This window comes from Thermobia domestica, chromosome 17 (assembly GCF_964235325.1).
Source record: "Thermobia domestica chromosome 17, izTheDome1.hap1.1, whole genome shotgun sequence".
Classification (NCBI taxonomy): domain Eukaryota; kingdom Metazoa; phylum Arthropoda; class Insecta; order Zygentoma; family Lepismatidae; genus Thermobia; species Thermobia domestica.
In genome coordinates, this window is record NC_137470.1 from 42,113,597 (window position 1) to 42,185,685 (window position 72,089).

Below are 72,089 nucleotides of genomic sequence, written 5' to 3' on the forward strand. Positions count from 1 at the left end.
CATGATGTTGTGCAGTGCAAACTTACTTGGGGGGGAATTAAATCAGGGATCTAATGAAATAGAGATAAACTCTCTACTACTGAGCCGCTTTGATCCCCATGCATAATATTGAATATCTAACGTGTTTTAAATAGTATCGTTTACATGTTTTAAGTTCTTCTAAACATTCATTTTGTTTAGTTCTCCCATTCTTTTACCCTCTATAAGAATGTAACCATAAGTTCACAGAATCATTTCTCCTAGCCCGGTGAAGTTGTTTTTATATTACAAGATTATTTACTTAGAACCACATAGAACCACTTAAATTGCATTTTGTTTCTTTTTTCAAATACCTTCTGGAAACTGATGAAGATTGTTGTATTATCCCTTCATAACGTAGTTGCTTCAGACTGAAAAGATGCTGGAAAATAATAATCGTTGTCATTTTCTAAAATCACAGAGGTTTCCGTGAGATTTTTAATAGTAGTCACATTGCGAGGCATAAAGAGAAAATAAAATCTGATTAACCAAAATATCAACGCAAAGCTTAAATGCAAGAGAAAGGTGTATAAAAAATAATAAAGCAGTGGCGTCGGCCAGGATCATTTTGTTGTGTTGAGGCCAGTATTAGCGGCATTGCAACATAATTTTATTTTATTTTTTTCACTCTGTTAGACATTCGTTTACGAACTTGATCGGGTAGACTGATATCAATAATTTTGCTGGCCAGTCGATACATTTCTTGTTTTCAATATGCAGAACTTACAGTAGAAGGAAATTATTAACTTTTTAAAGCTTTCTGTCCAAAGATGGTGCTATGCGTCGATGCAAAATTAAGAGCAACGCGTTATGTTGACACTTAGTCACGTCTGGGAGTGGTAAGCGTTTCCTGTTGATGGCTGCGACGCATTTCTCATTTCTTGGCGTAAGGAGAAACTCTTCGTCCTAAGGAGTGAAGAGCAGCTCACATTATTGCTAGTTGTTAAGTAGTGATTCCCTGTGATTTGAGCTCTGAGTCGTAAGTTTTAGCATTCAATGTACAGTAGATATATTGGCAGTATTTATACATTTTAGTTTTGTATAATTAATTTTGATTTAGCCATAAGTTGACCTTAATCTAAAAGTAATGATGAAACTTTTAAATACAACTGGTAACGATATATCGTCCGTTTCAATTGTATGTCTCATGGACTTAATTCACAAACGATTGATGAAGTAACAAAGCACTACGTGTTAAAATTCGTTTATTTAAACAACTAAGACTTAATTATAAATGTAATTAAAACTATGTGTGCAAAAAGTCATTTCAAAAAGTGCAAATTTCATGGCAGTGTTCCCTTGATATGTCAGAAAATATGCAACCAATTATATAATGACTATTTTAGAATTACAGTTCGAAATCAAAATTATTCGTTTTCTATTTATTCCTTGTAACATAAAATGGTGGTCACATTTATGTCGTGTAAGTCCCCGTAAGCCACTACGGAAAGGGAAATATCTCCGACTTGGATTATGTATAAGGAGGTAAGATATTACGGTGCAAAAGTAAATTTAATTTTTAACACTACAATTAAGGCAAGAAGCTTTAAACAAATTGAGATGTCTGTACAGAAAAAATAGCAATTAGATAAATTCTCTTTCTTTAGATCGTAATAACAAAATCTACCTTTTATATGCATTTCTTCTCTCAAGAACTGTCCCTGAGATAGGGTAAAGAAAATGCATTCAGTAAGACATGCGATTCAAAGGTGATATAAGCAATAACGCCGAATGGAATGCGTCAATGAATGTGGCGTTATATCGTTAAATAATGCCTGGAAGTATGTGCTTCTATAGCTCCAACAGATGGTGTTGAGGCTTATGGCACTACATCATTTAATCATGCCAGAAAGTACATGATTGCGAAATATTTGCGTACAATATTGTATCTTTCTGTTTATAAGAGTGAGATCCACCATCGTTCTTGACCATGAAACGTAAGTATTGATTATTTGATCACGTTTCTAGGTTTGTAACCTTCTGTTGAATAATTTTACGCTGGGTAGTGACTCAGTGGTAGAGCGTTCACCTCTGGTGCTTGGGGTCCCTGGTTCGATCCCAGCTCGCGCCGTGTGGACCTTGTGGTGGACAAACACCGTGCTCAGTGGGTTTTCTCGGTGTTCTCCCGTTTCCTCCCACTTTCTTCATTCCACTATTTCATTCATTTCTCATAATCACCGTTTCCTTTAGCCTAACCGGCATAACCGTGGGACGTAAAACTAAAGATTTCATTTCATTTCTTTTTCAATTTTACGCTGTATTTCGTAACTATTTTAAAATAATTTCCTCCTGTATTTGCAATACCACTGCATTACGGATTTTAGACATTTAGTTATCTTCTTCTTTCATTTAATTATCCTACATTATTTATGTAATTATCTCCTCCATAGGCGGAGCTATAAGCGGGCATGGGAACATTGCCTCCAAATTTTGACCAAAAAAAAAAAAGAAAATAAATAAAAATGTCAACTAAAAGATGGCCATCTGCCAAGACCTGTGAAAATTTGCGAGACTGTACGCTTGTTTTGACAGAAATTTCGGTTCTGTGAAACATAACAAACCAAAACTGAATTGTCGTCTAGGAAGTATTCCACAGGTCCCAAACGAACCAAAAGGAGACAATTCCTAACTTCGAACATGATCTCCTCTTCATTGAATCTATCGCTTTGCTGAATTTTTCGTGCGTTTGAACACTGTTTTCTTTTTGTAACCTTAAAATGAAACGGTTTATAGTAGTCTCTAGTATACTTTGTTTAAAATCTGAAATTTAAAAATCTGAATTTCGAGTTCCATAATTTTCTCCATTATACAGAGTGTCACAAAAAGATCGGGACGGTGGAATATCTCGAGAAATACACGTCGTATCTTGAAATGCAAAAACACGTGGCAAATATATTTTTAAATCCTATTTCAGGGTGCAACAATGAATTCACCCGGGTGCCCCCTAAGGGAGAAGAGGAGGCGACTTGAAAAGTTTAAATGGGACCCCCCGTTTTTAGTGTAGATTCAGATGTTACACACAAAAAATACGTAACTTTTACTGGAAATATTTTTTGTGTATTCTTGACAGATAGCACGGCAATCGCGAAAAATCTATTTTAGTGAGTAACGCAGCAGAACTATCGGGACAGGAAAATATCACGGGAAATGCACGTCCGAGCACGAAAAAGAAAAACCGTGTCAAATATTTGTTCAATTTCTATTTAACTGTATGCAAATCAATGCTCCTTAGCGCCCCCTAAGGGGGCAACTTGAAAAGTTTAAATGGGACCCCCCAGTTGTTAGTGCAGATTTAGATGTTACATACAAAATTATGTAACTTTTATCTGCAACATATTTGTTTGTTTGCTCGATAGATGGCACTGTAATAGCAAAATCTCTGTTTTATCGAGCAACGCAACAGAAATGTCGGGACAGTGCAATATCTCGACAAATACGATTCTGGGCATGAAATTAAACACAAATGTATGGGTCTAATATGCTTGATGCCTAAAGTGTCTGTGTGTGCAAATGAATGAACTTGGTCAACCCCTAGAGGGGTGGGTGGAGGGAGCACTTGAAAATGTGACATGGGAACCTCCAATTGTTACTGTACACAATGCTGTAAACAAAATCGACGTAGCTTTTATCGGAAAAGTTGTTTTGTGTTCTTAACAGATGAGAATGTAATATCAAAAAGCTGTTTTATCGAGTAACGCAGAAAATGTACTTTCGAGCAAGAGATATAAATAATGTGTACCTGCCGAACGTTTATTTGAATTGTTTTATTGCAATTACCGTTACTGCAAGCTGTAATCATATAATCATGAGCCTTGACAAATAGGGGATTATGGGGCATTTGCTCCCTCTGGAGTTTTAATTGCCCCTGATTTTGTTAAATTATCCCTACATGTGAGGACTCATTGTGCATAATTACATTTTTAATGGAAGCCTCGCCCCCCTGACCCAGTCTTCTGAAACATCGTGCTTCCCTCTCCTCGGAAAAAACTTGCGGGCGCCCATGACTGTAATCGCAACAACTAAATATTTCTTTCAAAGTGCACAGAATTGTTGGAGTTTAAAACGCACACAATATTTCAAATTGAACGTTGTGCCCAAAAGAATGATCACAACATTAGGCTAAAATAGTTCTCCACGAAACAGAGGCAATAAAATCAAATCAAAGAAGTATAAAACTACTTTAATTGCCAAAAGAGTTGTTTTTATATCGAAGCAACTTTGTTCATCGACGTGTATGTCAAATAAGTCATCGAAATAGAGCTGGTAATTGTGTTTGTAGTTGCCGTTTAGTTCCTTGCAAAATAGCCTCGGCATGCCTGCTTCGAGTTAGTTTTGCAAAGAAGACACTGCACAACAATTTTCTTCAGTGCAAAATTAGTGATTTACTCTGTAGTGGCCTGTTACGGCTTAGAGACAGTAGTGAGTAGTGTGGAATGAGTGAGAATCGAAATCCTGCCAGAGACTTTCTTATCACGAAGTCTTATTGTGGATCTAATTCGAGGTGTTCATTGTGAGTGAATGTCTTGTAAATTAAGTGCACTTCAGTGGCGAAGGTAAAGTCAAATTGTGGTGATCTCGAAGTGTTGCACAGATACTAACTACTTGATGACATGGCCACTCTTTCTGAGCACGACAGAATAATTATTTTGATGATGCGCGGATGGGGTGATCGCCAAAGATCGTATGCTGTAGTTAGGGCGCTATTTAACCAAATACTTCTCGGTCCAAACGATCCCATTTGAAAGTGGACTCTCGAGCGCACCGTGTGGTGCTTCGAGGAAAAGGGAAAGTGTAAAGAATCGTCGAATTCCTGGGCGACCAGAGTCATCGACTATGGCTGAAAAACAGCTTGACGTTGCATTATCCTTCGTTGAAAATCCTCACCTGAGCACCCGCAAAGGTGCTCAACATGATATCAGTCGCATGGCTGTCCACAGAAATTTCAAGGCAATCAAGTTCCACCCGTGCAAAATGCATCTGATACTTAAGTTAAATGAAGATGACTTCGACCGTCGTACGGAATTTTGTGAACAGAAGATGAGGCGCATTGATGACGATCCTAACTTTCTCACTAGATTTTTTTTTTTTTTTTTAGACGAAGCCACTTTCGAATTAACCAATCGCGTTAACAGATATAACTGTAGATTTTGGGCTGACAACGATCCTCATTGGTCGGTTGAAACACACACCCAATACCCTCAATAATTGAAAATCTGTGCGGGAGTGATGAGCACCTCCATAGTTGGACCATTTTTCATTGACGGGAATTTTAATGCTGGGAAGTATGGATATATGCTGCGGAACGACGTACGTCCAGCAATTAGAGACATTGTAGGGGATAACTTAGCCGAAACGTGGTTCCAGCAAGATGGTGCGGGCCCGCACTATGGTGTAAATGTTAGGCAATGAGCAATTACCCCAAAGGTAGATTGGCAGAAGAGGTGAAATTGAGTGGCCAGCTCGTTCTCCTGACTTACCGCCACTGGAGTATTTTCTCTGGTGACATTTGAAGGATCGTGTGTATTAAAGGAAGCCTACCAACTTAGATGAGCTTCGGCAAAGCATTATTGACGGAATTGCACTTATTGAATCCAATGTCATTAGGGCTGCTGTGGATGGATTCTATCATCCAATAGGGAATTGTCAAACGATCAAGGTACGCAATTTGAGCACTTACTATAACACACTGCTTACTTGCGAATATCGTAGGCACCAACAAGCACCCCGAACGTGAGGGGCGAGATGATGCATCGACAGAATAGACCAAAGGGGGGAATATACATCTACTCAGGTACGTTCACGTAGCTGTTCCTGTGTAGCACTACACGTAGTTAATTCATGGCCTGTTGCTATATCTGATGTACACATTAGGCCTTTCCACTTCAATATGAATGTTTAATTTTAAACTTTAGTTGCTTCTCTGATTATTTCCTGCTATGGTGACTAGAATAAAATATTTTCGATAACAATTCGGCATGTCTTTTTGTATCTTTTGATCGGAAGCGCATTTCGTGCATTACAGCGATAAAACATAGTTTTGCCACTACAGTGTCATTTCTCAACAACACAAAAGAACTTTTCAGATAAAAGTTGTATATTTGTGTGTTTTCCATCTGAATTTGCAATCAGAACTGCGGGGCTCTATTTAAAACTTGCAAATTGCCCTCTCTGTCTCACTAAGGCGTATCCAGGTGTTTTCATTTGCACACACACACACTTTAGAGATCAAATATATTGGACCCATATATTTTTGTTTAATTTCATGCCCAGATGCGTATTTCTCCAAATATTCCACTGTCCTGACATTTCTGCTGCGTTGCTCGATCAAACATAGATTTTGCGTTTACAGTGCCATCAATCGAGCAAACAAACAAATATTTTGCAACATAAAAGTTTGGTATTTTTGTATGTAGCGTCTGAATTTGTACTACCAACTGGGGGGCCCATTTAAACTTTTCAAGTTGCTCCCCTCTGCCCCTAAGGGGGCGCTAAGGAGTATTGATTTGCACAAAGTTAAATAGAAATCGAACAAATATTTGACACGTATTTTGTTTTTCATGCTCGGACAAGTATTTCTCGAGATATTCCACCGTTCCGATCTTTTGTGACACTATATATATATATATATATATATATATATATATATATATATATATATATATATATATATACAGGGGTGTTGGACAAAAAAATCTAAAACCTTTGCAAAAGTGTGAAAATCATACCTAGTATGGTGGGGCCTCGTTTTGCGTCCAAAACAGCTTGGATCCGACGTGGAATGGCCGGATACAGCTCCTGAATTGTGGTGTGTGGAATTTTGTACCATTGTTCCTCTAAAACGTGCTCCAGTTCCTTAAGGGATGCTGGTGGAGGGTAATGAGGCCGAACACGCCTTTCTAACTCAGACCACAATGGCTCAATGATGTTCATATCTGGTGATTGTGGGACCCTGGGGAGATATAGCTCCAGGTCATGCTTTTCAAACCATGATTTCACTGTTCTTGCAGCGTGACAGAGTGCCAAATCATCTTGGTAGATGCCATCACCATCAGGGAACAATATTTGGGCCATAGGTAGGACCTTGTCCCCCAAAATGGCCTCAGACGCCTTAGCATTCATCATTCCATGCAGGGCTATGATGGGATCTGCAGAAAACCACGATATCACTGCCCATACTGTAACAGAACCACCCCATGCTTTACAGTTGGGAGCAAACGGTCTATATCATAGGCCTCCGACGGTGTTCTCCATACGTAAACACGACCGGTTGTTGGAAGCAAGGTGAAGGTCAATTCATCGGCCCACATCACGTCTTTCCACTGATCATGAGTCCACTCCTTGTTGTCCTTGCACCACTGGATACACCTCTTCACATTTACTGCTGTGACCAGGGTTTTGGCGACAGCGGCAATGCCATGAATTTCCCTTTTATGAAGTTCTCGTCGCACTGTTTTTATGAAACCGGGTTCTGTAGGCCGGAATTGAATTCAGACATAATTTTCATTGCAGTGGTCTTCTTTGTAGCTGCTACAATCCGTTTGAATGTCCTCCGGTCCCTATCTGACACGATTTCTTCGACCACTGTTGTGCTTTGCAGACGTCGTTTGCCCATGAATTGTGTTTTCCCTCGTGACATTGGACGTGCCCTTTCGATACCCTCACAATGTTCAGCACTGTTGCAACTGAAGCTCCAACCAGACGGGCACCAACGATCATGCCTCTTTGGAAGTCTGTCAGGTCGCCCATTTTACCGCACCACTTTCACACCAAGACAGTCACAGGTAAACTGGTTACTACACTGACGGAAGAGGAAGATCCACATGACACATTGAAACCAAAAAGCAATCGGAAACCGCAAAACGTGTTGTAAAGTGGAGGGCCAAACTTAAGTGCCTGTATGAAATGTTTAGATTTTTTTGTCTCACCCTCTGTGTATACAGACTGTTCCATGATTTGTGTAATTTTCCAGAGGACTAGAAGAAGATGAAGTTTTCCCACTATTAATATGAAATTTGGCATTCTTATTGAAAAATGTCTGAATTTCTCAAATTTCGAAAGTAAACAACAGAAAATCACTGTTTAGCCCCTCTTTTGTGGGCGTAAACACAAAGTTCATTTTCCTTATGAAAGATTCAATGTTGAATTCTTCCATAAATATTGCTAAGGATTTTGGTACAAATGAGTGTTATTTGATACAAAATGCAATGACACTCATTCGCAATGCTAATGGAGTCGTCTCAAACATTATTTTGGATAAGACTCTCCCATTGGAGGGCAAGGGGCATAAAAAGTGGCGGATGGAATGTTAGTAAAATCCCTATTTTTAATTTAGGAACGCCAGTAAGCGTAAGATTAATCACAAATGCCAGAGAACAATATTATGATGCTCCTTGCATGTGCCAGTAACTTATATGAGGCTATAGCCCCCATTCCAAATTCACATTAAAAATTGAGCATTATTATTTTTTTTGCACGGACATATGTGAAAAAAAATAATTTGTTTTTTTCAATTAATGTGAAATTTGTTGTAATTGTAGTAGAAAGGTGAGGTTTTAAAATCTGGATTGTTATTTTGGTAACGCATCACCTGAGGGGAGGGACAGGGATCGTAGCATAAGATAGTGGATCTTTATAAAAAATCAAAATACCACAGAATTTCTATTCCGATGCTCTCGGAATGTGCCAGTAACTTATATGGGGCTGTAGCCCCTCTTCAAAAACCACATAAAATGACCATAAATGCCCTTAGCAGGGACATACGGAAATACATTTTTTGATCAAGTAATGTGAAATTTGATGTAATTTAAGTAAAAAGGCATGTGTTCTGAAATATGGAATGTTAGTTTTGTAACACACTGCCTTAGGGAGCATAGGGGGCATAGCATAAGATGGTGGATCTTTACGAATATCCAAATTTCGTTCTGGAAATGCCAGTGAGGTCAGATTAATCACAAAAGTCAGAATTAATGCTCCGATGCTCCTTACATGTGCCAGTGACTGATATGGGGCTGCCCCCTCCTAAAAATCACATTAAAAATATCAAGGTAAGTATCCTTCGCAGTGACATACCGAAAGATTTTTTTTTTTAATCAAGCAATGTGAAATTTGGCACTATCGTTGTAAAAAGGTATAAGTTTTTCAAACCTGGAATCATAATTTATTAATGCACGGCCTTAGGGAGCACTTGGAGCAAAAGATGGTGGATCTTTATTATGAATATCCCAATTTTATTCTGAAAATGACAATGCGTGTCAGATTAATCACAAATGTCAAATAATTAGTGTTCCGATGCTCGTTACATGCTCCAGTGATTGATATGAGGAAACAACATTTGTCAGCGGTGAACTAGTAACAGATAACAGCTCAAGTGTTTTTGTTTCTTCTGTAGATAAGCTTGGAAATCTTGCACTTTTCTAGATGCAAGGTGGACAGTGTGAAAACAATTGCTGCTGAACTGTTTGTATAAACGGTCAATTTGCACGTCGCGCACTTTTAGTCCGAGTTCTTTAACTATACGGGATCTTGTTGCTTTTGCATATTTTTCTGATAAAATATACTATTCAATTATATTAGCATGCTGATCCTGAGTTAAAGGTTCCATGATCGAAAAACATAACAGTATGAATATGCTCTTAAAATGTAGTGGAAACGTCAAGCAATTTACAAACGATTAAGCCAGTCTACCCCCAGATTCACGTCTATGTAATCTGCATTTCCGAAGAAATCGATTTAACCCAGGTGTTGATTACAGACATGAACTCCTATTGAACTGTCAACAGGTAAGTCGTAAATCGTTGGCGTATTGCGATAAGAAAAGATCTGAAACTGTTGCCAGTGGAGATGAACAAGAAGCTAAGCTAAGAATTAGAGGGTGTTTTACAAAATAAAGGGTTGTTGATATGGTTTGAAATCAATTTAGAGTAGGACGCCAACGTATGATAAGGATATAGAAGTTGAGTGTTTCAGTGCTTCTTAACACACGTCTCTAAGCCTGCATTCTGAATGGGCCAAAGAAGAGCATGGAAGCAAACAAAAGAGCCTTCATCTGAATGGGCCAAAAGATGCATGGAAGATGAAGGTTGTGTGGTTTTTAAAAGTGACTTTGGGACTGGGGAGAGGGAATATAAGCCCCAAAATAGCCACTGGCACATGGAAGTAGCTTCTGGGCAATAATTTTATGATATTTCCGATTATTTTGACGCCCATAGAGAATAAAGAAAAGTTTGAACTTTTTCCCCGGCTTTGTTACCCAATGAGAAGGAGAAACTATAATAAAATTAGAGATACATGTACGATAGGTGTTAGGGGAGGAATGTTGTGTTTTCCAACCAAAACAATAATTAGAGAAAATTGCTTCCCACATTTCACATTAAAACTCCAACTAAATCAATTAAATTTTGAGTTCACCTCATTAAAAGAGATCCACACATGAGTAATCTCCTATTGTCGCTTCAGCTTTTTTTCTAAACAAACATTTTTCGACAATAATGCAAAATTTCACATTAATTATGAAAATATTTAGCTTCTGTCAGCAGGTCCCTGCGTAAGGACATTCATCATAAATTTCTATCGCTTTTTCAAACGGGGTTGTAGCCCCATATCACTCACTACTACAATGGAAATAGCATTGCATGATTAATTGTGTGTGTCATGAGATTAATTTTACGCTCATCGGCACACCCAAAATAAAACTTGGAATTTCAATGCCCCACCCCCTGTACTCTGCAGAAACACAAAACTACCCTCCGCGCCCTTGACCGCTGTTACCAAACTAACGTTACTGAATTGAAAAACGTGTACCTTTTTACTATAATAAAGCCAAATTTCACATTAAGTGAGAAATAAAAAAAAAATGTTTTTCATGTATGTCCCTGCTAAAGAAATAATGGTATTTTTTTGTGATTTTTGGAAGAGGTTGTAGCCCCATATCAATCACTAACGCATGCAAGAAGCATCGGAAATTAATTCTGAGACATTTGTGATAAATCTAACGTTCACTGGCGTTTCCAGAATAAAATTTGAAATTTTTATAAACTTCCAAATGCTTGTGCTACGCCCCTGTGTCCCACCTAAGGCAGTGTGTTGCCAAACTTACATTCCAGATTTCAGAAGGCATATCTTTTTACTACAATTATACCAAATTGCACAATAATTTACAAAAAAAAAAAAATGTATTCCCGTATCACTGCTGAGGATATGGTGATTTTTTTATGTGATATTGGAAGGGGGCTGTAGCCCAATATCAATCACTAGCACATGCAAGGAGCCTCGGAAATTAATTCTGCGGCATTTGTGATTAATCTGACGCTCACTGGCATTTCCACAACAAAATTTGGATTTTTTATAAAGATCCATCATCTTATGTTACGACCCCTGTGCCCCCCCCCCTCAGGTAGTGTGTCACCAAAATAGCATTCCAGATTTCAAAACCTTACCTTTCTACTACAGTAAAAACAAATTTCACATTAATTGGGAAAAACAAATTATTTTTTTCCCATCAGAATATTAGTTCTCTGGCATTTGTGATTAATCTTACGCTTACTGGCGTTCCTAAAATAAAAATTGGGATTTTAGTAACACTCTACCACCACTTTTTATGCCCCTTGCCCCCTGAAGGGGGAGCCTTATCCAATATAATGTTTGAGACGACTCCACTAGCATTGCGGATGAGTGTCATTGTATTTTGTATCAAATAACAATCATTTGTACCAAAATCCTTACCAATAGTTATTGGAGAATACTGCCTCCAAAATTTAACATTCGATCTCCCATAAGAAAAATGAGCTTTTGTGTACGAACCCAAAAAGAGGGGCTAAACAGTAATTTTCTCTAATTTACTTTTGAAATTTGAAAAATTCAGATATTTTCCAATAAGAATGCCAAATGTCACATTAATAGCAGGAAAATTTCATCTTCTGCCATGCTCTAGAAAATTACACGAATTATGGAGCAGTCTATATATCAATACATATACTAGTCTTTTTTCCATCTGGGGTCTTTTCCACCCAGACCTCCGCATTTGCTCAGCCTATGACCTTGCATATCATATGTATCATCCTTTGCTTCTTAATACTCTGCTTAATCACCCGGAATTTACTTTTATTCCAGTCTTTCCTTTATCATTCACAATATGACTTATTGTATGATGACGATGATGGATACTCATTTTCAGAAGTTTCTATTTATCTGTTATTTGAAGTTTTCCAAGATTAAAATCTCAGCTTTTTATTCGACCAGACTATTTTATAGCCAGGACATTGCTCAATTTTGATACACACACACACACACACACACACACACACACATATATATATATATATATATATATATATATATATATATATATATATATATATATATATATATATATATAATGGGAGAGATCGGCAATGTTGATCACCTAAGAAAAAAGGGTTGTTATGCAGTTTAGTTTGCAAAACATATTGAGACAAATTTGTAAATACATACTCCAATCCCACAATAAGTGTGTAAAAAAAAGTAAACAGTAATTCTTAAAGTGCGAGAACACGATGGAAAAAAAAAAACTCAAATTGTTACTTTGGTCGCCATTCCCAACATATTGGTAAAGGCCATCACAATATAAGCTTAATAAACACAAATAGTTCCATAGGCAGTTCATGTTTTTTCTTGGCTAGTGTGCCCTCGAAATTCTCAGAAACTTCAACTGAATATCTTATTGACGTTTTCTTGAAACACATGTCATACATATATCCACGTGGTGAGTTCACAGCAGTACAGTCAGCATGCTCCCACGATCCAAAAAGGGTACACCGATACCAAAGTTCGTCGTCATGCCCAAATTCCTCACATATAATACATACACAATTCATTTGGCTGATCAACTGTTAGATCATCATCAGTGTTGCCGTCGTGGATGTTAGCATCCCCTAAGCTATTTTCCTCTGATGATTCCGATTCCTCCATTCTCCATCGTCTCATTTGTGTAGTTTTTCGCTTAAGTCTACGTTGTTGTTTTCCTGCTTTTAAAGCCTGCTTCCGTTTCCTTTCTTCCAAGAGCGCCCTTCTAGGAGTAGATGTTAAGGTGAATCATTACCAGGAAGTCAGTACATATTTTAGCCTACTCCCTTAACTACTGCGCAATAAATGGTTACATATTATAAATATTGTACTATAAGATAAAGTTATGTTTCAGCTACAACACAAGAAATTGATTCATTTGTTTGTGTCTTTTGATACCGAAAAAGGTAACAAACAAAAGAAAATATTTGATTCATTTTACATGAGCACACAAGATGGCACTTACTGTTAGATCTTAATAGTAGTGCTCAATTTTGTGAGGTGCTTATTTGAATGTGTAACGTAATTTAAAGTAATGATTTTATCACGAAATAGATATATTGTTTGACCGTTCTTCGTGTTATGTCTCAGATTTTATTTAAATACTAACATGTATTACCTGCTTAGCTGGGTTGAAATAAACTATTTACATACATATTTTCGTATCTCATCTATTTTATTGTCATTATTATTTTTATTGTTTATTGCAGCAAGCATGTTTACACAGTTTTCGATAATGTTTGGGAACGTTATGATTAGTTACAATCTCTTCTCTTAATTGAAAATTAAGTGTGATTCGTGTTCCAATACTACAGACAAATTATTTTGCCGTAATTCAATCAGTGTCACTGTTCATCTCGCAGACCGCAGGAACTATAGATTAAACAGTAATATCGGACATTTTTGACTATATACATATATATCCTCCTCCCCACGTTGCGGGTCGCGGCATCGAAAGTGTCACCGTTCATCTCAGCAACCCCAAAAATGTGGATTCAGCACTAATATCGGTCATTTTTTTTATCACTTTTAAATATCTCTTCCTCCTCCTTCCCCGAGCTGCGGGTTTGAATTTGAATTTAAACGGGATCGAAAACACCACTGCTCATCTAAGCGACCCAGAAAACTACAAATTCGACACTGATAGTGGCCATTTTCAATCATTTTTATATATATATTTTTTCGCTCTCCCTCAAGTGGCGGCGCTGATTTTGGATTAAAACTGGATAAAAAAGTTCACTGTTCATCTGAATGATACAGAAAACTGTGTATTAGACAAAAATATTAGTCATTTTCGAAAATTATTATATATAGCTTCCCTTCCCTCCTGCGTGCTGCGGCACACGGCATCAGAATTGTCACTGTTAATCTCAGCTACTCCTTAAACTATGGATCAGACACTAATATTAGTCATTTTGGATCATTTTTAAATGTTTGTCCCCCTCCCCTACGTTGTACCCTTCCCTCCCCGACTATCAGAGCTGGATTTGGATTGAAATAGCATCAGAAGGGTCACTGTTTCTCTCACTTACCCCGAAAACTATAAATCCAACACTAATACCAGCCATTTTTGATCATTTTTAAATTTTTCTCCCTCTCCCTTCTCCAATGTGCTATCGTAAAAACAAATAACTGGCAGAAATTTGGCAGCATACATACAATGTTTTCCTTTTCATGTGTGCATGGGTGAATGAGAAAATTGGAGGGAAGTTTTTAGAAAAAGGGCGTTAATTGGGGAAGGGGTGAGATTTTAAAGCAGGTAGCGGGCTTTGTTGTGTTGTTTGTGTGTGTGTGTGTGCCGGTCTTTGTTGTTCATTGGAATATTGTTGCTGTAATTGCATAATTACATGTCTGTGCCTGCTATACGTGAACTAGCAATGCAGTAGCAATTAATTCTGTAACGTCTCTATTGAATTATCCGTTTTCGAAAAGAACGTCAGAAGCAAACCTACTTATGAAAGACAACCGAAGACCAATTCTGACTCTCAATATAACGCAAGTAATTAGAAGTCAGAAACGAACATTTACAAGGAAGTTTAATCTCAACTTGTACGAACAACATAAATGGTTATGTTTATGTGAAATTAAAAATGCTTTGTTTTGTTTTCCTTGTTTGTTGTTCGGGGCGGAGGAAGATGCATGGAGTAAAAAAAAGGTGCGGATATCCAGCATCTGCACGACAAAAAAAAAAAAAAATCGTCAGGTCAGACAAGACACGTTCTGATCTCACTATGTTGGGAAACGTGAATATTGCTGCTCAACTAAATGCTGGTTATAGGCGGTCCATTGAGAATCACAATCAAAAAGTGACGCAAAACAGGTACGTGCTCAATATAATCATCAATTGCATTTGGTTTCGTGGCACATTCGAATTAGCTTTAAGAGGACATGATGAAAAACAGACTCGTCTTCAAATCGAAGCGTTTTTCGTAGATAATTAATTTCAGTGCAGAACTTGACAGCGCTCTCAAGAGTCATTTAGAAAGTGCAATAATTTTCAAGAGTACGTCAAAAATCATAAAAAAAGAGCTTCTGCATTGCATGCTTGAAGCATGCCATGAAGAAATCGATATTATTATTTATAATAACTATCAGTGGCGTATTTAGGGAAACTTCCGGGCTTAATCCCCCCCGAAATCTTACTATAGTAAAGTATATGAAATATCTTGCAGAATTTTCACATTTTCAGGCAAAGCCCCCCGAGAGTTAGCAAAGCCCCCCGAAACAAAATCGTGAATATGCCACTGCTATTATTATTATTATTATTATTATTATTATTATTATTATTATTATTATTATTATTATTATTATTATTATTATTAAACTATTATTATTTATAATAATAATAATAATGAAAAGGAGAGGTCATCTATTGTGCACCACCTAACATTCAAAGCACCAGCCGCCACTGTTTGACACTAATATCGGTCATTTTTGATTATTTTTACTTGTCTCGGTTTCCCCTTCCGGTGACCCCCGGCCCGCAGCTGAATAGGGTGAATTTGGACGTTAATGCGAGTTTTACAATTGAGCTCACGGACTACGAAAACTATGAATTCGACACTAATATCGGTCATGTTCTACTACTTTTACATGTCCTGGTAAACGCCCCCTTGAGATTCCCTTGGTTTTCTCAAATTTACACGCTATATAATGATTAATCAATTACCCCACAAAGATCATTCCAGTTTGTTATAACAGCGAAACGAACTTCCTCCCACAAATTCTTCTTTAAATTTATATCTGAATATTCTTGCAAACGTTTTTATATAACGCTTGACGTTTCTCCATTTCCTCAATTTCTCATTATCTTCATCGCTAATTAAAAATATAACAGCTTCATTGCAAACACTTCTTTTAACGCGCTACACACGAAATGAACTGCTATGCGAGAGAACGTGCAGAAAACATTTTTTTAATCTCCCTGCTTGGAGGCACCTCGGCAACTTTTCTGTCGCCGTCGCTGCAGTGAGCAGATTTCCAAAAGACTGAATGCATTTACCCAGGGCAACAAGATAGTTGCGAGACAGAAAGTTGCCAGTGAGTATTAGGGCCTAGAAGTAGAATCTTGTTTTTTTTTTTAAAAAAAAATATATATTGCACCATATTCTATAAGTAGTACAATATTTGGAAAAATACTGTTCCAGATGGGGCTTGATTTTCTTTCCGTTTGCATGATATTCGAGACTAGTATATGTAATAACTTGAAATATTTGCATATATGTTTCTCATAAGCTCTATGAAATGCCATAGTTTTGCGAAAAGTAATTCCGATGAGAAATAGGGATTTTTTTTTTTTCATTTGAGTGTATATGATTGAAAGATCCTAAGAATGTTTTCATCACATTTTAGACTAAGCATAAAGCATGTATTTCTGAAATTAGAGATCTAAAAGGACTGCAGATGACCAACTTACAGAATATAAGTGATTGGTGTATTTTTAGAATAGGATTTATAGTTTTACTTGATTGTAAAATTTTAATAAGCAATGGCACTACAGCTACTTTTAAATAATGTGGTGCACCTCAAGCAAAATCAGCACATGGATTTAGTTGCCCCATCTTCAATTTTGCTCGTGTCTCGATATGTTATGATGTATCAAGAGAGGTGTTGAAATACAAAGTTGTAGATGCTGATGCTTCATCGTTTCCAAGATAAAGGGCACTGAACACATGAAAAATGCTCCAAACTGCATAAACTAAAATATTTGTAGCTACAGTTTGGTGAAAGTGAGGAACACGAAACTTTGTCACCGTACACACAGTAATACAGGGATACACACAAAAAGTAAGAAACCAATACCACCAATGTTGCCATCATAACGGCGGGCCAAAAATAAAGTTCATTAACGCAAAAGTGACCCAAGTTTGATCATATTTTTGGAGTAGAAAGAAAAAGAACCATTAACCTTTATTTTGTGACGGATAACCTTGGACTTTCCTCTGAACATCGGTGTATATTTCAGCTGGTGGTATATTGCTGGTTTTATTGTATCGTAATAGATTGAATATGTTGAGTGGTGTGTAAGTCAAACATTATTGTAACGGCAGCAGCTGATGAAGATAAGAGTGTCTGCAGACATGGGAACTGTGTGTGAGCACCACAAGAAGACGTAACTTGCAAAGTACCACCATTTCATAGACGGACGTGCTGTGATTCCACATGTGTTCATAAGGAGGTATTAGGAAAGAACCTGAAGGAAATCACTGTTGAATTTGCGAAGAAACGTAGTACCGAAGAAATAAAACTAATTCCTGGTAAATCAAAATGCCCACATGTCATAAAAGGTTATCCGTAGATGGCATGCCAAGAGACTTGGTAACAAGACATATCAAACATGCTCAACATTTATCGGACAATGCGACATGTAGCAATGATGACATATGTGGGTGCAGATGAGCTGTGTGACCTGTTGTCCCAATCGTATTCAGTTACAAGTCCAACAGAACACTGCATGATACTGGTAAAACTACCACATTTCAGCAATAGAACACAAAACAACAGTTGCAATGATGTTGACTTATACACCACTCAATATGTTCAATCTGGCACGATACAATAACAGAAACAACATATTCAATGTTCTGGAATGAATTCTGCTACCAGGCAGGATTCCCAAACTGACACTGATTTTTGCCACCACTGCATATTGATCACTAACATGCTTTCATTTTATACGAGATTGTGCGAATTAATTTTACATGTCAACCACCTATTGGTATGACATGTTATTTAAAGATGAACATATGAGTTGGAATCATATACGTCTAAATTACATGTATTATTCGAATATGTTCTTCACTATCTGAACATAGCCATATTGCACGTTTGATAACTCGGAAAATACTGTGAAACACCAAATCATATTTCTTGTGCAAAGAGACATAAAACGGTAGGTTATTTGTTCAAATGCTGAACAATTTCCCTGCACTCAATTTTGCAATATGGTCGCCCAAATATGGCCGATATTGACAACATTGAGTTACAATAACATTCATACATAGGAAGGTACACTATACCACTACCTGAAATATACACCGATGTATTGAGGAAGGCCCAAGGTTGTCAGTCACAAAATAAAGGTTAGTGGTTCTCTCCCCTTCTTCTCCAAAAAGATGACCAAACTTTGGTCACTTTTGCGTTAATGACCTTTATCTTTGACCCACCATTGTGATGGCAACATTGATGATATTTGTTCCTTACTTTTCTGTGTGTTCTCCTGTATTACTATGTGCACTGTGACAAAGTTTCGTGTTCCTCACTTTCACTAAACTGTATCCACAAATATGTTAGTAACTTATATACATGTTTGGAGCATTTCTCACGCGTTCAGTGCCCTCTATCCTAGAAACGGTGAACCATAAGCATCTGCCACTTTGTATTTCAACACCTCTCTTGATACCTCATAACATACCAAAACACGAGCAAATTTGAAGATGGTGAAACTACAACATTTTTCAAAATTGACTGATTTCATTTGGAATGCATCATATACAGTAATCATTACAGTATACAGCACTGGAAAAAATACTACATTATAGTAAATATATGCACAGCCAGAAACAATATTATGTGTAGGTTGGAGTTATAATTTCCTTTATCTCTAACCTATACTTGATATTGTTTATGTATGTACATACGTTTCTCTTCCCGAAAGCTAGTCTGGTACACTGAATTATTCAGATTGAAAATACAATAACACAAACAATGATAAAATTAAAGCATATGAACCCAGTTTATTGGAATTGATATTGTAGCACACTGAGTTATCCAAATTGAAAACAAGAAAAGCAAAATTATAAATAGAACAATTTATATGTAGTTTATATGACATTTCTCAGTTGATACTGTTCTTTTCTATTCCAAAATAAGGTCCTTTTGGCACATATACACATTACACTTTTTGTTAGCTACCTCTTGTTAATGAGCTACAAGTGTTTTCCTCAGAACAAAAATGTTTTGAGAAAATGTTAAGAGAATTCATATCTCAAAACCTCCGCTAGCTTTCGACAAGCCGTCCTCATTGATGAAAGGAGCCGATATAGCTAATGGTTTTACCAAAACAGACAGGGAAAACAAATACGTACAACCGTTTCCTGAATTATTGTACTACTTTTTTAAAGCACGTTTTCCTTCACCACCTCTTTATCAGGGTAGTGTTCTGGCCATTGATCTCCCAGAACAAATCGTGTTAATTCTTACTTCTTTGTCTCAGTCACAAGTGCAGAACGTCTGCCTCTCATACGGTAATACGAAAGAGTTAAAAAAATAATAACAAAACGATATTTTGCATGGCCAAGATGGGCAGGTAAACTTATCATCATGGGGCAAACATTGCTTCGAAGGGGCCAAGTTCCAAGACAGATAGGTGGCCAACTTACAGAGTAATAAGTAACAAATGTCTTATGGGAAAATGCAGGTGCAAGACGAACCAGACCAAGATGAGCAGGTGGCCAAGTTTGACAGGTTTTACTGTTCTTGGACCTAGCTAGGATTTAATCATTTTGATTCCATTGGAACACATATCATAGGGGCAAAATTGGGTTATATACAGTGTATTGATGAACTACACCGACAAACTTTTGAGGTACATCCTTACTGCAAAATAAGAAAACTAGTTTGCATGGACTACGCTATGAGGTATATACTTGTAGTTTCAGAGCTAGGACTGTCCAAGACTGTGGGAAAAATATTCCAATACGGATTATTTCGAACATGAAAAACCGTGAACTTCACGGTCTATAAGCGTGTACAGGAAATCACACCTAGGATGTTAGAAATGCATATTTAAATAATCTACAATAGGCACATGAGGGACTCCTCCCAGACAATAAGGCATCCTGCTTGCTTCATATAAATGGTATTCAAAATAGGAGGATTGCATGCTCATGTCAGTTGAGTATGTTATTACCTTCATCTTTACCGTCTTCCAATCTTCATCCTCCTGTATTCTTTGATATTCTGATCTTGATCGTCCTACATGCACATTTTTATCTCCTGCTAAGAAAAGCTTCTCATGTAACGAACAGTGCTCCAGCCCGATCCAACATTCTTGTTTTGTCTCCTCAACAAACCCAACTTGTAGGGAGGAGGCGCGGTGGCTCAGTGGTAGAGAGTTCACCTCCAGTGCTTCGGGTCCCTGGTTCGATCCCAGCTCGCGCCGTGTGGACTTTGTGGTTTACAAACACCGTGTTCGTGGGTTTTCTCGGGGTTCTCCCGTTTCCTCCCTCTTTCTTCATTCCACCATTTTACTCATCTCTCATCATCACCGTCTCCTTTAGCCTAACCGGCACGGCCGTGGGACGTAAAACTTAAAGATTTCATTTCATTTTCCAACTTGTAGGGCATAGGTGAAGACTATATTAAAGATTTCTCTTTCTTTTCCTACCACAAGCTTGATTATCATAATTCTGTTGCGCTCTCTTTATGTGCACCAATTTGCTCTTTATATTCTTTTCCGAAACAATATTAACTCCATTCTTTCTCGTGCTTTTTTTTCAACTCATAGAAGCCTGTATTCATTTCTTATTTCCTTTGATTTTGAACTATTTAATTTAGTCTCCTGGACGAATGCTATGCTTTCTCTTGTTCTTGCTGGTGTTTTCAATAACTGCTAGATTCGATATGTCAAGTTCATAACGTTTCACGATCCTATTCTGATCTTCTTCCGTTTCTGAAATCGCTTCTTTAGCCCCTTCCAACCATTGTTAATGGATAGGTCTTGTTCACTTCTCACCGGATTTACGCGATCGGTTCGCTCGTTGCTTGTGTAGTACCTCCTTATGTTTATCTCATTCACATTTCTTTCTCGACCAATGTTTGATTTCGCAATTGTTTTACAACCAGCTGCCTACCTGTCATTAACCCTGAGCCTAGAGGACTAAGAGTTTCTATCGGAGTTTCTCACTAATTTGAAACTACTACTACTACTACTAAAATTTTCCAAATTTCTGTTAAAATTAAAAATCTATTACTGTTCTGCTGTTAAATGTACTGATACCCTTCGAAAAGTTAGAAAATCAATACTAAAGTTTGACTCAAGTCAAGTTTGACTACACCATACTAGCTCAAATTCATACAACTTTCAATTAAATATCTTGCAATTATTATTTTTAGTAAATCGTGCGAGGAGGCATATAAATTCACATTTTCATTATTGGTGCATTATAGGGATGTCCAAAATTTTCCGGAATCCAGAAGATTCATTTTGCGGAATCGGAAATTTCACTTTCCGGAATTCGAAAAAAAAACAGAAATTCAGAAAAAAGCCGGAATTCAGAAAAAAAACATAATTTAGAAAATTCTAGAAATTTTCCGAAATCGTATTTTTTTTAACACGTTAGCTGCCAATGGTGAATTTTTTGGTTCACCGGTAGAGTGCCAAGCGTACTTACTTACATTATTCTTGTTTTGTTCATATTTTTTAAACACAATTGAGCTGAGCAAAGCGAAGCTCTTATACTCGGGTTAGCCGTTTGGTTGTCCACGAACTCCTCCTAGACCGTTTGGGCGATCTCAACCAAACTTAGCACGCTGATAGAGTATGTCGTGCTGAGTGACAACATAGGTCGAAATTAAAAATCCGATGTACCATCGAGGAATAATCACCGAAAAACGCTTCCTCCTAGACCGTTTAGCCGATCTCAACCAAACTTAGCACGCAGATAGAGCATGTCGTGCTGAGTGACAACATAGGTCGAAATCATAAATCCGATGTACCATCGAGGAATAATCACCGAAAAACGCTTCCTCCTAGACCGTTTGGCCGATCTCAACCAAACTTAGCACGCTGATAGAGTATGTCGTGCTGAGTGAGAACATAGGTCGAAATCAAAAATCCGATGTACCATCGAGGAATAATCACCGAAAAACGCTTGCATAGACTTAACATGAGGAAAAAGTCATGATTACGTAGTTTAAGCTCGCTCAGCTCATTTCATTGCAATCGGGTATATACATTGCATTCCTAGTATTAATATTGAAACATAATCTAAGGCATTGTATCCCCGTGCATAAAAGTTGGGGATCCGATCGGACCTATGTGTGTATATTTTGTTTATGGGCAAGGGGATAAATTACAGTTGAACTGGCAACTCTGTTAGAAAGTTATTTGTTTATTACTACATGTGCAGAAGTGAGAAGTGTGGATATATTCATCTTGCTTTTAGTGCTAATAAGTAATATCTTTGTGCAATAAAAAACGAAGAAATATGCGCAGAACTCGATCTCATTAGTAATAGCAGTGTAGTGATCTAGACTTTTCTGAAAATTCAGCAAATGGCAGGGATACTGATATCTTGTGAAAATAAATTAGAATAAATAATGAATCCATTGTTAAACTCTTTAACATGTCATTGAAAAAGCAACACATAGGTCCGATCGGGTCTACAAAAGCAGCAAATGCTTGTTACTTGGTATTTAGCGCCTCTAGCGGCGTTAATAATCAATATCAAAGACCGAAAGTTACATGTGTAATAAAAACACTACATTTCATTAACAGTAGAGACAGGATTTTACAATACAAGTACTCTAACGTCAATTCGACGAATTAGAAATTGTGGGTCCGATTTGACCTACAAGAACATTTTCTTAGATCAGTGCAGTAGGTCCGATCGGACCCACATGGCATTAAATTCTGCATTAATTCTGATTACCGGGATAACTCCGACATCGTATTTTATTTTCAAAATCATGATTTTTTTTTCAAACTCGTTTTTTTTTTTTTTTTTTTTTTGAATTCCAGATTTTTTTCCGATTTTACTTTCCGGATTCTGGAAAGTAAAAATTCTGTTATTGGCCATTTCTTGTACATTCCAACTTCAAGCAATGGCAATGATTGTAAAGTCCTAAAGAAACACTATACTACGTGGTGTCAAATTTGTTCACTTTCACATATGTTTATTAGATTTCCGGTTTGTTATCCAGAAATAAATTATGAAGAAAAGTAAGAAAATATGAACATTATGATTAAATGTTAATTTCTTATGAACTGAATATATTTTAATGTTAAGACTTATTTCAATCGATGGAGCACTTCTAGTTGAACCGAATAACAGGTAGGTGGGTAAATTATTGTGCGTAGTTTTCCGGAAAATCAAAATAGAAAACGAATCTTGTGGCGCGAAAAAAGTATATCAGTCGTTGTCAATACAATAACAGTTTTTTATTTGCTGGAATAAATTATTTCTGTATTGTTCACATTTGTAAGAAATATATACTAGCAGATAGTTCCTTTTTGTCTTGCTATCGGTGGTACAGATACTTTTGTACCCACAGAGTTCTTACAATGAATTGTAAACAGTAGCGTACCTAGAAGGTGAAAACTGGGGGCAGCCTGAATCCAGACTATGATAGCTAAAAATGAGTTTATTATATACATTCAAAAATATATAAATAATAGCTTAAATTAATTTTGTTACTCAAGAAACTGGGGGAATAGGCCCCGCAGGTCACGGGCTAAATCCACCTCTGATTGTAAATGAATAAACAAATTAAAGACAATTTAGATCATTGGTTGGTTGATTTCAGTACTATCAACATTCTATTGGATATTAGGTGGTGCCCAATATTCTGTTTTTTAGGGATTTTTATGCACCTGCATTTTATCATCCGAACTCAATTTTTGGGTACACAACAGGGACTTCAAGCTCCATTGTTGATTGTAATAAATATAACCTTTGAGCTCTATTTCTGAGTTGCAAAAATATGAACTTGGAATTACATTTTCACCAACCCAAATATGAACCTTAAACCACAACCGCTGAAGCTAGAGATTCAAATTTGACAACTACGCTAAAGCATAAAGAACCATAGCAAATCCAGCCACATAATTAAATGCTAAGAAACAATACAACTTTAAGAAATATCATTGTTCACGTTAACCATATACAGGATGTATATACATTGTGAACTTCATGGAAACGGCTGAGAGATCTCCAGAAATCAAATTCAAGTCTAACAGAAATAATTAAGTATATTCCAAAGTGATAATACAACGTATTTGTATTACATTATAACTTATATTGTGTATCTTGCGGCCTTACTGCAGGTTTCAAATGCATTTTGAATTGTACCTTTCTGTGGAATAGCTCAGTTGTATTCAACTGAAACTTATCTGTAAAATAATCTGGAAATTGCTCACAGCCGAACTTAATGTATTTAAAATAAAAATGAAAATTTTAAATCAGAATATGTTAAATAGTTTACTGATTACTTAAATACAAGTTAGATAAAAACTCAAAGACTCTTTAATATAAAGTAACAAATTAGTTAGAACTCAGTTAGACAATTGTGTTAGAATATGTTAAGTAATATTAAACGCGGCACACTGTCATATTTTTTAGTGAAATCCTTATTAAATTTAAGTGTCTTTGCATTTTTCAAAATTCAATTTCAATTTTTTTTAAGGAAACTTATCTAGGTCTATAGTTAATATTCCTACTTACAATATCAAATTCTTTTTGTTACAGGTGAATATGGCTGACAATAAGAAGATGAACAACAATGAGCAACGGTAAATACTAAAACAATTCTTTAAAATCATTAAATATATGTACAGCCACTTACATAAATACCTGTACCCCTGACTGTTATAATTCCATTACTTGGGGTCCAGGTCATTTGCAGTTGAGAGAACGCCTAGACAGGTGCAACCCAACTTACACTTAACTTTTCTTGGCACTGACAGCAGTTGCTAGCACTGAGTCAAGTCTGTATGCAAGAAAAATTGTGAGTAGACGACGCACGAAAGATTTCTCCATTCTGGGATGAATCTCTGTTTCATACCGTGTTGTCCAATGTACATCATATGTTAATCTCAATCTTGCTGCGTATGTAATGTACTATTTCATTATATACTATATATTCAAAGAAATGAAAACAATGATAACACATGAATCTGAAAATGCTTAAAAGTAAAATAAAATACCAAATCTAGAACAATTGCTGGAAATAAGTTTGTAAATCACTCTCTCCATTGACAGATCTTCTACACTTCTCCTTATTCCAACATCTTTTCTCTTTCTAGGGAAGAGAAAATCTTGCTTGTCACAATGAGTAAGAATTGAAATTGAAACAGAAACACTTGAAAAAGTTTCAGTCTGGCCGTGACTTGAACCTGATTCTAAAAAATAGAAGTTCAATACACTAACTACTCAATTATCGCTCCACTTAACCTTTCACCCAAACTAAATTGTTACATTCGTTTCATGGAAAAATATAATGAACATACTAATGCTTGTGTAAGTGTCTTAATGACTTACTCGAGATTTCCTTGTCTAACTCAAAAACAAGTTATATAAACTTTCATCAATGGGAAAAATATCACGAAACGTTCTTCAAGATGAGGCTACATCTTCGGTTGCAGGGATTTTCCCGATTTACATTATATTTCGTCTCTACCATAACTTCTAGTTTCCAAAGAAGAAAAGCCAACATAAATTATTTTCATATTCCTAGAATTGTATCAACATGTGTAGATATAGACAGTTTTATGTTTATGTTCCATAATACTAGTTTATTTTCTTATATTCATATGAGGAATTTGTGGCAAATTGAGCCGGTGGCACTAGCCGAGTGATCTCGGACGTTTGGCTTCTGATAATGAGGCGCGATCCATTACAGGTCCGAATTATTCTGAAGAACAAGGTCAGAATTTTAACTGTCCTCAGTACTTCTGTGTTGGTGTGCCTGTAGTGTTTGAAATACGTCGAAATAACGTGAGGTGCAAGTGGCAAACAATACTCCGGTTGGGGCGATTTGTTTAAAAAAAATGTGAAAGTAGGAAACTCCCATTGCAGCTACCTGGGTTCAAATCCCGTCGTGGCAGTTACTATTTTTTCTGAATGGCAAAATAATGCTTAAGTTATTAGTATTGTAATTATGCTATTCCTTTATTATTATTATTATTATTATTATTATTATTATTATTATTATTATTATTATTATTATTATTATTATTATTATTATTATTATTATTATTATTATTCACGAAGAAATTAAATGTCGACTAAAAGCAGGGAATTCGTGTTACTATTCGGTTCAAAATCTCTTGTCGTCGCGAATTCTGTCGAAAAATTTGAAGCTTAAAATATATAAAACGATAATCATGCCTGTTGTTCTGTATGGTTGCGAAACATGGTCACTTACTCTGAGGGAAGAACATAGACTGAAAGTATTTGAGAACAGGATCCTGAGAAGAATATTCGGACCCAAGAGGAACGAGAATGGGGAATGGCGGAAACTTCATAACGAGGAACTACATAGTTTATACGGTTTACCCAACATTGTTAGGGTCGTCAAGTCTAGGAGGCTTAGGTGGGCAGGTCATGTAGCTAGAATGGAAGAAAGTAGAAACGCTTTCAAAGCCTTGACTGGAAGAACCATAGGAAAACGACCATTAGGAAGACCTAGGCGCAGATGGGAGGATAATATTAAGATGGATCTCGCAGAGATAGGAATACAAAGTAGAAACTGGATGCAATTAGCTAAGGATAGAAGTCAGTGGAGAGCTTTTGTGAACGCGGCACTGAACCTGCGGGTTCCATAGGCCATAGAGTTAGTTAGTTAGTTAATTATTATTACCACACAAGGAAAGAAAAAGTAACATAGTCGAAGGTGTTCATAGGAACATATATGATATACAGTATGTCAGATGTTTCTTAGGTTTACACATGAACGCAACAATATTATTACGTTTATGGATTTGCAGATAGAATTATCATTTTATGACAAGGAATGGAATATAAATATGTGTTAGCTGATAGCAGAAATGCATTTTGCTTCGCCCTTCTTGTAGTTAGAAAGGTCAGGGCACATCTTAAATAGGATCATTCCCGTGACTAGCGTCGTAAGTTCGATCACTATATGTAATTCGTGAACAATTAGGAACAATTCCTTAAAACTCATTTTTGCCCATACTATAGCAGTAAGGACGTGCTTAGTCCTTATGTGTTCATCAATTCTTGCATTAACAAGTTACTTCCCAGACAGTTGCGAATGAAGTTTGATAGGGATAACATAATTTTTTGTTGTTGGTATTTCATCTGCGAAGGAAGTCGTCTCAACTCTTAGAACCAGAGAAATTGAATATTTTTCATGTTAGTATATATCAGAAGTATCAATATTGCAAATTATAAAATAACTCTAAATTGCCTCAGCCACAATCGAACTCGCGTCCCCAACATTATGAAATTAACGCTTAAGTTGCTAATTTAAGACATCACTGTTCTGGGAGAGAAAAAATTGTTGTGCAGTGAATTCAGTAATTACACATCTTTACGATTCCAGTGCAATAATGCTGAAACTTTCTCATTTCAGTCATGATAAAATAGTAAAGTATTATGCAGAAAGAATAGTCCAGAGAAGTCCACTTTAAATTGACAACTGATATGTACGGAGGCGCTGCTGAATGCTCTCGTCTCGTGCTTTTTTTTTCACGGCACGGCATTGGAGAGATACACATATTGATATGAATCTGGTGCTTCAGGGAACTGGATTTTTATATGTTAACTAATTTAACGAACCTTCTTCAGTACTTTGTTTCCTATTCTTATGCGTTTTACTCACTTTCACAGTTATTCCACTAACTCTTTAAGAACAGGGACAAAAACACAAACATTGAGGACAGTAAAAATCACACACAGTATTCGCGCGTTCTCCCGCTTGCCGCAAGTAAAAGAATAAATTATGGTAAACATGCAATTTTCGGTCTTTCATCTTCTATTCTCTGTCAAATCTAGAGTTGGAGTGGGTCAGAGGGTCAAATGGACCGAGCTTTTTGAGTGGGTCAGTGGGTCGTGTGTCAACAGCATATGACCCACTGCGACCCACCACTCTCCGTTACTAACCACTCACTATGACCCACTCTGACCAACCAACTGACTCAGCTCACTGCATTGTAGACAGCATCGTCTGAAGAGCATATTTTTTAGCCTCGACCTTAGCCATATAAACTAAAAACACGTTTCTGATTGGTTGCAGTTTGCGATTGTCCAAACCTTTTGGTGTATGTATTATGTATTGTACTAGTAATAAAAGGAAATTGTCACTTTGTTGGAATTGAAGAAGAATATTGAAGAAGCAGTAGAGGTTAAATTTATATCATGGCAGTCAAGGTGGAACAAAACGAGACCAGTGGGGATTCTAACCCGCTCCTCCTCCTTCTACTAGTACTACTACTACTTATCTTGTGTATTCGTATACCAAAACTGCACTTGTAACGTAGTCATTTTTGAGTATTATTTTCATCTTATTTTAATGAAGAAAGTGTTTTAAAAATTTTAAATATATATATATATATATATATATATATATATATATATATATATATATATATATATATATATATATATATAAAAGCTTTCCTTGGCCTCGTTTGAACCAACACCAGAGACAATTATAATTACTAACCCATTGCGCGAGTATGATTGGCCACGAAGACCACCAGTAGCAGACACTTGATTTTTGATATATTTATGCTACGTGGTATAACGGATAACTCCAACTTACCAGAAACTCGTATTTACCTCCTATGAATAGGGTCGGGCGTGATTTAAAAACATACTTCTGAACGCTGGTCAATTTATCTACGTTTTACTTTCAAGCCCTCCAGTATCCTTTTTCATTTGGTTCTGTTTACTTACGTCAGATGAGTATATCTAAGTGAGAAAAGAACTCGAGGTATTTTTGAATATTAATATTTGTAATTGTAATAATAGCAATAGGACCTATACAACTACTTGTGTTAACTCCTCTAAAGCTCACACAGACTATGAGCTTTAGAGGAGCTAACTGCTGGAAAAACATACATTTTTAAACCACTGTAATATATAAATTATTATATAAAAAATGAATGTAACTATGTGTGCCTAATCATCACGTCCAAATTGCAGTCAAATAAAATCGTCTTTGCTATATAGTTAGTTCTTAATCAAAACTTTGATGTAATCATATTGCGTTCATTATAATAATATACTAAGAGATAGTAGAGGTAGGAATATTTACGAAAAAGTGGAGTCTCCGACAAGCCGTTGAACTTACGGAGCCGAAAATCAGTATATTAACTCTATATGAAAAATGAACAGAACGTCTCATATCATTTTTTAACATTTTCCTTTATTGGGAGGGGTTTACTTTCTAGATATGGCAAATAGATAGTGGATTTGTTTGTAAAAATAATCAAAAACTATCGATATTAGTTGAGAAACAAATTGAGAAAGAAGAAAACAGCCGGGTCCGATTGCCGGCGGGAGCTCCTGTGGTTCGGATTGACGCTAATCCGTATGTCCGTATCTCATGTAGCCTCACTGCTGAAAGGGACGTTAAACTCAAAATCAACTCACCTCACCTCAACAAAAAATATAGTGATTCGCATCAAATATCTATATATGCTTACCATGTTTTTTCTACTATAATAACTGCTGAAGCTTGTATACTATATGGAGCGTCCAGAGCACGGGGCAATCAACCTATAATGTTGTGAGAAAAATAGATATAAAATTTGTAATCCAAGCTTCTGTATGTTGGTCTACTTACCTTGATTTGGGACCTTCAAATTTCATCCGTTTTTCCACTGAAAATTATCGATAATAATTCAACAAAAAATTAGACCATGATAATTTAATCGAAATTCTTCGTAATTTTGCCTATGACACACACTTTACCATTTTATATCGTAAAAGTCAGAACAATCGTTATTGTAACAGAGGGGTGCTTGAGCGACTGACCGTGGACATTGAAACTCCAATTACTTATAATTTGACAATATGGTTTTATTAGAAGTTTAAACTCTTTAGTCGGTAGAGAAGAGGCCGTGAATCATGTGTCAGAGTTGATGACGTTGTGTTTATGTGGGTCAGCGGTATATGGTGGGTGGTGGTCGGAGTGGGTCATGATAGATGGTAGGTCAGATTGGGTCACGGTGCGTGGTGTGTCATGGTAGTCATGGCTCAGAGTGGCTCACGGTGGATGGTGGGTCATGATGGGTGGTGAGTCAGAGTGGTCCACGATGTGTGGTAGGTCAGTGGGACGTGTTTCAACTTTTCATTTTCCAACGTCATGTCTGGTCAAGTCTATAAAACCAATCCAAACAAGGTGCAATATTAATACACAAAACGCTCAACATCTTAGATATTCATGACATAACTATTGCATGATCCGAATATCTCTAGTATATCCACAAATCATCATTTGTCATATCTTACCGAAATACGTCATGACTTTTCCAACAACCTGATACATTAAGTGTTGTTGATACGCAAAGTTCATTGATTTCATCACTGCTTCGCTTACGCTCTTATAATCATCAAAACCCTTAGGGTACTTCCCGTAGATACAGAAATGTGAAATGCAGTTTCCAGGCTTGGTGTAGCGTGCAAGTAAATAAATAAAAAGCAATATGATAGTATTTCCCTCTCCAAATCCCCTACAGCTGAGTGTGTTGAATATTCAACAAAAAGACTTAAAATCCAATCAGAAAATTCAAAAAATATCAAATATGTAGCCAGGTCTCGACTTAATAATAATAATAATAATAATAATAATAATAATAATAATAATAATAATAATAATAATAATAATAATAATAATAATAATAATAATAATAATACACATGATAATAATGATAATAAAAGAATAAATCAATTGCGTAAATAATATATTCCATTTAAGAAAAACATGATTGCCATGACGGGATTCGAGCCCGTGTCTCTGCCATACGAGTTTCATAATTTACCAAGCTAGCACACATTTCTCTTACGAAGATAAAACAATAAACTATTAGTTACGGAAAGTATTAAGTAGAACTTTCTTTTTCTACATGTGTTGATGCAATATAAATGAAGTCTGCCGGCTTGCATGTTCGCTGATTCAAAGAATTTCAGATATCCTCTGATCTTATTGGCCGATGCAGATAGAACATCAAGTGTCATGGCCTACATATAGCGAAAATAAATCGTCTCTCGTAGTCGAGCGCATAGCCCTCCCAGGTGGTCTAGTAGCTAGCACGTGCGCCTTTGTTGTACGAAGTCCCGGTTTCGATTCCAGGTGGGAGAGCCTTTGTGATTTTCATTGTCCTCGATGTTTCTGTGTTCGTGTCCCTGTCGTTATAGGTTATTAGAAAAAGGAGGTTAAACGAGTAAATCAAGTAAAATTAGTAATAAGTAGTTTAAGTAAGTTACAGAGACATGCTCTGTGACTCAGTGATTTTTTTAAAAAAAAGCGCTTTAGCGCAACATTCTAGTAACGAAAATCCTTTATGGCGTGGGTTTAAATTTTACTTTTTAAATTTTTATAACACTTTTTTCATTAAAATAGGATTGATAATAATACTCATAAATGTGAATTACCGATTTTTTTTTAAATGTTCGTAACAGTTTTTTTTTTCATTAATATAAGCTTGAGGTTTTACTATACGGATCCATAGTAAAAGTAGTAGTAGTAGAAGCAAAATAGTATTAATACTAATAGTAGTAGTAGGAATAATAATAGTAGCAATGATAATAGCAGTCATAGTAGTAGTAGTAGGAGGAGGAGGAGGAAGTGGTTAGAAGCATCACAGGGTTTGGTTAGGTTAAGTTATCTTGCCATTTTTTCTCTACATTTTATATGACCAACTTCAAACAGCTTGCTAGAATAGCGTGCTAATACTGAAGCGCTTGGGATATGCGAGAATGCTGCCGGCATTTCTTCTTTGGAAATTAGAAGTTACGATGAGGAAAAAGGGTAGTGGTATAAATCGGGAACAGCTAAAAACGATGAGATAGCCTCAACGTGAAGAACGTTTCGTAATATTTTTTTCATTGACGAAGATATATATAACTTGTTTTTGAGTTAAACAAGGAAATCTTGAGTAAGTTATTCTGACATCACAAGGAGCGTCATTTTATACGAGCATTAATATTTTGTATAGTCTTACATGCGACGATTTTAACTAGCTAGTAGTTTAGATAAAACCTGAAGTGGGGCAGTAGGTAACTGGTTAGCGAATTAAACTTCTATTCGGCGGATCCAGGTTCGATTTCCGGTCAGTTGAAACCTTTTCAAATGTTTCAATTCCAATTTCGCTTCCAATTACATTCTCAGTGTGACAAACAAGATCTTCTCTCCTCCAGAATGAAAATAGTGTTGGATTCAGGAGAATTGGAGAAGTACTCCCAATGGAGGCAATCATTTACAAACATATTTTCAGCAGTTGTTCTAAATTTGATACTTTCAAGCATTTCCTCATTCATGCGTTTTCAGTATTTTACTTCTTTAAACATATAGACCCCTAGTATAAAAGAAATAATACATTACATACACAGCAATATTGAGATTAATATATCGCGTTCTTTTGAAAACACGACGCGAACCATATATATACATCTTATAATGCAGAACTGTCTCGTTAGTCACCTACTTTAAAATTTTACCTGTATAAATACCTGGATAAGAGTTACCAACTGCTGCCAATGCTGACAAAATTACCTGTAAGTTGGGTTGCATCTGTCTAAGCTTTCTCACAACTGCAAATGAGCTGGACCCCAGGTAATGGAATTATAACATTAAGGGGTCCAGGCACATATGTAAGTGGGTGTTCTTAAATAAGGTCTTTTACGCAATCATTTCCCAACTAGTGAATCTATGACACATGTATATTACTTATTTCTTGGAGAGCAGCATAGAGAGCATGCCAGTGTGGGTCCAGGCATTAGGATACAATATTGTAGTATGGTTACTGTACAACCACTTATATAAGTACCTGGATCCCTGACTGTTATAATTACATAACTTGGGGCCCAGTGCATTTAAAGTTCTGAGAACGCCTAGACAGATGCAACCCATCTTACACGAAACTTTTCTCGCCACTGACAGCAGTTTGAAGCACTGAGTCAAGTCTTTATGCAGGTAAAATTGTAAGGTGGGTAACTAACGAATCAGTTCTCCATTCTAAGATGAACCTCTATGGTTTGGATCGTGTTTTCCAAAGAACACCATACATTAATATCAATTATGCTGCACATGTAATGTATTATTTCTTTATATACTGTATGCTTAAAGAAATAAATACTAACCACGCATGAATCAGGAAATGCTTGATAGTAGCTGAAAGTATCAAATTTAGAACAACTGCTGGAAATAGGTTTGTAAATGATTGCCTCCATTTAGAGACCTTCTCCAATTCTCCTTATTCCAACATCTTTTTTACTTTCTGCCGGAGAGAAGTTGAAATTGAAATTGAAATTGAAATTGTATGTATTGAAATTGAAATTGAAATTGAAAAATATGAAAAAGTTTCAACCTGGGTTCGCCGAATAGAAGTTGAATACCATAACCACTTACCTACTGAGCTCTTAGTTTACATGTTCGGGACTACACAAGACTTTACAGAAATTTTACAGAATACTTTTGGCTCCGTAACAAAGCACTATAACAAATACTGAGACCAAGCATATATACTCAAAACTAACATAGCAATTGAGAGCACTTCCGAAGGGAAGCTAGCAGCAACGAACAGGAAAGAGAGGACTCACGAAAGTACTACTTCTAGAAATCTACTGAAATAACGCTTGTCCAACGCAGACGAAAACTATTGTAACGAGTGCGTTTAAGAAGTCGTAATAAGTGTAAGCGTCCATCAATGGGGCGTAGTGGTGAATATAAACGATGGTGAATGCGACTAGAAGAAAGAACGGCGTGATGTTCTGTAGGTTGGAAAAAACGGAAATCTAGGAAAATGTAAGACAATATGAACTGATGATGCGGTAGTCGACAATTGTTCCTAATAATATCGTGAGGCAATTCGAAATAATTGGAGCACCGACGCAACAAGTGTAACGGTGGGACAGCGTGTCTTCCTGCGTACATCTGATGCACTGAGCGTCAGAAAGACGATGCAGCTCAAAGAGACGAGCACGTGGGGGTATTAATTGATGAACCGCTTGAAACTAGGTCACCTGGAAATAGGAAGGCAAAACGGGGGCAAAGATGTTAGCCCAAACTTGCAACCAATGAATCTGTGGAAAACTCTGGGGATACGTGAGAGAATCGAATCGAAAGTGTAAGACGCAAGTAAGTGGTACAAAGTAAGTTAAGTATAGCCCTGAGGGCATAGTGCACACCTACATAGGTCTAGTACTGTATTAATGAGTGAGGAATGAGTTTTATGCAACTACCATTCCTTCCTTACTTCCTCCGGGAATTCCTCATTGCATAATTGCAGGTTATTTCAATGCACTTGTAGATCCCCGAGATTCTCTGACGCCTACTACGCCTTGACCTACTTTGTCGGAGCTTATTCCCGTCCTAAAGTTAAAAGACGCTTTAGTTGGGTCAAAATCAAAGTACGTATTCACCCGCTGCACTACTACGATAAAGTGTCGAATCGACCGAGCATACATTTCAGAGAGTTTATGCACTGCGGAGATACAACAAAATACAATTCTAGTGGCGCTGTCAGATCATGCCGCAATTGAAGTAGCTTTCAAAATGGATTTCTTGTTACTACCATCTCGTGGCTCTTCCTATTGAAAGATTAATACTGAAGTCATGTCACGCAAGCAGGTTGTGGCGGAATTCTCGCGTCGATTACTTTATTGGTGCATGACGCAGCGGTATTACCCCTATGTGATTTCCTGGTGGAATTTATCTTGTAAACCTAAATTACGCACTTTTTTCATTGGCAAGGGCGGATCGCAAGAGTAGATGACCACCATTTATATGAATTTTTATATGAAGCTCTCTGCACATTTTGGAATGCCCCACCTTCTCTGGAGAAGCTGGCTTGTGTTAATGATACCTAATACCGATTGAAAATGATCTACTCCCATACTTCCATCAGTGTGCATTTGTCGGAAGATTTTATCATCGTTTTCCAGTGGAGACGATAACTATTCATCATGTTGATTGCATTCTGCGGAAATGGCGTTCCATCGCCATTTACTCTCTCATTCTGGAATATGGCACTACCACTAATAATTGTATGCAGATTTTACAAGAGTTCACGCGAGTTCATGCGACTTTGCACATGCGCATCCCATAGACTACACACATGCCCAGGAGTTTCTGTCCACGTTTGTACACCAGCTCACGGATGACGAGTGTCAGATATTAATCAATCCTATTACTGAGGAGGAAATTTTCGCGGTTCTCAGGCGAACAAAGGGCCGGTGCCCACGGAGAACATGAATTAAATATAGTTTTATAAACAGTTTCGGTCGCATCTACGTCCATATCTTACCACTCTTTTCAATGCCTTAATACGACGCGAAGCAGTGGGTAGTAATACAGCTATCTTAGTCCTCATTCTAAAATTCCACGCACCGCTATATGTTCAGGACTATAGATCCATCGATCTTAAGTTGTTCACCAAAGTTCTTACCAATCGACTGTGACCAACCATCCGTCGTTACATCAGTCCATATCAGGCGCCACTCCATGCTATGCATAATCTTTTATATACACTTCGCTCTTTGCGCGATATATTTTCTTATTTTCTTTTTCGGCAGGTACCGGCGGGTGCACTAGCTGTAGATTTAGAGAAAGCATATGACAGCTTAGATCACGGTTTTTTGTTGCAGGTACTTGAAATCTGGCGGTTTTATGTAGCCTTCCGCACGGCCATTAATAATTTATATACCACGGCCAATTTCCGCATCCAGATTAACGGACACCTGTCCCCTCTTATTCCGCTGAAACATGCATTGCGTCAAGGGTGTAGTTTGCCAATATAAATTTGTGCGTTAGCATTAGATCCTTTACGCAGAAAGTTGGCAACTCTGCACCCCCTGAACCCTATCGTTTCTTGAGTCAAAATATATTTGGGTATGCGAATGACGTCACAATCTCCGGGGTGAATCGTGTGCTTATGACGCGTGTTTTACAGTATTACAGCGTTTGGTACATTGTTCCGGGTTACAGTATAATGAACAGAAAACTAAAGTACTACAATTCAATGGTTTTCATTTACCTGTTAACGAGCCTGAGGTGCCGTGTGTACCTCACGTCACATCGTTGAAGATCCTAGGTATCCCGTTTACGTCACAACCTATCCCCTTATCGAAGAGATTTGGTCCCCGTTGATGCTACAGATTAGCCAGTTTTTTCCCCAGCAATTCCGTCGCATTCATTTAATCCATCGTATCCAATTCATCAATATTTACATTGCACCCAAACTGTCGTACCGAGGTCGATTTTCCCCTTAGCGGAGTTGTTTGCTAAACGTTTTTCTCTTTATTCTTATGGAATATTTGGCGTAGCTTCTTTTTTCGCATTCCACGTACAGGACTATATCTTCCCCGTCCGCAAGGAGGATTGGGTCTCGTCAATCTCAGATTTAAATGTCGAACTTTGTTTACGCTCGATTTCTATACTGCCGTTGCTGCTAATGAATCCTTTGCATTCCAATGAATACGATGTTTCTGGCCAAGTTATACATTCCCTGTGAAACCCCGGTTATTAATTAGGCTGATTGTTGCCCGGAGTACATTACTTCATTAATACGTTACTGGACATACCCCGGTGTGGTTCTCTGCCTTACGGGACACGTTTCGCGTTCCTTGTTTAACTTCCTTCTCTCGTTGATTTGCAATCAGATTATTCCCCGAATTCCTCACCGATAACCTCAGACAATGTGGTACCAGGTATGGGCTAATATCTCCGTCCCGGTATTACCTTCATACACCGGGTGAGGCATTTAAAACTGTCTTTGGGAATATCTGCAAAACTACAATTCGGATTTTGAAAATGCTGTAGTAAAAGTTGTTCAACACGAGGGGGGGATCCAATGATACCACACTCGACCCGCTACCTCATCCCCGGGGGGAGGGGGTCAACTTTGAAATCTTAAATAGGAACCACCATTTTTATTGCATATTTTGATTCTCCGTGAAAATATACGTAACTTTTGTATTGAACATTTTTTCATTGCGTGATAAATGGTGCTGCAATCTTAAAAAAAAATCAAAATGGCTTTCAAACGAAAAATGAGAGATTTAAAACTGTTTTGGGGAATATCTGGAAAACTACAAATCGGATTTTGAAAAAGTTGGAATAAGAGTTGTTCGTCTCGAAGGGGGACATCCAATGATACCACATTCAAACCCTACCCCAACCCCCCGAAAGCGGGAGGGGGTCAACTTTCAAATCTTAAGTAGGAACCACCAATTTTTATTGCATATTCTGATTCTCCCTGAAAAAGTACGTAACTTTTGTATTGAATATTTTTTTCGTTGCATGATATATGGCTCTGTAATGGACAAAATAAAGATGGGTTACAAACAATCTGCAAAATTAAAATAAGTTACAAAATACACATCAGATTAGAAAAGTTAGTTCTTGTGATATTTTCGAAAATGCTACCAAATTTCACCTTAGTTGATACCCCCACTACCATCTCATATTAGAAAGGCAGTTATTCTAAGATCTGTAATGAGAAACCGGTGTTTTATACCAAAAACACTTGAGTCTCCAGAACTTAATACATTACTATGTCCACTTTGTTTGTGTAATTTCTGTCACAGATGTCACTTAAAGAGGCGGCATTTGGAAACATTCAGGGTTTGTTTTTTATCAATGTATTAAAATCTAGTTTTAGCGTTTCTCAAAAACAACGACGTGGATGTAGTAATAATTTGTTCCCTTCGGGATTCTTTTTTAATGTGAGTTCCCTTGCCCCTCACCATCCGAAGCAGGATATTTGGGCGTAAGGCCGTTTCGGCGCGAGATGTTTGGGCTCAAAGCCGTATATCTAAATAGGTTAATCTAGTTAAATGGGTTATAATTATAATTCATTTCATAACGAGAATCCGCATGTTTTCGCGCTAAAAGCCTTTAAAATAGGCACTAATATCACATATACTCTGTTATAAAAAAATAACTGCACAACTTAAGAAATTTAGAAAGATAATATATGACATCAATTTTCAATTTTTAAGAAATCATCAAAAATTAATTTTCGTTACGTTATTACAATATGCCCTATGGCAAACAGTCACTGAAAGTCTCAGTTGCATTAAATGCTTAGGCCTAGTTTTATTTTAGTAATTTTTTGTATATGCCTAATGCAGAAGGAAAAAATGTGATGTTACATTTACCATGACATAATCATTACATTACGGAATTATGGGCCAAACCCAGCAAGTACCGCAGGACGGGGTTACTTTGCGCAAGATTCAAGCCATTTTAAAGATAATCGCGTGTAACTTACAAACATAATGATTTAGAACACTGTACTTTAAACATATAAGGTAAACATTAGTGTAAGTTCATTAGTAAACATTCAGTATAACCATAGTTATTGAAATATAAACTTTGGTGGAAAGTAACCCCATAGCTGGGGTTACTTTGCATAACATACAATAAAGTATATTCGACATACGAACATAATGTTTCTGTTCAATGTTTTCCCTTCAGTATTTATACCTTTTACTTTCTACACACACCTGCATGCAGTCTACAAAAATTGATATTAGAATGATGGTACTGGTATCAGCAATTACTTTGAGTTATCGATATTTGTAAAGAAAATTATGTATTTTCTGCTACCGGCAGAGGAACCACATTCTAATAGTTTAGCATATGTCCCACAAAAATGCCAACTCAGGAACAAAAAAATCGCCGTGAACTGATTTGCCTCGGTTATTCCTTATGTCCAAGAATATCATCCCAAACGTAATTAGAGGGAGATTTACGGGATTTGGGAATTTCAGGCTGAAACCCACCCAAATTGCAACTTTTTTTTTTAATCTAATGTTAGTCATTCCTAAAAAAGTCTAGTCATATGTAAAAAAACGAAGTCTTTGTGAGTGAATCATTTCTCAAACTACTTTTCTGGATCCGCCACTGTTCATAATTTATTTTCCAACAAGAAATTCATAGAAAATTTACCTAACTTTAGAACGCAGGACGTTCCAATAGTAATAATTTTCTATCTAAGCGGTATTTTGGTCCTGTGCAAAGTAACCCCGAGTAGAGACTGAAACTGTCTTCTCCCAGTTTTACTTTTTTATGACTTTAAAACGTTTCACATTTCAATTCCAGCTATTGCATCAAAGTCCAATTATACACAGTAGTATTCTACAAAACTGACTTAACTTTGGGAAAACATCTTGTAGGTGATATCTTTCAAATTTTGGCCACCTTTACAGTGACTGCTTTCCATACCTCTACAACAATGGACCCTCTCGGTAATTAGAACTGATGTTAACCGCCAACATTTTAGCCAAAATACAGTTAGATGTTCTGTCTGAGATATGTTACATATATTATGTTAGATATATTATAAAGGACAGAAGTTTATTTTGGGGTGTCACAGGCTGCCTACAGTAAAATTTGTTTGGACCACTCCTCCTATTTCAATGAATAGTTAGTGCCTTTTTTTTTATGAAATACAATAGAGTCTCAACTATCCGGCCTAATGAGCAGATAACATAACAAAAAAGCATTCAATAAATAGTACCTTCCTGAACCGCCCACTCATAGCATTAAAAAATCCATTTTTATTACAAAAACAACTTTTATTCATTTTTCTGACTTCTTGGTACAGAGCAATACTTAGTGAACATTTCCTATGTTTTGTAACATTCGTTTTAATAATTTATTATAGAAAAGGAAATGCAAAAATGAAAATATGTGCAGTATTGTACACATTTTAAGCCACATTTTTAAAATAACTAAACGTTGAGAAAAAAACGCTTTTTTACACAAATTACATGTCCATATCTTAATTTATTAAAAATAAATTCTCTTCCAAAACTAAGTCGCATAGTACGGAGCAGGCCGGTAGCCAGCCCAAAAATGTAGGGGGGCTTGGCTGAAGTTAGAAGGGACCCGATCCAACCATATTATAGTTCATCACCATATTATAGTTCATTTGAAAGCCTACCGTGAAAATTTTAAGGGGGAAGGAAAAATTTAGGGGTGAACCAGCCCCACTAGACCTCTCAATACGGGCCTGGTACGGAGATCTGATAATAGAGATGCGGATAGTCGAGAATCTGCATTTTTTATTTTTTTATTTTTTTTATTTTTTATTATTTTTTTTACTGCTACAGATAAGTTGTGCATGGCGTGCAGAAACTTTGCTGTGTTCAAGATGTTATTTTTAGTTTTTGCAAAACTGTTTGCACGTCTTTTGAAATTTCCAGTAGTCATTTTCATATTTTAGTGCCTAAACATCCGGATTCTAGTTACGAAATACAGTATATGTAGGTAGGAAACCTATTTGTATAAAAGGTTTTGTGTCCAAACCTTTCGCGCCCAAGCGGCCGCACTTAAACGTCTTGCGCCCAAATGTCATGGACCCTTACCATCAAGGTGCTTGTTTCAAGGCAAGTCCTCTTGCCTCTCACCATCGTGGTGCTTGTTTTAGGAGAGTTTCCTTGCTTCTCACACATCTCCATTGTTTACTGAAAAAATGTTCGAAATGGTGCTCGTTTTCTGCAACACACATTGCAAGTGTTACATGTACAGCGAGAAGTGACCATGGATTGCGACTCACGATAGCATTCCTTGCTTTTTAGACGGTAATTTGAATGATAAAGAATGTATCGCAGAAAATAGTCACCATTTCGAACATTTTCTTATCACTTGTCAACGGCGTTTAGGGATGGACACGAGCAAGTTCCAACGTGTCTTCTGTGAAACTCTACTCGACTAGAAATAGATTTCTTTGAGCTCGATTCGAAACAGACATATTTGAGCTCGACTCGAAAAATTCCCTCCAATTCGACTCGAATTCGGGTAGAGTTTCGAGTCTAATCGACACAAAACGAGCCAAATCCTGTGTGTAGTTTCAAGTATCCTACATAGACAATATAATTATTTTCAATGATACTACTGCATATTATTATTATTATTATTATTATTATTATTATTATTACTATTATTATTACAACTCCGTGTATAAATATGAAAGTTAGGCGGTTTGTATCTCAGTACTAGAAACTAGTTGTCTGGCAACCTCGGTAGTTGTGAAGCTTATAAGGCAAGGACATCGTTCAAAAGATTCTGAGTTTGAGATCCAGAGGAGGAAGTATTCCGGTTCGAGCCAATAACTTAAAAAGTTATAAGGCGCCGGCTAAACACGTTCAAAATTGCTCGGTCCAGGACTAGGCTTATCAATTGCTCAAACAGCTCGGCTCACATCTCATTCACTAACGAGCCGAACCGAACAATAAGCATAGCTAACAGTTCACCCAACCGATCCGGCTCGAGCTCTAGACTCAGTTCAACCAAACGGAGGAAACGGATCATTTCAACCGAGCCGATGGATCACCTCAAGCGAGCTGGCTCTAGACATCGGCTCAGTTGAGCCGAGGCAAACTAAGGTGGTTATAAAAATCCCTTGTTGTCTTGTTATCGAGATGAGACTACAGGCGACCAATGTCCCCTCTCGTGAGCAGAACAAAAAGTAGTCCACACTACTGATTATATTTTGCATGACTTTCACTTTGCAGTCTCATCAGGCCATCATTTCAAAACGAGTTAAAACGAGATGAATGAGTGAGCTATTTATCAAACTCGATTCGTCTCGAAACTCGAGTTCATAAACAGTGACTCGGCTCAGAACTTGTAGTTCGACTCGGTCTATCCCTAACAGTTTCTACCCATTTTCATTTTTTGTAGATTACTGCGCTATTTATCACACAACGAAAAGAATGTTTTAATACAAAAGTTATGTGTTTTTACATGGAGAAAGGGAATCAGGAATAAAAAACCGGAGTTCCTATTTAAGATGTCAAAGTAGACCGCCCTCGGGAGGTGGAGCTAGGGGGTCGACTGTGGTATCATTGGATGTCCTCCTTCGAGACAAACAACTTTTGTTACAATTTTTCAAAATCCGATTTGTAGTTCTCTAGATATTACCAAAACAGTTTTAAATGCCTCATTTTTCGTGTGTGTAAGCCATTTTTATTTTTGTCGATTACACTGACATCTATCACACAACGAAAAAAATGTTCAATACAAAAGTAACGTATTTTTTTCACGAAGAATCAGAATATGCAATAAAAAATGGGGGTTTCAATTTAAGATTCAAAGTTGACCCCCCTCCCGATCCCGGGGGTTGGGGTAGGGTGTCTAGTGTGGTATCACTGGATGTCCCCCTTCAAGACGAACAACTTTTATTACAACTTTATCAAATTCCGATTTGTAGTTTTCCAGATATTCCCCAAAACAGTTTTAAATGCCTCATTTTTCGTTTGTGAGCCATTTTGATTTTTGTCGATTACAGTGCCTTCTATCACGCAACGAAAAAAATGTTCAATACAAAAGTTACGTATTTTTTCACGGAGAATCAGAATATGCAATAAAAAAAATGGGGTTTTCAGTTTAAGATTCAAAATTGATCCTCCTCCCGCTATCGGGGTTTATATATAATTGCCTTTTTTGGTTCCAATTTTAAGAATTACAAACTGACTATCATCTGCAGTACCTCTCAGACCTCAAGTCAACCGTTATTTTCTTTTTTTATTATTATTATTCGTTAGACAGGAGTACATTTGATGGAAGGCGGTAAAAGTCTCGTGCGAATATGATAGGATCACAGTAAATGATTTCAAAGATCCAGGATGTTAGAAAACTTTTGAGCGGTAGTATATATATATGTATTATATATATATATATATATATATATATATATATATATATATATATATATATATATATATATATATATATATATATATATATATATGTGTGTGTGTGTGTGTATACGGTGTTTCAAAACAACACCGACAATGTTTGGGAGGTGATTCCTGACACCAAGATAAGACAAAAAAAGTATAGACCAACCTGGGTGCACAAACGCTCCTTTTCCTAGTTATAGGTTGCCGAAAACATGAAAAAATGTACTTTAAAGGACCAATGCTCCAGAACTATCTCACCTACGGTAGTCGGGACAAAACTTCATTAGGAACTAGTATGTGCAATATCCAAATATCCAAGTTTCAGAATCCTCCGGTACTTCCGCAACCATTTTTATAGAAGTAGTTGGTGAGTAGTTCAAATTATATGCCCATAGTCAAACTCCCTCTCTAAAAGTTGTCGAATGAGTACCTTAGGTTCTGACACGTGTATTTTTACATAGCTCCCATACTAGTTCTTAAGTGAAGTCTTGACCCAAGTAAGGTAGGTCCCATAGTTTTCGAGCTATAGATCTCTCACGTTCTTATATATATATATATATATATATATATATATATATATATATATATATATATATATATATATATATATATATATATATATATATATATATATATATATATATTCGGCAACCCTTAACATTGAAAGGAAGCATTTATGCACCGAGGTTGGTCTATACTTTTTTTCTTATTTTGGTGTGGAGTGTTGTTTGAAACACCATATTTATATAGACACGTCCAGAAATTAAATATCGTTTTGAGAAACATATACTAAAACAGCTCTGTTCAAGCGAAATTTATTTTTGCATGATAGAGCACACTTATATTACTGGACTGTTTATTGCAAAACTATATTTTTATACTTTTTATTGGAAAAATAAGTACTAATATTATTTAAAGTGTAGTTAACAACGATGCAAGACAACATGAAAAGTGATCAATTACTGTTGAGTTCATTTTTCTAGTTGCCTTAAGAAAGATTCCTGCGTAATTCATATTCTGGCGACACTGTAATTCCTATGAGTGGCAACACTTAATACTCTTCCAATTCATATTTTTGAGTTGGAAGTTATATTTTATTATTATCTTTTTACACTTAAGAGAAACGGGGAAAAGAAAAGTCCTTAACTTTTGTATCATTGTTAGTAGTCTTTCCTCTTAATACATTTAAGGAAACTCGTTGGAATGATAGATAAACGCGTTTAGAGCTCTAAATGTCGTTTCATAAGATATATTTTGCATTAAGATAAAGCATTGCATATATCTGATTCTGGACTATAGTTATTCTAAATATTTTTTTTAACATGAATGCCATGTTTGGTTTCACTACAAATATTATTATTTATTATTTTTTTTTTTACTTATTTCTAGCTCTGCAAATACGCGCCGTCATTTGGAAGAGACTTCTAATGATTTGAATGAAAGGATAGCAAGATTGAACTTTGAGACGCGTGAGTTGATGACGGATGCGAATCTGCTCAAGATAAAAGTTTCCAGAGGATTAAACAATGGTGTGGAAATCGCAGAAAAATACGGAAAAGACATTAAAAAGAATACAGATCACAAATAAACATCAAGTGATGTGTTAATGTTTCACAACCATGGCTGTAATCAGATCTTCCTTCTGTAAAATTGGACTTCGAATTTATAAGTTGTGTTCCAAAATATAACAGAGATCTGATGAAGTTTATAGTTTTATTTTTAAACCTACTCAAAAGTAATAATAAGAAAAGAAGGTTATTCTAAAGTATTGAATTCCGTGGTTCATAAGATACGTAATATTTATTTGAAGGTATCGTGTTACGTAATTTGTAGAGTATGGACACTAAATAGCATTATATGGCGGGTTAGTGGAATACAGGATTTCGAGCTTAAACTTAATATCAAGTAATCTTTATTTATCGAAAGTGATTATATAAAGGTAACCGAGAAAGTTCTGTCGCATTTTCACCCATACCTTCGAACATTGATATGATCTAAGACGTGCCTGGAAGATCACAAATAGTCCCTATCAGCATCAACGATCATCTGACAATGTTCTGGAAGACCATGGATACCATCGCGGTAGAACATGGTGGGCCGTGAAACAAAAAAAAAATATATATATATATATATATCAAATACATTTTGAACCTCTACTAGGGATTTGAATAGCGATTTAGCGTCCCCTAAAGTGATTGTTCCAGGAATAGAACAGACTATAATCAGGCAGTACAATATCCGGGGAGTATGGTGGATGCAATATTGTTTCCCATCCAAGGAGTAGAATGGTGTCCCGGATCATGCTAGTCTCGCGGAGTTTATCTTGTCCTGTAACTGAAGGACCACTTTTCTATTCAGAAGTGCTGACTCCAGTGTTTTGAGTTTTTGTTTTATACGGCTCAACTGCTGTCAGTACACAATTGCATTCATGCTCAGACCGGCTGGTAGCAGTTCCCGATGCACGATGTATTTCACCGAATACACAGGAAAACCTTGTCCTGGTACTGTGCTGGTTTCGGCTGTTTTGGAACCGGTTCATGGGATGTTAACCAATGATGATGGACCCACTTCTCATCACATGTCAACAATCTGTCCAGAAATGGCCCCTTCCTCAGACAAGAGAGCAAAGAAACACACGTGTCTGCTGGATTTGCCTTCTAGCCCGGAGTCAAATCCTGTGGGACCCATCGACCCAAATTGTAGTGCTTTCCAAGTTTATGGGTGTGCTGCGGAATTGTAGTCTCAGTTCCTCACATGCCTGGCCACTGTTCGTCTGAATTTATGCTTGAAGATCTTCATTTTGTGCATGTGTTGGTCTTCCGCCACGTGGTGCGTCTTCGAGTGTTTCGTCACCGTCCTTAAACTTTTCAAACCACAGTTGCACTGTCCGCGTAGTCACGACACCCTCTCCAAGGGCCTGCCAATCTTCCGCCCCGCTGCAACAGCATTGAACTCCTGTTTGAACTCGTACAAAATACACGCCCTCATAACACTTTTGACGCTCTGTGTAGGTCTCATATTCACTCTGTCATTACGAAAGTTCACTGTATAACTGAGCTACCACAACCAGGTAGTACGTTGCATATACCCGCACCAACAACTGACGTTCGCCTTACCTACATTCGCGTTCAACTCACAGTGTGAGGGTCCATGGAAAGCCTTGGTTACCTGTATAATAGACCTAATACTAAATGAAATATTAATTGTTATAATAATAATAATTAGTTGATAGTGTTTTTATCTTTGAATTCCGCTTTAGGTATAAAGTATAAAATGTATTTTTCACCCAAGCAAACCTTTTTTGAGTTTCTCCTTACCTCTTTGAAAAATTAAAATTCCAACTTTAGAGCTGAGAATTAGTTCTATAAAGCATCGCGTCGAGAGATTTTTGCCTGATAATTTGTTCTTACTAAAGTTTGTTCGCACTAAAATTCCATACTTCATATATACATATTTCTGGGCATTGCCAGTATCTATAGCCTTAAGCCCTTTACGTATGGAAGATGACGTCCCTCGGAGAACATGCTATCAGAGAAAGTGGAAAAAAAAAGGAATGGGGAAACAAGAAAGTGGCCTGGGACCTGTATCCTAGATATCATTCCAGCATTTTTCTGCTGTGAATGTAATAAAAACAGTAAGACGGTTTCCGAGCGAGTGTTCCCACCTGGAATCAAACACGGGGACGCTTCATCAAAGGGAAGAGGGCTAACAACTATGCTACGCGGAGACTCATCTCTAAAGTTGCAAATTTCATTTTCCGATTTTCAGATTTCACTAGAGCTTGGCATCGTTTATATTCTTTTTGTGGCCGAACGAAGTAAAATGTGCGAGAACTAGGCTCCATTTTTTCACATTTATATTTTTGGCGGGATATAATTACTTATTCAAAAGCACTTACAATAATATACCTAGTATCTAAAGCGGCAGATGAACAATTCGTATGTTAAATAGTGATAGCGATGAATATTGAAGCTTTAATTTTCCTTGTCAACTTCCAAGTAACTTTAACTGGTTTCCAGTGACAGCAACTCAGTTACCTAATATGCAATTTTAACGTACATATACTTAATTTACTCTTCATAATTGAAAGTTTTAAAATTTCCATGTTGCCCACAAACCTATGGTTCAGGCAAACAAGAAGAGGACTGGTAAAGTTGATATTTTTATAATTTTGTATTTACTTACACCTAGTACTTATGTTTCTGTGAAATTTCAAATTCTTTATTTAGAGGAAATGTCCTTGTTAGTGTATGTGATTAAATTAGCATATTTGAGTGAATGAAATATGGGAATTTAGAGGAAGGATATTATAAGTTTACATTTGTTCAAATTAGTGTTACTATGTAATTTGCATGTTGACCTTTGTTTCCCCACCTTGGAGAGAAATTCGGAAATATTTTTTTTTATTATTCTTTTCAGCTATTACTATTTTTTGAGCTCATATTTTAATTTCTGCTTAACTTTAAGTTTCCATGTTTGCAAGAAGTTCCCTCTAGGTTTTGAATCGTTTTTCAGCATTGACGTAACATGTAACTTTTCATATTTGACTCTAAGTTTCCTGAGTGGAGGGGGAAAGTTTGAGTTTTCGGATTATCTCCTGCAATTATACCACAAAATCTAAATCTGTGCCATATTTGAAACTTATATGTGTACTGGAAGTACTAGTATTTCAACCATCGTATAAACAATGTTACAATGGGTGTGTTTTGTCATTATCCTCCTACGTGTCCTCAGTGGAGGGGAAGTTTTGAGTTATAGAATCTTTACTTTTTTTTCTAATGCAAGTTCTACAATTGTGCAAAATTTCAAGTTTGCAAGAAATGCCAATAGGATTTGAATGTTGCATAGTGACATGTAATATTGAGCATCCCGTTTATATTCATCCTTAGATATAGAAAGTATTTCTTTCCAGATTCTTTCCCTCTAATAGTATCACAAATTTTAGGTTTGTGTCAAATTTTAAGTTTCCATGTCTATAGAAGTGTGCCCTAAATATTTTGAATCAAGTAACGTAACTGTAATGTAATTTTTCACTTACGCTATAATTCCCTTCCCCTTTTCTGTTCTAGTATTTTTTCCCCTTTTTTGTACCATATAGACCTATGCTCCTTTTTTGCCAAATTTTAAGTTTCCATGTGTGCGGAAAGTACTCTATATGTTTTGAATCAAGTGGCGTAATTATGTATAAAATTTGGAACTTGCTCTCTAATTTTCTCGTTGGAGAGGGAAATTTTAAATTTTCGGATATTTTTCTTTATCCTTGTGACAAATTCTACACTTATGACGAACTTCAAATACACATGTATGCAGCAAATGGTCTTAAGTTATTGATTTAAATTACATAAATATATGTAATTTTGTCTTTGACTCTATTTTTCTCCTTGGAAGGGAAAAATACCAGTTCACGGAATTTTTCTTTACTTCTGTTACAAATCCTAAATTTATGCCAAATTTCAAGTTTCCATGTCTACAAAAATTAACTTATAGATCTTGATTCAAGTGATCTAATTTTGATTTATCCCATCATTTTCTTCCTTGGAGGGAAACAATTCCAGTTTTCTCGTTTTTTCCCTTTACTTGTATCACGAATTCTACATTTGCGCAAACTACAAGTTTTCATGTCTACAGAAATTACCCACAGATTTTAAATCATGTGACGTAATTTTCTGCTTGTCTCTCAAATTTTCTCCTCAGAGTGAGATATTTCCAGTTTTTGTTATTATTATTATTATTTTCACCTTCCCTTATGTTGCAGTCATTCATTGATAACAAATTTCCTTGCATACAGGAAACACCCTGTGGCGGTATTTTTGTTACTACACACTGATGCATTCCGCTACTTTATTATTAAGGTGTAGGCGGTTGGGCGAGTGATAAGATACTGCTTTTGTAGCGGTACTTATTTTGACCTTAGTGGTTAGGAACATTACCGTCATAATAGCCTTGCACTATTGGTTACCCTGCAGGTCCCACATCTACACCCCGCCCGGATCCACCATGCAATAGTGCTGTCTTTATTGCATGCCGGACGCGCGCACAGATAGACTTAGTGGCACCCACAAAGTTAACCTGTCACAACCATCACTTCCAACCTACTAAACCAGGAATTCGGAGACCAGAGTGTGCTTGTGTAACCCAGTGTAAGGACACAATATTAAGCTGTATTTACAATGTTAACACTGCGTATTAAATTACACGTATGAACGGAACTTGGAGTTACTTGCTTGCTTAAAACGCTTCGTTTTCATGCATACAGGAAATCAAAGAAACACAAAGATATCATGCATAACTAGAAATGTATATATATATATATATATATATATATATATATATATATATATATATATATATATATATATGTTTCAATTAGACATCACTAAACATTTATGGCAACTATTTGTATTCTAATCGTACGATTTTATATTTAATTGAGGCCCTTTAGAAGGACTCGCGATTCCCGTTCGCGTAAATTTCTTCTTAGAGGGAAAAACCCTTCAATACTGACTTATCTGTATGAGAAAGTTAATTCCATCCCCTTCTCACCAAGTTGCATTGTTCCAAGGTTTTCCTCTTCTTTAAGACATTTCTCTTTTGTTATGATTTACTTATTTAAATTTATCAGTATTTTTCTTACAAGTTATATAAATCGAAGCACTTCATTCTGTAACTTATGTCTTTGGCCTCTTCTAGTCAAATGAATGCACTGTTGCCAGTGCCTTCTCACAAAGGTGCTCCCAGCCACCAACACCACGCAATGGATTACGTAATCGTTAAAAATAGCCATGAAACACTGTGGTTAAGAATGCAGAGGGAGTAAATTTTATAACCATATTTGTAGAAGCGAAAGGATTTTCTGCGCCGCAAAGACGCACACATACATATACTTTTGTCTGTTTGCGAAGAAAATTTCTCAGAGCTGCCTTTGTATGAGGTTTACTTAGAAAGTTAAAAAAAATAAACTAATAATAAATGAGTTATCCTTTAATGTTATAACCCTATATGTTTTCAGTCCATTGAAGTAGTTGAGCTCTTTGCTCCTATTTTTCCCTTAGAAAGGAGATATTTTCTGTTTCTGAATTTCCCCTTTATTTGCACCAAATTTCACAAAATTAAATCCCCACGTTAAGCGGGTTTGCATATCCAGGCTCCTAACTATGAAAACATTTACGCTCACTGCAACCTCAATCATTTCACGAATTCAACCTGTTTTACGTATGTTATTAGGACATAATATCGATTGTGATTTATTCTAAAAACACTTTTATACATTGCAAGAGCTGTAACGTCCAAATATTTACTGAGAACTCATAGTCGTATCGGAATAAACAAAAGCGAGTATGGAACAGTAAACTGCTTTCACAAAAGGCAAAAGAACATGTGCAAAGGCATACAAAACGGTCGAGTGGTTTGGGTCAATACACTATCAATCACATGTTTGTGTGTTCAAACCCGGTAGTAAGTTGTTTCTTTTTTAAGTGTCTTCCTATTTTCATCCGGAGGCTGAAAATATTTCTTTGAGTAACTCATTGGAAACTTCTTTTGTTTCAAATTCGATTAGAATAGAACATTGTATGAATTGCAAATCTTAAATCCAGAGCTAAAAAAAAAAGAAAAAGTACACTCACTACTCCATTATCCTCTGATTTGTAACGAAAAACTATTTATAAACAGTGGTGACTTCAGAAAATTATCCTCGGGGGGAATTTCAATATGCGGGTGGAGGGCAAACATTGGTAGTCCACATTGAGCACGATCGAATATATGGTCCTGAAGGCGGAAATTTCTTAGCTCGAAAGGGGTCTCAAATTCTCCGTCAAATCACGTCCTGAAAGTATCATTGCTTAGAAGCTTTTCGTAGCAAATATAATATTACACTTGTTTCTCGTTTTACATTTAGAATTGGTAAAATCATAACTTACAGAGGATTATAATAAAAGCATAAAAATTACAATACCAATCATGTATAAATTATCCTGTAAGTTACCAACTTTGGGTCAGATTAAAACTCAAATATTTGTTTTCGGATTGCACTTAGAAGTAAGTCCTCTCTATATAATCCTGATTGGAAAGCCATGTATAACTCTAATTAATTAATCAATATTTATACAAATATTTTTTATTTTACTATTTTTACTATTCAATATTATATACACTTCATTTCCAAAATCAAAATCTCGAAAATGTATATTGTACGAGTGCAGATTCGGAAATAAATGATTATTTATCATATATATTGGTCTCTATTCGAAATTCTATTTAATCGAATCCGACAAGAGCACAGACAGAAACATTGAGAACAGGTGAAAAAAAGAGAGAAAAAGGTGCTGTACCCGGCGGAGACTCGAACTTAGTTCGAAGGGTGCTTTATAAGCCGAACGCCTTAGACCACTTTTTTTTTTTTAAAGATCAACCGATCATACCTCAGTTTCCTGAGCAACCCGGGTTTCCCCGTATACAAGGCCTTTTCGACCTTTACCATATTCGACAGGGACACGAACACATACATATCCAGGACAGTTAAAATTCCGACCTTGCTCTTTAGAGGGATTCGAACCCCCAGTGGATTGCGCCTCATGATCCGAAGCCGAACGCCCGAGACCACTCGGCTATTGCCACCGGCAACTTAGTTCGAAGGGTGCTTTATAAGCCGAACGCCTTAGACCACTCGGCTATAGTAACAACTAGTAATTGTAGCAAAGGCTTCGAGTAGTAGTTCTTATTACAGAATAACGTTTTTTATTGCCTAAAATTTAAACCTAATTTACTTTAATATAATATATCTATTAATTTATTTCATGAACACGTTTTCGTTACTTTGATGAATGATGTATGTTGTTGATATAGATTCTATTACACGTTCTTTCGTAAATATTATAGAAAGTATCAGGGTTATTTATGATCTTTCATGGAAATTGACTGGCGCATGCGCAGTACACAGACAGTTCAATTGGAAGGCGAGGAAGGAAACGCTAACACACTGTTAGAATGTTTCCCTCACAAGCAGTAGTTCCCAACCGAGGGACGGCGGGACGCACTTTCTCCTCCTGGGGTGGCGTGAAGGGTTTACGAAGTCCCTTCGTTGTGTTATATTTCTTGAATGATTATACACAATATACAGTCACATCTTCGACACATTTGGAAGTGATAAATCGTAGTATAAATAAATCGTTCTCCACACACAGTGATTGTTGCTTTTCCAAGATTATAAACTGGAACACTTTTTATTTCAATAGAATATAAAAGCTTCCATGGGAGGGGTTACAACCCCCTGGGTGTTTGATATGTCACCGCCTAAACTGTAACTTTCAAGTTAGAATCGAAAAATGGAGACATGTGACCTACTAAATATATTTTTAGTTCATTATACATTTTCATAAATAAAATATCCACAATTACAATGACAGTAAATGCTAAGTAATTATTGTAAATGTTTGTACTTTCATTTTCCCTCTTTCTTCTCAACTGAGCTTGAAAAATGTAAAAATGGGAGGTTAAGAATTTCAAATATTACGTATATTTTAGCGTATTACGAAATTATAATTAATAGAATTCGGCAGGATCACAAATAGAAACGTCAAGAAGAGGTAAAACCAAATTGTACTGGGGTGGGATTCGAACTACTCTGGAATGGTGCCTCAGAATCTCTAGCCGAATGCTTTAGTCCACTCGGCTAATGTCACAAGTTGAAAATATAGTAAGCGTGTTTCATGTTCAATCTTTTGTTACAGTCTGAAATTTATTTTGTATTCTCTGAAGTTTAAGCCTATTTTAGCCTGATGTAATGGTCTGTTGAAATTGTTTTATGTTTACGGTATTCTTTACTTTGACGAATGATGTTGTTAATATAGGTTCAGTTAATACAGGATGTTGTTAATATAGGTATTCGTTCATAAATATTACAACAATTTTCAGGATTATTTATGATCTTTCATGAAAACTGACTGGTGCATGCGCAGTAGAAACAGAAAGATGCACTTTACCGACATTTGTCATACACGCCAGAACGCAAATTTCTAACACGTTCTGAAAATGCCTCGCTCTAAAGGTTGTGGAGAACTGTCTGTTGCTCTGAGAGGAGAAATCATAGGCCGAGCATAAATGGGACAAACTGTGCCTCAGATTGCTATAGATCTGGGATGTGAAAAGAAAACGGTCAAGAAATGGGTTCAGCGACATGAAGAAGGTGGTGAATGGTTCAGGTCTCGGTCAAGAAGTGGAAGGCCAAAAGTGACAACTGCAGCTCAAGATCAAGCTTTAGTTACAGAAGTAATCAACAAACCTCTATGCCACACGTCAATCCTCTTGGACAAAGCCAGAGAATATAATTGTTCTCACGAAACAATAATAAGAAGATTATTGGAGGCTGGTCTACACTGTTCAAGACCCACTAGGAAGACTCTTCTGACTGAAACTCACAAGGCCAGACGAATGGAATGGGCACAGAATAACATAACCCAACCTTAGTCATATTGGGACTTAGTCATCTGGACCGACGAGAAGGTTTTCAAGTCTAACCAACAAGGCAGAGTTATATTGTATAGACCGCGCGAAATCCAGGTATGCTGAACAAAATATTATCAGAACTTCTTGTTCAGGACGAATATCAGCACACTTTTGGGGATACATGACGGCTGCTGGTCCTGGAGATTTGGTTGCGGTGCCTGAGAGAATGAACAGCAGTGTTTACATTAATATCCTCGAAAATACGTTGTTACTGTCCTTAGAAAGAAACTTCCCCGAACAGGAAGAATATATATTTATGCATGACAACAGTGCTGTTCACACTTCCCGGCAAACACGAGAGTGGCTAAGTGAACATCCAGAGTTAATTTGTATTGAGTGGCCCCCTCTATCCCCAGATTTGACCCAATTGAACATCTCTGGGCCTACATGGTGCAAGAATGGGAAAAGAGACGTGAAGACAGAGACCAAACGTTTCTTCAAAATCATGTTATGGAACTGTGGCAACATTTTCGTGACACACCGTCCTATTGCTCGAGACTTGTATCTAGTATCCCCTCCAGACTTCAAGAAGTTATTGACTCTGGAGGTGATTACACGAAGTACTAGTGTGTTATTTTTTGTGTAAACATTTATTTAAGTTTCATTTATTTATTATATTTTTTTCAAGAGCAATACTTTCGTTCTTCATTCTTTTCCTTTGCTTGTTTACTTATTAGTTCGTTAAAACGTTAAGGAAGAGTAGTATATCTTCAAAAAGTATTTGTGAATTTACTTTGAACGTTTCTAAGAATGCATTTGCTTTTTTTTCTTACTCTATATCATGTCCAATATTACTTTCATTTCAGTTAATTAATAACTTTATTTTACATCTCGGATAAAAGTATTATTGCCTTTTTAACGATATTTTTCCTTTTGATTGTGTAATTTCTAGTTTCATTGATTTATCTCAATTCGAATGAATAAATCACATTTTGTTTATTGTCCCTTCCTTAGCTAGGTTCGAATTCGAGAACAATGTGGTGTAATTTACGTTGTTTATTCTTCATATTGTGCAGTAATGACAATATTAATTATTTTTCATGAGTCCAGTTGATCAGTGAGAACTTGGACAAACATTAACCTGGTGATTCTTTACGCAATGACAAGAGTAAAATTCATTTTAGCTGTTCTTTATACTTCACAGCGATGAAACATTCTAACAGTGTGTTAGCGATTCCTTCCTCGCCTTCCAATTGAACTGTCTGTGTACTGCGCATGCGCCAGTCAATTTCCATGAAAGATCATAAATAACCCTGATACTTTCTATAATATTTACGAAAGAACGTGTAATAGAATCTATATCAACAACATACATCATTCATCAAAGTAACGAAAACGTGTTCACGAAATAAATTAATAGATATATTATATTAAAGTAAATTAGGTTTAAATTTTAGGCAATAGAAAAAGTTATTCTGTAATAAGAACCACTACTCGAAGCCTTTGCTACAATCATTAGTTGTTACTATAGCCGAGTAGTCTAAGGCGTTCGGCTTATAAAGCACCCTTCGAACTAAGTTCGAGACTCCGCCGGGTACAGCACCTTTTTCTCTCTTTTTTTTCACCTGTTCTCAATGTTTCTGTCTGTGTTCTTGTCGGATTCGATTAAATAGAATTTCGAATAGAGACCAATATATATGATAAATAATCATTTATTTCCGAATCTGCACTCGTACAATATACATTTTCGAGATTTTGATTTTGGAAATGAAGTGTATATAATATTGAATAGTAAAAATAGTAAAATAAAAAATATTTGTATAAATATTGATTAATTAATTAGAGTTATACATGGCTTTCCAATCAGGATTATATAGAGAGGACTTACTTCTAAGTGCAATCCGAAAACAAATATTTGAGTTTTAATCTGACCCAAAGTTGGTAACTTACAGGATAATTTATACATGATTGGTATTGTAAATTTTATGCTTTTATTATAATCCTCTGTAAGTTATGATTTTACCAATTCTAAATGTAAAACGAGAAACAAGTGTAATATTATATTTGCTACGAAAAGCTTTTAAGCAATGATACTTTCGGGGCGTGATTTGACGGAGAATTTGAGACCCCTTTCGAGCTAAGAAATTTCCGCCTTCAGGACCATATATTCGATCGTGCTCAATGTGGACTACCAATGTTTGCCCTCCACCCGCATATTGAAATTCCCCCCGAGGATAATTTTCTGAAGTCACCACTGTTTATAAATAGTTTTTCGTTACAAATCAGAGGATAATGGAGTAGTGAGTATACTTTTTCTTCTTCTTTTTTTTAGCTCTGGATTTAAGATTTGCAATTCATACAATGTTCCGTTCTAATCGAATTTGAAACAAAAGAAGTTTCCAATGAGTTACTCAAAGAAATATTTTCAGCCTCCGGATGAAAATAGGAAGACACTTAAAAAAGAAACAACTTACTACCGGGTTTGAACACACAAATATGTGATTGATAGTGTATTGACCCAAACCACTCGACCGTTTTGTATGCCTTTGCACATGTTCTTTTGCCTTTTGTGAAAGCAGTTTACTGTTCCATACTCGCTTTTGTTTATTCCGATACGACTATGAGTTCTCAGTAAATATTTGGACGTTACAGCTCTTGCAATGTATAAAAGTGTTTTTAGAATAAATCACAATCGATATTATGTCCTAATAACATACGTAAAACAGGTTGAATTCGTGAAATGATTGAGGTTGCAGTGAGCGTAAATGTTTTCATAGTTAGGAGCCTGGATATGCAAACCCGCTTAACGTGGGGATTTAATTTTGTGAAATTTGGTACTGCAAACCATATAGGTGTGCCAATTTTCAAGTTTCTATGTGTACTGGAAGCACTGAACAGGTCTTGAATCCAGTAATTTAGGTTTGGCCTTTTTCCGTAATATGCCCCTTGGAAGGAAAATATTTCTATTTTTTGAATTGTTTCATTTATTTGTAACCCAAACCTTACAATTTGGTAAATTTCAAGCTTATATGTGAAGAAGAAATACCTCACAGGGTTTCAGACCAATGATTTAATTTTGGCATTGTCACTATTTCCCCTTTTGCGGGGAGAAATTTCCTGTTTTCGAATGTTTACTTTACGTGTATCACAAACCCTAAATTTGAGCTAACTTTCAAGTGAAGACGAAATACCCTACAGATTCTTAGTCCAGTTAATTAATTTGAGCATACCTACTTTTTTTCTTTCCTTTTTCTTTTTTTTTATTATTCCATTTATTTGGGCAAAGAACCCTACGTGTATGTCAAATTTTAAGTCTCTATGCGCACAGGAAGCATATCATACGTTTGTTTTGTGTCCAGTGATTTAATTTTGACCTTCCCTCTAATATCCCCCTTTGGAGAAATAAATTTGAAATGTTTGCATTTTTTCTCTTTACTTAAGTCACAAGCCCTAAATTTGTGCCAATTCAATCATGTGATAAAATTTTGGTCTTGCCCCTAATTTCCCAACTTAGAGGCTGAAATTTCCAGTTTTCGAATTTTCTCTTGTGCTTGTATAAACATGTTACATTTGTGGCAAATTTCAAATTTCCATATCTAGAGGAAGTGCCCTATGTTTTTGGCGAACGAAGGCCAAAATGTTCGGTTTCTTGAGGATTTCAAGAACCTTTATCTCATAGAAGTTTGGAGATAACACATTGAAATTTTCCAAAAAGCATGAGTTGCTAAAGGTTAGTGACGGAGGCCAATTTTCGTCAAAAATGTTCGAATGTTCAAAAAATGATTGAGTAGCTTCGTGTAAGATACACAAAGTGTGCTGCATCCAGATATATTAATGAATTGGACTAGTGAACTAATTATTCAAGATTTGTGGAACAAGATATTAGAGATACTAACATAAGGAAGAGAACAGAAAGGTAGAAAGTATACTGTAGCGTAGGATGCAAGGACAACCTAACATGTAACGATGATTCTCTGTTTTGCACACAATTATCATTCTATGTTTAGTAGTTCCTGCCTCGCACCAGAGATTCGTACTTATTACGTATAATAATATATACATACAGTATTCTAGGACATTTGTAGTAATTTTATTGAACTTTTCGTATTTTTCATGCCTTATTCTATCTAGACATTATTGTTCATTTGAGAAACGCAGAATAATTATTTACTTAAGTACCAAAAACATAATTTAATGAAGTTTTAGTTAATGTTGCAATTGCCATTCTTTTACTCCATCTATCATTATTGTTGTATCGTAGGTATGTGCCCTAGAACAAAGAACATAAATTTTATTCTAATTTCGCGTGTAATTAATGTTATGCATCAAGTGAAGAAAGACCGTGAAATGGAATACTTAGGCAGATTTCTTTAATGGCTAGATATGATCCATAATTGGTTACATCTATGTTCCAACCTCAGACTAGCACAGGTGCTATACCGCGTTTATCTATATGAGAAAAGTGAAGATTGATACGGTTAAGTGAGACTGGACAGTGTTATATATATATATATATATATATATATATATATATATATATATATATATATATATATATAACGTTCTAAAGCAGAAAACATGTGATGGTTATTAATGTCTCGTAAGATTGAAGTGAAATAGGATGAAATCTTTCAGTTTAACGTCCCATTGTAACGCTCTTTAGGCTATGGGAGACAAATGACTAAAGTAAATGAATGATTGTGAAAGAATTGGTGGAACCAGAATGTGGGAGGAAACTGGAGTATCCCAAGAAAACCTATTTATATGTTGATGACCACCACAAACTTTCTTGTCCGGGTATTGAACCAGGGACCCGACGCACCAGAGTTAAGCACTGAGCCACCTTACCCCCACTCTTATATAATTAAAGTGATGCTACCTACTCCTTGAACATTGCATACTGGTGTTAGCCCATGGTTTTTGCTATTTGATGATGCTTTTGTAGTTGTTCATTTGACAAAACTGGATAAATAAAATTGAGTTAAATTCCACATTGTGAAACTAAACTTCTGAATACTGCAAATCCAATACCAAAGTCGAGACTAGTACTTTCCTTGGCAATAGAAAGATAATGAGATGGAACCTGTACTTGGGACGCTACGCTATCTCTTACGGATTTCCTCTATACGAATCAACATTGACACCGGAAGTTGTATAACGTTTGCTCAGCGGTATAATGCTTACCTTTCCGACGACGGGTTCCAGGTTCGACGCTATGCTGGGAGACTTTCTGCTGAACAACATAATGTCATTCGGTTTTCCCTAAAATCTCCCATTTCATCTCTCCAAATTTTTATCAAATCAATTATTTCATAATTATTCCACATCAACCATCTGTCTCCCTCAACCGTAAGGGTAGGGATGCTTACGGACGTAACTAGAAATTTTGATTTTTTATTATTAATATTATTTCAGAATTTGTATTAGATATGCAACTCCTCCTTCAGTAAAAGATACAATTTAGACAGAATCTATTTCTTGAGATCCATAGAAAATAAAAAATAATTTATGGTCTTCTATTGTCGATTTTGCATTCTAGGAATATATATTGAAAAACGAAATAATGCTAAAAATGTTCCACTTATGATTTTAATAAAATATTATGTCGGAGATAAAATATAATGTTCAAACATTCAATCTATATCGAAGTACCGCTTCTCAACATCCTTTCGTCGTTTTACTCACTATGGGAAATAGTGTTTAAACCGGAAATCGTAAGTTTACATCATTTACAGTTTGAAAACAAGGGTAAACGTTGAAATGAATCTTATTCCTGACATAGTGAATCCACACAATAAAAATATTTCTCGCTATTTCTTTCGGGATTTACTCTATAGATATCATGTTGAAATTAGAAGTTACACAAGGATTCTGCCACTTTCGTTTTAGCAGAGAAATAACGACAGAAGCGTGACCTATTCTTGGGGTGCTGAATCTATTTGAGAATAATGCTATGATCAGTTCAAAGAACTACCTACAAACTAGCATGCGCTCTATGGAAGGGATTTGAAATGTCTGTTCTTCGCATGGGGAGAATATGTGTATACAGGTTGTTTCAAAACAACACTGGCAACGTTTGGGAGGTGATTCTTGACACCAAAGTAAGACTAAAAGTATAGACAAACCTGGGTGCACAAATGCTTCCATTCGGAGTTCTAGGCTGCCGAAAATATGAAAAAATGAACTTTAAAGGTTCATAGCTCCAAAACAATGGAACCTACCATAGTCGGGTCAAGACTTCACTTATTATCTAGTATGTGCCTCATCCAAGTATCCAAGTTTCATAATCCTGCAGTAGTTCCGTAACAATATTTTATAGAGGGAGTGTGGCTATGGGTATATAATTTGAAGTACTCACCAATTTACCTCTGTACAAATTGAGGCAGAGGTATCGCAGGATTGTGAAACTTGGATATTTTGATAGGGGAAATGCTAGTTCCTAAGTGAAGTCTTGACCAGACTACGGTCCGTTTCATAGTTTTGGAGCTATGGACCTTTAAAGTTCATTTTTTAATGTTTCGGCAGCCTATCACTCCGTAAGGAAGCGTTTTTGCACCCATGTTGGTCTATACTATTTTGTCTTATGTTGGTGTTAGGAATCGCCTTCCAAACGTTGTCGGTGTTGTTTCGAAACACCATGTAGAAAACATTTGTGTTCCTTTTCTCAGGGAACGCATTTTACTGAAAGTGTAATGATAAAAAATGTTCCTGCCATTTTTTTTTTCAATTTTGCTTTCGCCGAATGTTTTTAGCTAAGAAATAATTCCATATATTTGCAGTTGACAATATTTCGTGAAACATGAAGTCAAGTTTTGTCAAATCCTGTTTATACAAAAACTTGTAAAATGAGAATTTACACTCATAAATGTTATTTTGTTTTCTTCATCCAACAATAAGTCAATTTTCTGATAGTTGCTTTGTGTGACGTTGTAAATTTTCATGGAAAGCCATGCTTACTATCGTTGAGGACAGTACTCCTCTTGAATGTTAATACAGTGAGGGGCGGATAGGTACAACATCCGGGGCTTGGAAGCACTATAATACATGGGACCTCGGATACTCCACAAATAATTCATAAGATTTTTTTGTAGGCCTACTTTGTTATTTATCAACGGCTTTCAAGCTGCTGCTTGTTGTCATGTTTAAGAAACACAAATTTCGGCTTCCAACGTCCCTTTTATTATAATTGTTGAACTTTGAAAACAATGTAAATGACTGCGAACAATGTGGAACACACACATAACAGTACAACAAAGATTTTTCTACAAAAGTAACATCTTTTGATACTTTTGCTTTTTGTAGCAAAATGATCTATAATGTCATCATTTTGAAGTTTTACCAAAATGTCCATTTCAACTGAAACAAGCTTAAATGTTTCCAGGTATTCTTGGTAAAATGTACTTCTTAATGAAACCTGAGTAACAGACAAAGTAAGTATAAGTTTGTAAGCAAGAAAGATCCCAGGAAAGGCATTTGTGTACAAATTAAATTTCTTGAGGACTAAAAAGCAGCAATTAGGACATTTTGCAATTTGGTTTGGTTTTATTATGAGTGGAACTTTGTTTCCTATTAATCAATGTTGCCTTTGAATTACTACAGTTAACTCTATCGTCAGCACTGACACACTTTTCTCTTTCAGATAATTCGACTGACTTTGGATACTAATTAATAGGACTTTTAACCAAAGAGTATCACTTTACTCAAATGTTTACTAGAGAGTGCTGACTAACTTAAGGAATGTTGACTAACGTCCTTCGCAATAATTACAATATTTTCCAGCGCTGCTTCTGGAAGTTCTTTTACAAGCTCGAATTTTTAGGATCTAAACACAATATATCAATCCATAACGTACTGTGCTCATTGAAGCAGCATTTTATGCTAGTTGTTACTCTCTCCATGATAACATTGTGCACCTCAATTTCACACTTTTTAAGCGGATTACTAACGACCTCATCTTCACCTTCGCTCTGGAAAAGCTTCTTAAGTCTTCTTGCACGAATCTCTGCAAAATTAGTCGAAACCACTACATCAGTTTCCATAGCGTCGAATGAATTATTTGCCCGTTCAACAAACACTGTAGCAGCATTTACAATGGTTTCAAAATCCAACCGATATTCATCAAGTTTGGAAATTACTGTATTCACCATTTTGTAAGCCTATAACATATCAACGCCACTTCGTTGTAAGTACTGCGACAGAGGTTTTATTTCTTGGAAGATGTTAAGAAATACTTGACCAGTAAATATTGTTTTATACTTTAACAGTCCTGCCAGCTTTTCTCCTTTGTGTCTAGCTTCAGGTCTACTATTCTGGGTAGGTGCTTTTTCCTTCAATGTGCAGATTAACTGGACATACAATGCATTTCTGGGATAAGAGAAATAGTCAAATGTATTTCGTAGTGTAGCACCTTTAGCTCACCAGCTTATTTCCCCAATTATGATCGGTCGTCTTGCATCACACTTATTTCTCCATGCATTCATTCACAAATTTGACTCCCTAATAAACACGGCACACTCGCTTAAAGCACCAAAGAAAGAAACTGCATCAATAGAGCCTTTAGCATCATCACAAGTGACAAGCTTTCACATGAAAATAACACCAAACATGGGTCTGCTGAAAGCACACACAATTCAGTTTGCTCGTAACTCCAGAATATTCTTCCTGTATATTGCTAGCACCGTCTGTCGCCTTTCGAACACATTTTTAAACTTCGATGTTCATATTTTTTTCAAAACGTCAAGAAATGAATCAGTTAAATATTGTCCAGTGCCGGACTGGCATTTCACAACGGCAACCAATCTCTCTTTAATTCCTTGATCTCCAAGGTAGCGCAAAACAATCGAAAATTGACCACACACAAAAATATCCTGTATTGTATCTAACTGCACAGAAAACATTCCTGAACGGTTACTTCACCTGCAATGGCGTATTTAGTTAGCTTGTTAAATACATCCAAAATAAGGTTTATAGTTGTTTTCGACAACATTATCATTGTTCCGCCTCCCTGTTAGCTGCCGCTTCCATAACACTTTCTGTTTTCAGTAATTACTTTGTCTAAATGCGTTTACAAGAATGGGTCGAATTTACTCAACAGAAGAATTATTTCTAAGATGCCTCCGTGATCAACTTCTTCATTTTCGAAAGTGTAAACTGCTTCCTTGTCCTTGTCACTGTAACTCAAATTTCTTTACGTGTTTTCACAGAACTGTTTCAAATAAGTGAAGCATATACAAGTTTAGATCTTACGTTAGAAAGTTAAAGTGCTTTCAAAGTGCTATCTGTTCAATATGTATCCTTGGTGATAGTTGCCACATTATGAGAAAATAAGTGTGTTTTTTTTTTTTTTTTTTTTTTTTTACAAATATCACGCATATAACTTTAACTGTATCTAGTTCTTTTCTAAACTTATTCCATTGATCGACTAAGTAAAGCCATTGGTTTATTCAGGTCTACAGTATGCCATCCTTTTACACTTAGTAATATCTGCTTCAAGTCTATTGTTAGTACACCATTTTAGTACATTGGTAACTTCTTATTGCAAGTACAGACAATCATCTATACATATCTAGTTTACGAATATTTTTTAAATTATCTGACTTTGTGAGACTTATAAAGTGATCATGAATAAATAATCAAAACAAAATATTCCCAACATTAGATCCCTGAGGGACTCCGGAATTTACACGAAAGCGTTTGGTTTTGTATTGTATATACAAAAAAAAGTGTCTACGTTCACGTAAGATGTTTAAAAGGTATTATAGGGTAACTAAATTTGAAAGTGGCAAGCTTTTGAATTAGTGTATCGTGATCCTGAGTATCAAATGCTTTATTAAATCAGTATGTATTGCATCTATGTGTCCATCGTTATCCAAGGAGGACGTTATGAAAACTGTAGTGATAGCAAAGTTAGTAGTTGTGGATCTATTCTGTGAGAAGCTTTGTTGATATATTGAAATTGTTGGTTTAAAAGGATGCATGACTTGATCATATAACTACATTTTAAAATACCTTTTGTAATTGTTGGTAATATTGCTACCGGACAATAGTTTTTATTTTATTGCCAGGTTTCGGGACAAGACAAAGTATTGAATCTTACCATATGTCCGGAAAAACATTATCTTTATTGAAAGGTTCAATCAGATATATAGCGGATGTTTAAAATATTACTACATCTCTTTACAATATAAGATGGTACATTATCATTCCCAATTGCTTTATTCGGTTTCAGTTCCTCTATTGCATTCTCAATACCTCTGGTACTAATCTCCATGGGAATAAGTTCTGATATTTCCCATGTAGACATTTATTGTCATGTGAGTTAATGCTATTTTGACTTAAGGAGGAGGATTTATTGGAAATGGAAAGTGTTGAACAAAAATTTCCACAATTTCATAATTCTCAGTCTTACTCTGTCCGTCATATGTCATAGATCATATCATTTTTTCCCCACGACAGCTCATGTATAGCCCATCTGGATACCACGTTGCCTAATTCCAAATTGAAATTTTGCAAGAGAAAAATGTGAAGTTCAACCTCTTGTGATGAAAAATTCGTATTTCTATTATATTGGGAACCAAAACAATAATTATGAACTTTATGATTTTATAGTTGAGTGTTTACAAAAATAAATAAATAAATAAAACAAAAAGGTATCCGTGTGTAGAAGTAAATGAACATAGTCCATTTTCCATTTTTTTTTAAACAATCGTCACTTGGCATTGAAGTGGTCTGTATATTGCAGACATTATCAGTTGAGTAAATTTCATGAAAATATTTGCTCTCCATTTTATTCATCACTTCACTCTTCCATATTTTCATCATTTCCTTTAGACCAGTGTTTCTTCATTTGCTTTAGACAACTGGTCCTTGAGGTTTCTTCTTTTGGTCCTCTTAGTCTTACCTCAAAAAGAAAATAAAAAGTAAAATTCAAGTAAATTGCATATGACTCACTGTAGTCGAGAATCTCAAACAGTTGTAAACTATACAAATAATATATTATACTATTTAATAGGATGAAGATTATAAAAAGTTTAATAACTTATATAAATGTATATATTATAAAATATTCTTGGCAAGTTTCAGTTATTAAAAGACAAAACTAATACGTATTTTCTTATATTAATAACAAAATAAAAAAATTAATTAATGCTATTTCAAAATTAGATATACTCTGAGTCAGAGATTGTCATTTTTCCTAACCCTCCCTCACCCTCACCCTCAATTGACGCTCCTCACCCTCCGTCACACTCACCCTCCATTGACCCCCTCCCCTCACACTCACCCCATTAATGTCCTCACACTCACCCTCCCTCACACTCACCCTCAATTACTTTATCGCTCTCACCCTTCAACACCCTCACCCTCAACTACTAAAATAAGGGTGAGGTGAGGGTGAGGGCGGCCCTCATGAGGGCAAAATGAGGGAGGATGACCATCTCTGCATTGAAGTATATGGGCATTTAACTGTTAATAATAAATGTATTTAAACTAATTATTGTAAACTTGGAGCACATTAAAATGTTACAGCATACTCCTCGGTGTTTCGATAAGCCTATGAGGCTGTGGAAGGCAGCAAAGAAAAGATATGCGCTGGAATTATTCGTAACATATAGCTCTTTGAAATAGTCGGCTCCAGGGTCCCAAAAGCCTTAATCCGCTCTGAGTGCTATGCGCAGAGGCGTACGCAAGAATTTGTTTCGGGAGGGGTCCAAAGCGTTTCGGGGGGTTCAAACACAATTTCAGGCTAAATTATACTAAACGTTGTACCTAAAATTAGACCAAATTGACAAAAAAGTCCGGATTTCGAGGGGGTGAGTGGGGTTCCCTGCGTACGTCCTTGGCTATGCACACAAAATATTCGCATTTTATAGAAATAAAGGGGACCCCGGTGGCTCAGTGGTAGAGAGTTCACCTCTGGTGCGTGGGGTCCCTGGTTCGATCCCAGCTCGGGGCAAGTAAGCTTTGTGATGAACAAACACCGTCTGCGTGGATTTTCTCGGGGTTCTCCCGTTCTCTCCCACTTTCTTCATTCCACAGTTTCATTCATTTCTCATCATCACCGTCTCCCTTAGCTTTGGCGCATAATAATGGGACGTTAAAATAGATATTTCATTTTATTTCATTTCATTTCTTTAGAAATAAAGCTTGACTTTTCGTGTCTTTCTTTCAATATGTCTGATTTACAATTGGTAGAGGACATACATTTAAAAAATCTAAAATAATGGTTGCCAAATACTTGTTGATATTCAACTTTTGGTGAAAAGAACTTAGGATATGCAGAAAGAAGATATTGAAGTTATGACTTCACATAACACCATATTTATAAATGAAGGACGAAACATACTTCGGATACAAGCAACTTTAAGGACGAATGAAGGCAATTACTCTTCATTACAAAATTCATTCTCAAACTCATAATTTCAGGGAAGCTCAGGCCCCATGGGTATGGGTGTGATCTGTACGATCATTGACTGTTTGCACCCAAGTAGTGGCGCAACTAGTATTTCTTAAAAGGGGACTGAAAAATAATTTTGAGGCCAACGTGTCCAATACTCCAAAATTCATTTGTTTCGCTATTTTAGGTTTATCTTAATCAAGACATAACACAATTTGCGAGCATTTGGGGTAAAAGAATTGTGGTTACTATTTCAGTCTTGCACATTTTTAGCAACATAGTCGTGTTTCTTTTATTCTTTATTAAATTAAAGCTATTGTTTCTCAAAATAACTCGACAAGATTCGAGACGAGACAGGGTTCTTCCAACAGAAAAAGATACTTTTTTCGAGGCATTACTTTACACAACATATTTTCGAGGCGAGACAACCTCTAATCTTGTCTTGTGCGCATCCCTATTTGCACAAAATAATATTAGATTACAGTAAAAAAAAGAAAATATTAATTACCTTAAAAAGTAATCAAACCTTAAAAGTCACATATTTAAAATTGGCCCTGTGAAATAGTTCATACTTTAAGGGGGATATTCATATAGTAACAGAATATTAATAATGAATGATCAATTACTCTGTGAAGATGCTGAATTTTAAGGTGTGTGTGCACCTTCTGTTGCATTTGGGTGCAAGTTCGTCAATACTGTAATTTCGGTAGATTTTCTTAGTACCCTCTTTTCTAAAAGTATGTAATATAGTGAAATTTAGGTGGGCATGTAAGAAATTAGGGAGGCTTGAAACCCCAAATTAGACGTAGTGACGGAACTGTCAACAAGCCACCAGTCATGAAAGACAAAGGGAAATATTTAATTTAATAATAACAAAAAAGTTGAACTGTGTAAATTTTGGACTATAATTGTATATAAAAATCATTAGGACTATAATTGTATATAAAAAATGTTCTCCTTTAAATAAAACGAAATGAAATATTCAGTCTAAGGCCCCCGATTATGCTCCGAGGCTAAGAGAGACGATGGTGATGAGGAATGAATCAAATGGTGGAATGAAGAAAGTGGGAGGGAACGGAAGAACCCCGAGAAAATCACCGCATCACCGTGTTTGTCCACCACAAAGTTCACTTGGCGCTCCTTCAAATAAAGTACAGCTACAAATAAAACATGTTCTACCCTAGAAGAAAGAATCTCCTTTACATTGTCCCGTCCATTAAATGTACATATTAACAATTGCTCTACTGAAACCATCACTGCTACTAGCGATGTGAAGTGGAAAATTTTCCGCTTAAAGCTTCCCATTTCTGAAAATTTTCAATTCTAAACTAATATTAACTATCAAGTATTAACTCCACATTAAGCCATGATATTGTTTGAACCCATGAATAGAAATATGACAATACAGCAAATTATAATCTTCCAACTTTCTAGGTCCTATAATGGGAAAATATATAAATATTATTGAGTAACTGCTAATAGACCTAGTATTTGATAACACAAGAATTATATGATAGAACCAGCGAGTATCGTTCTACAGTATGAAACTACGGTAAACTTCCAAACTATACAAATTCAATAGTAAAACTGAAAATAGTAGAAACCGGAAGTAGTTGATTTCTACCACTTACGGTTTAAATATTAGATTGTCGAAGGAGATGGAACCTATTATTGGAACGACGAATCGTTTCCCGAAAACCGTTTCTCAATAGCTCTTACCGTTTTTGAGTTATGACCAATATTCTTGAAACCAGAAGTATTTCAAAATAGCTTCTGGTTTAACTCGAAGATTGGTGAAGGAAATGGAACCTATTCTTGGGATGCTGAATCGATTCCCGAAAACCGCTTGTCGATAGCACTTACCGTTTTAGGTCTAGGAAAATCAATATTGAAACCAGAAGTAGTAGTGAATTTATACCACTTCCGATTTTAGTGGAAATACAGTAGTGCAGGTGGTTTGTCCCCTTAAGAACTTAAATAGATTTCTGAAAACTCTTTATCGCTAGCTATGTTTTATATTCGTTTATGAGTTATGAATATGTTTGTTGAAACCAGATATGGTCGACTTCTACCACTTCCCGTTTAAGTAAGGTTGTTGAAAGAGATGGAACCTATTCTGGCAATGCAGAATTGATTCCCGAAAACCGTTTGTCGATAGCTCTTACCCTTTCAGGTTTATGAAAATAAATATTGAAACCTGAAGTAGTAGTAGATTCTACCACTTCCAGTTATATTAGAAATGCAGGAGTTAAGGGATTTCTTTCATATCCACCTATTTCCGAAAACCGTTTGCCGATCGCTATTTCCGTTTTTAACTCGTGGTCTTTAATTTGAAACCGGAAATTTCCGATTTCTACCACTTCCGGTTTAACAGATTGACTGCCAAGGTGATTTGAGGGTACCTGCTAAATAGGAGGTTGTTGAAGGAGATGCAACCTATTATTGGGATGCTAAATCGATTCCCGAAAACCGCTTGTCAAAGGCTCTTACCAATTTTGATGTGATACTTGTTGACAGATAGACACACAGACGGACACAACCGTTCTATAAGACTTCTCTTTCATATGCATAGCGTAGTTTGGAAGTCTAAAAGTAGGTATATAGCCAAAAGCAGGAAATATCTTTTTTATTTGATAATTAAATATAAAGTTATTTATTGCTGCTTGCAACTTTGTACTTTTCTTATATATATTTCTCTTACTTAGAAGAAGAAATAAAGCTTTTTCTTAGTTACAATTTCAGAATGAATGAATATATGAATATTTATTAGTTTATCTTCTGAACGAATATATATATATATAAACATTATTTCCTGAGAAGTTCTAGTATTTTTAATGGGTTACTTTCTTAAATTTTGAAATTTTTGGTAGCCAAAAACTTGCAGTAGATATTTTTTATATATTTCGTATTATTGTTTCTATAAAGTGAAAATATATAAATATAGAAAAGTAATAAAGATATGAGAAACATCTTGTCTTCGCGCATGAAAAGCTTATGAAACGGATGGAAGATTGATATGACGATTTTCTGTGAACGACGATTAATTCTAAGAAAAAAAAAAACATTACATTTTCTAACATATTTTCCAGAAATGAAGAATTGCAAGATAATTAAATTTATGAACCCTTACCCTCACCCTCAATTGACGCCCTCACCCTCACCTCCCTCACAATCACCCTCCATTGGCGCCCTCACACTTACCCTCCATGTACGCCCTTACACTCACCCTTCATTGATGTCCTCACACTCACCCTCTATTGACGCCCTCACATTCACCCTCCCTCACACTCACACTCACCCCCCTCACACTCACCATCCATTGACGCCCTCACTCTCACCTTCCCACACACTCAATCTCCATTGACGCCCTCACACTCACCCTCCCTCACACTCACAATCAATTACTTTATCACCCTCACCCTCCAAAGCCTTCACCCTCAACTACTAAAATAAGGGCGAGGTGAGGTTGAGGGCGACCCTCATGAGGGCAAAATGAGGGAGGATGACCATCTTTCCTCTGAGTATACTAGTATTTACTCACACTATACAAATAATTGATAAAATTGCGTTCAAGATAATTATATTAGGGTATACTGATGCACTTTTTTTAAAAATAAATAAATAAATAAAAGTGGTTTCCATTTTACAAAAAGTACAGTTGAGAAACGGTGCTTTGGACAACATCGGTAAAACCTGGGGCACTAATTATTTACATTATTTTTAATAGAATTTGTTCAAATTTATTTTGGTGAAGCTGAAAGTTTGATAATCTCGCAAAAATCAGTTATGCTAAGACAGAGTGTATCAGAAGATGTCAAGTGAGAGTATATCAGAGGATACCAAGTCAGGGGAAGCATCATATTTTTTGCACGTGACATGTGACATCCTTTTCATAGTTAGTAACTACCCTATGATACGTTCTATTACCGTTCGACTTTACTCTTGGAAAAAGCTATCGTGTGTTATAAACCAGAATATATGCTGACAGCTTTTCTCGTAACAATTATTTATTAAATGTCTTAATATTTTAGATTAGCTTTTGATTTTTGTGTAAGGAACTATATTTGCTCAAATGGTGATATTTTTATCTGACTAAAGATCAGGGCTTTTAACACTGGAAACAGAAAAGGAAAGACGAAAAGCAAAAAAAATAAGAGAGCTGAGTGAGAAAAGTCTCGTGATTGGTTACTTTTCATTGTCGGCCATCTTGATTCATGACGTAGTTTATCATTAGTTCCGCAAAGCGACGAGACTACTGGAGTGAATAGCGCTCTTGATAAGTCTTGACTTCCGTCTGCAGTGTTGCCATTTTAGTTTATAGTTGTCTAGCTTTTGGACATGTAAATTTATTAGTAGAAAAAAAGAGAGAGGGGGAGAAAATTGCTTCAGTCATCAGGTTCAGTTTTAACTCTATTCTACATTCACCATTGTCATTTTTTAAGCAATTTGTCCTTGGAAGTAGTTGAATTTCTTGTCTTAACAAAACGTCTTTAAAAAATATGAATTAAAATAAAGAAAGTTCGCTTATTCGTCTATCGCTCTGCTTTCAGAAACAGTTATTTCAAACCACAATGTTTCGGATTTTAATTCTTGACATTTAGGGTATCAGTTTTTTTGGACTTTTTTGTCAAATACGACTCAGGCGATTTCGTTCATATTTCATAAGTAAATATTTCATACTGGGGATGTATTTATTGACAGTTCTGTGAATTACAACCTATACGACTTTGTAATTGTACATACAAATATTTATTAATTACCCTAAAATATAGCCTAGTCATTTTCTTATGAAAACATCTTAAAAGGATAGTTTATTTTTGGGGTGACTTTTCTATTAGGCGAAATTTTCTGAAAACACCTTACAACTTTGATCGTATTTCACAAGAAAATATTCAATTATTGATAACTACAGGACAACATAATTTAAAGAATTGAAGCGCGAAAGTTTAGAATTCTGGCCCGTACGTTTTATTGTATTTATAAAAATATCAAATCAAACAAGGAAGATCAGATATATTTAAATAAATAATTTCAAAAACAAGAAAGAGAATAACAGATATAAAACTTCCTATAGAGTATATTGTGGAAATTAATCGAATCTAGGCACACCTTTTATGACTATTGCTACTACTGTTCATTTTATTAAATTAACTTGGTAGATGAATAAAGCCATATTGAAACATGAAACGAATGTACAGAACAGAAGTAAAGACTAAAATACAATATATCCTTTACAAATGGAGAGTTGTAACTCTGGCGATTGTGCTTCAGATGGTAATCTTGTCTACTCTTTAAATGATTAGTAATATCTGGGAATGAAGACCAGAGATTCAACTACTTCCTAGTAAGTGAGGCGAGACATTGGGACAACACACCTTTAAAAACTGAATTGACGCAATAACTAACTAACTCTATGGCCTATGGAACCCGAAAGTTTAATGCCGCGTTCAAAAAAGCTCTCAGCTGATGTTTACCCATAACCAACCGGATTCATTTTTTAATTTGTATTCCGATTTCTGCGAGATTCATCCTAATATTGTCCCCCATCTGATCCTAGGTCTTACTAATGGTCGTTCTCCGATAGGTCTAGCAGTTAAAACTTTGAAAGCGTTCCTACCTTCTTCCATTTTGGCTGCATGACCTGCCCACCTGAGCCTCCCAGATTTGATGATGCTAACAATGTTTGTTAAACCCTACAAATTATGTAGATCCTCGTTATGATGTTTCCGCCATTCCCCATCCTCATCCCTCCTGGGTCCTATTATTCGTCTCAGAATATTTTATCAAATACTTTCACTCTACGTTCTTCCCTCAAAGTAAGCAACCATGTTTCGCAACAATACAGAACAACAGGCATGAATATCGTTTTATATATTTTAAGCTTCAAATTCCTTGACAGATTTCGCAACAAGATATTTTGAACTGAATAATAAAATGAATTCCATGCTTTTAGTCGACATTTAATTTCTTCGTGAATAAGATTTTGGTCCCTTAATTGGCATAATAGAGGTCATTTAAATAGAGTTATAATACCTTGGTCAGTGGCAGTCTCTAACGTAAGCCATATCAGAAATAATAATGATGTTCTTGTATACAAACTAAAAGTGTACACATAAAATTAAAAGTGTACATATCTTTGCAAGAATAAAAGCACTAGGTAAGTCTTCCTCCATGAGCTTCAAGTGATATAATAGCAGTCACCAATTCAACTTTATTGAAGAGCAGCCAATGAATTCAATTGAATTTATGTTGAACAGCAGAAGACAACATTCTCTCCCAGTTGTTTCTTAACAATAAGCGATAGACCGCAG

At 36.1% G+C, this 72,089-nt stretch overlaps 1 long non-coding RNA gene across 1 annotated transcript; it reads left to right on the forward strand.

The window, feature by feature from the left end:
* Positions 1–866: 866 nt before the first annotated feature.
* Positions 867–44,591, forward strand: LOC145674578 (uncharacterized). The gene is made up of 3 exons (XR_014128984.1): positions 867–997; positions 24,807–24,850; positions 44,331–44,591. It is a non-coding gene; the product is annotated as an uncharacterized LOC145674578 (long non-coding RNA).
* Positions 44,592–72,089: the final 27,498 nt, after the last annotated feature.